We start from the raw sequence: 60948 nt of genomic DNA on the forward strand, positions 1-60948 counted from the left end.
GTGCGCAAGCGCCCATACAGCAGACAGCTCCCAGATCAGATATGCGCTAGCGCTTAGATCGTAGGTGCACCATAGACCAAATACGCAATTGGCATAGACCACTGGGGGAGAGCGATGTTTGTAAACAAGAGGAGCAATATTCAAGACAGAACATGACTGTCAAGGATAACACAGTACTTATCAATGAGGGAAGAAAAGATGCATGTACATAAATGAATAAGATTCATGGAGCAGAAGAATCTACAAATAACAATTATGAACAGGTCCATGGGACAGGTATAGGCATACATGTAACAACACCCAAGTACATTCAAATAGAAACATCACAGAGGTAACGAAATAAGGAAAAAAAAGGGAAAAAAAGGAAAACCCGGCAATACAGTTACATATCCATATAACATTACAGGGAGAACACAAGGAGAAAACCCCCCCCGGCCTGACACATAGTACATATATATGCATGAATGATAATGCCAAAACCAACATAGTATAATTTAACATCACAGAGCATAGATGGAAAGTTTGGAACAAAAGATCCAAGCTGATGAATATGGTCCAAAGATGAGACACTCTGTGTTGATGGTCATCCATTTAAATGTCCATGGAAGAGTAGTGCCACAGAAGAACAACATCCAATAAGGAATTCTCTGCTTCACCCCCCCTCTCCATGATTCCGTCTGTTAATCTCTTCTTTGAATTGGCAAAGGCAGACATTATGCAGCTCCCTGACAAACCCTGCTTTGGGGATAACCTAAGCCTGGGTGAGAAGCGAGCTATCAGGGAACTAAGAGATATTAAAACTCTTGTAATTAAGGAAGCTGATAAGGGGGGGAATGTTGTTCTTTGGCCTATTGATATGTATATTGCTGAGGCAAAACGACAACTCCTGAACCCGCACTTTTATTCCAGGCTCCCTTCTGACCCTACTTCCATCTTCCAGAAAAAATTGGATCGGTTGCTTGAATCCGCCCTGGAGATGAGGATTATCACCAAGAAGGAAAAGGATTTCATCTGGGTGCCCAAACCAATTGTCGCGACTTTCTACCTTTTGCCGAAGGTGCATAAAGACCTGCATCAGCCACCTGGCCGCCCCATCGTTTCAGGTATGGGTAGTTTGTGTGAGAAGGCATGTTCCTATCTGGAGTTCTTTTTACAGCCCCTGGTACAGTCCCTTTCTTCGTATTTGAGGGATTCCACTCACTTTATCACAAATATTAAGGATATTGTCCTCTCGGAGGGCACTTTTGTTGTTACTTGTGATGTGGAATCCCTTTATTCGAACATTTCACATCAGGACTGTCTCCAAGCAGTGGGCTTCTTTTTACATCAAAAGGAACATACAGATAGGTTTCATGATTCATTTTTGATTGATCTCTTACAGTTTATTCTCTCACACAACTACTTTACCTTTGATGGGGCGTTCTACCGGCAAACATCTGGTGTGGCAATGGGTGCTCGTTGTGCACCCTCGGTGGCTAATCTTTTTCTTGGGTGGTGGGAGGAAACTCTTGTCTACCCATCTGCTCCCTTCATTAATCATGTCATTGGTTGGTTCAGGTTTATCGATGACGTGATGTTTCTCTGGAATGGGTCAGAAGTGGATTGTAGGGACTTCATCACGTCTCTTAATAACAACTCTCTGAATATATTTCTTACCTCCTGTATTTCATTGACAGGTGGTACTTTTCTGGATTTATCTTTAACTGTGGTTGACCAACATCTACACACCGATTTATATCGCAAGCCAACCGCGACCAATAGGCTTTTACAATTCTCCAGCTTCCATCCTCGTCATCTCAAGCTTGGCATACCAGTTGGTCAGTATCTGAGGGCAAGAAGAAACTGCACGGATGACAGCACTTTTCAAGCACAGGCGAAGGATCTCACCTTCCGGTTTACCCAACGGGGCTACCCTAAAAGCTCCTTGTCTAAAGCTCTCAAACGGGCTAGATCACAGACTCAAGAATCCCTTCTTACCCCAAGAAGACGACCTGAGGATCACCAGCTTCGGCTTACCACTAATTTCCACAATCAGTGGGACAGATTTGGTAAGATCATATCGGATCATTGGAAGGTCCTCAAAATTGATCCACGAATCTCTGACTTGATTGGGGAAAGGCCTTCTATAACGGCTAAGAGAGCGCCTAACTTGAGTGATAAATTGGTGAGCAGCCATTTTATCAGACCCACCCATCGTCTTGGACATGGCTTCGTTTATGCTGGCTCCTTCCCTTGTGGGGAGTGTAATGTGTGTCCCTACATGCAGCCGGTGCGGGACATCTTTTTGCACCCTACCACTGGGAGCCAGCATAAGTTGAAAGGGTTTGTTAATTGTAAAACAACTTGCGTGATTTATTTGATAATTTGTCCATGCAACAGGCTCTATGTGGGAGAAACCACTCAAGAACTCAAGAAACGGATTCAGAAGCATGTTTCCACCATCAACTTGGCGGCGGGTGATCTTCGGAAGGGTAAGAAACTCACCTCTGTGGCTTCCCATTTTTTATCTCATCATGGGGGGAGCCCAAGGGGATTACGGGTGGTGGGCCTGGAACGCCTTAAATTAAACATCAGGGGTGGTGATTCCACTAAACGGCTCCTACAATTGGAGTCACGTTGGATTTGGGGCCTTAACACGGTCTCTCCGGCGGGCTTGAACGAAGAGTTGCTCTTCACCGGCTTCCTGGGCTGAAGATTGTCCCTGGTTCCTTGGGCCAGCTTACTATTTGTACCTTCCTCTTCTTGCTCTTTCAGGGTTAGGATACACGGACATAGTTATCTCGGCGGTATGACGCAGTTTTTTCTGGATTACAGAGAATTCCTTATTGGATGTTGTTCTTCTGTGGCACTACTCTTCCATGGACATTTAAATGGATGACCATCAACACAGAGTGTCTCATCTTTGGACCATATTCATCAGCTTGGATCTTTTGTTCCAAACTTTCCATCTATGCTCTGTGATGTTAAATTATACTATGTTGGTTTTGGCATTATCATTCATGCATATATATGTACTATGTGTCAGGCCGGGGGGGGTTTTCTCCTTGTGTTCTCCCTGTAATGTTATATGGATATGTAACTGTATTGCCGGGTTTTCCTTTTTTTCCCTTTTTTTTCCTTATTTCGTTACCTCTGTGATGTTTCTATTTGAATGTACTTGGGTGTTGTTACATGTATGCCTATACCTGTCCCATGGACCTGTTCATAATTGTTATTTGTAGATTCTTCTGCTCCATGAATCTTATTCATTTATGTACATGCATCTTTTCTTCCCTCATTGATAAGTACTGTGTTATCCTTGACAGTCATGTTCTGTCTTGAATATTGCTCCTCTTGTTTACAAACATCGCTCTCCCCCAGTGGTCTATGCCAATTGCGTATTTGGTCTATGGTGCACCTACGATCTAAGCGCTAGCGCATATCTGATCTGGGAGCTGTCTGCTGTATGGGCGCTTGCGCACTGCTGCTTTATTTGTGTGCATGGTGTTTTCATCGCGCATGCGCATTCATGTATTTTCGGCGCGATGGGGGAAGAAATTTCCACTTACACGCTGATGCACTTCCGGTTTTGCGGCCACTTCCGCCCGGCGTATCAGATGTACGCACAGCTTGCCTCGAGCACAAAACACCGGTATTTGATTTTCTCAGATTGCTTTGGTATTTATATATGTGCATTCCTGTCTCTGTCCATTACCTTCCCCTGATGAAGCCCTGTTGGTAGGGCGACACGCGTAGGGTTGGTGGTCATTTATCTGGCACCTTAATATGGCTTAATCTTTGCCTCTATTCTGTAAGTTTATTCCCATTGGACCTATTTGTGTGGTGACTTATTATAGTCTTGTGCTTTTCCTAGGGCAAACTGCCCCTTTCAGGAAGACTATTTAGGTTCTCTCAGGCTTCATTATTTATATTTGCCTTTTATATTCTGTGTTATCATGCATATATGTGATTGCTGCAGGCAATAATTGCCTTATTATTGGGTCCATGGGACAGGTGTCCTTGCATGTTTTTAAGTGGTTTTAATGGTGTTTTGCACTATCATGTTTTCAATAAATTTTTCTACATTTACTTTTGATTCTATTTGATGAGTTGAGTGCTCCTTGCCTACTCTTTTTTCTCTCTTACATTGCTTTTCGTAGGCTCTGCACCCTCGTTTGTTGTGCTATTTTGTCATTTGAAACAGCAGTGCAGCCTTGCCTTTACATTTATTGATATTAATTCGTGTCCAATCAAACTCCACAATGAAAGTCTATTGGTTCGTGAAAAAATCGGACAACACTCAGATGTCATCCATGAAAAAATGGAAACAAAATTTTAAAAACATCTGGACTTAAACAGTATTGAGTATAACTCCCACACTTACACGCCTTGGTTACAATCAATGAAGTATTAATGGTTGTCTCAGTAATGTTCTGCCAACCTGAATCTGTTGTGGTCCTCAAATTATCAAGATCTGCAGCTGGCAGATTCCTTTGCACTTGCTGACCAATGAAGTCCCAGATGTGCTTGATGGGAGATAAGCCCCAAAATGCTGCAGGCCATGGTAACACATTTAAGCCATGCAAGGTGCTCACAGTAGCATGAGCAGCATTTTGCGTGCCTTTGAACTGTTTGTAGAAATTACTTTAACACTGTTCCACCACCAAATAAATCTAACGCCAAGCTGTTAGTTCTTCTGGACAGAAATGAAAACTAGAAGGGTCCAGCTATTATACCACATGTACTCCATACCAAAATCTCGGCAGTAGGACTGGTATGTCATTCCCTCTGGAAAGCCTCTTCATGCCAATGGACAGATCAACTCCAGACCAATCTCTAGCTATTACTGCATCGAGGACAAAAGAGGGAGTCATCAGTGAAGAATTTAGTCCTCCATTAAAGCCTCCATTGCTCTATCCCCAAATCCAGTCGACATCTGGAGATCACATCAGCAATACCATGTAGAGGTTTTCACAATGAAATGTCACTCAGGTTCTACTTCCAGGGTTATGGTGTAGGAGGTATAATGTATGTTAGCCGGACCCCTCTTTTCTTCAATCCAGTCAAACTAGCTGCTTGACGTAATATTGATTTAGTCAATGAACCAGTGGTACGGTCATTTATTTTAAGTGACTTAGAAGCTGTGCAAGACTACAACACTGGAACCAACCTAAATTCACAACTACATCACCAGAACCTTTGTTGATATACGACTAATTCACCAGAACCAACCTCAATTCATGACTACATCTCCAGAACCACAGTCAATACATGACTACATTACCAGAACCACTGCCAGCGCAACATACAATTGTATGGCATAATAAAAGATGGCCACACACTGGACCTCATCTTCACCCACCTCTGTTCCCAATCTAACTTCTCAAACTCACCTCTTCACCTGTCTGACCCTAACCTACTCACATTCACTTCCCTTTCTTCAAGTACACAACCCCCTCCTCCACAAACTTTCATACCCACGCAGAGATCTCAAACACCTTGATCTACACTTACTTTTTCTTTCTCTTCTCCCCCTTGCAGACATAGCTTCTTTACACAATGCAGATGCTGCTCTCCTCTGTCCCCCCAATGCCACCCCCCCCTCTCATCTCAGCTGAAGACTTTGCCTCTTTCTTCAAGCAGAAGATTGACAACATCAGAGCAAGCTTTGAACCACAATCCCCACTGCCCCTCATAACTACTTAACCCTCTTCCTCCAAATCCAGTTTTTCCACCATTACAAATCATCTTTCCTCTCTACTCTCAAGATCACATCTCACCACCTGTCCACTTGACCCACTCCCATTCTACCTTATCCCCAACCTCACTGCAGTCTTCATCCTAACCCTAACCCATCTCTTCAACCTATCACTAACAACTGGTATATTCCCCTAATGCTTTAAACATGCCTCCATCACACCCATCCTCAAAAGGCCCTCCCTTGACCCATCCTCTGTGTCAAACTATCGCCCCATATCACTTCTCCCCTATGCCTCAAAACAACTGGAACAGCATGTCCATCTTGGACTGTCATCCCACCTCTCTTCTTGCTCCCTCTTTGACCGGCTACAGTCTGGCTTCCGACCTCATCACTCTACTGAAACTGCCCCAACTAAAGTCCCCAATGACCTAGTAACCGCCAAAGCAAAGCGACACTACTCTGTCTCCTCCTCCTGGACGTGTCCTGTGCCTTTGACACAGTGGACCATTCCCTTCTACTAAAGATTTCATCCCTGAGCATCACAGACTTAGCCCTATTCTGGATCTCCTCATACCTGTGCAGTGTGCAGAAAATGAATTCGCCCGAATTTGCCCAGAAGGTAACTGGAAACCTAGTCACAATAAACAATGTTCGTGTGTCTCTTAACTTTCACCCCAATCATACTTCACTTAGTACTTTCCCCTCTGATCCCCACACCCAGTAATGAACTATTCATCTCTCACTCCATCCTCCCCACCCATCTCACCCTCTCCTCAGATCTGTTCCTCCACTTTACACCCTTTGTCTCCAGACATACACGGCCACCTCATAGCCTCTCCTGCTCCCACCTACTAACACTCTCTCTACTTCTCCTCACTGCTGGGGATATCTCTCCGAATCCTGGCCCTCCTCACCACATACCCATTGTCACATCTAACTGCCATCCACACTAACACAAATTTTCGCAACTTTTCTAATCTTATACCCGCTCACCCAGCACCCGCTCCCCCAGTCCCACTAACAGGAGCTCTATGGAACGCTCGCTCTGTCTGCAATAAAGTTTCCTACATCCATGATCTTTTCATCACTAATAAACTTTCCTTCCTCGGCATCACAGAAACCTGGCTCACCCCCTCTGACACAGCTTCTCCTGCTGCACTTTCTTATGGTGGTCTCCAACTCAGGGGCTCCAGTAACAAGCATGGTGGAGGAGTTGGTTTGCTCCTGTCCTACCAATGCTCCTTTACACCAATTCCACTACCACCCTCTGTTACTCTCCCCTCTTTTGAGGTGCACTCCGTACGAATCTACTCCCCTTCCAAACTCCAACTGGCTGTCATTTATCGCCCCCCAGGGCGAGGCACTGCCTTTTTTGACCATTTCACCACCAGGCTACTACATTTCCTTTCCACCGACATCCCCACCATCATCATGGGTGACTTTAACATCCCCATTGACACTTCTCACTCATCTGTCTCTAAACTTCTAACACTCGCTTCCTCCTTTGGCCTCACCCAATGGTCCTCTGCAGCTACTCACAAAGATGGACACACGCTGGACCTCATCTTCACTCGTCTCTGTTCCCTATCTGACCACAACCTACTCACATTCCCTTCCCTCTCTTCTCTAAGTACACAACCCCCCTCCACAATCTTTCACACCCCCGCAGAAATCTCAATCACCTTGACTAAAGGCCATGTCTCACTAAGCGACATCGCTAACGACATCGCTGCTGAGTCACGGTTTTTGTGACGTAACAGCGATCTTGCTAGCGATGTCGCTGTGTGTGACATCCAGCAACGACCTGGCCCCTGGTGTGAAGTCGCCGGTCGTTGCTGAATGTCCTGGACCATTTTTTTGGTCGTTGCTCTCTCGCTGTGAAGCACACATCGCTGTGTTTGACAGTGAGAGAGCAACGATCTGAATGAGCAGGGAGACGGCTTCTGCGGACGCTGGTAACCAAAATACACATCAGGTAACCAAGCAAAATGCTTGGTTACCAGCGTCCGCAGCTTCTAGAAGCCAGCTCCCTGCACACGTAGCCAAGGTACACATCGGGTAACTATAAGCAAAGCGCTTTGCTTAGTAACCCGATGTGTACTATGGTTACCAAGCACAGCTTCATTACACGGGACGCTGGTGGCTGATCTCTGATCGCTGTGGAGATCTGCCTGATTGACAGCTCACCAGCAACCATGTAGCGACGCTCCAGCGATCCCTGCCAGGTCAGATCGCTGGTGGGATCGCTGGAGCGTCGCTAAGTGTGACGGTACCTTTACACTCACTCTCTGTCTCTTTTCCCTCTTGCAGACATCGCTTCTTCACACGATGCAGATGCTGCTGCCACTTTATACAACACCACCATCTCTGCAGCTCTCGAATCAACTGCCCCTCTCACACACACACACCAAAACCCGCACAATCAACAGGCAACCCTGGCACACGAGCCAGACTAAAGAATTGAGACGGGCTTCCAGAATTGCTGAGCGCAGATGGAAGAGGTCTCATTCCACTGAGCACTTCATTACATACAAACAGGCTCTCACCAATTTCAATTCTGCACTCACTTCTGCAAAACAAACCTACTTCTCATCCCTCATATCCTCTCTATCCCACAACCCTAAACAGCTATTCAACACTTTCAACTCTCTCCTCCGTCCCCCTAGCACCACCTCCCTCTCTTCTCATCTCATCTGAAGACTTTGCCTCTTTCTTCAAGCAGAAGATTGACAACATCAGAGCAAGCTTTGGCCCACAATCACCACAGCCACTCCTCACAACTACTCAGCCTTCTTCCTCCAAATCCAGCTTCTCCACCATGACAGAAGATCATCTTTCCACTCTACTCTCAAGATCACATCTCACAACCTGCCTGCTTGACCCACTCCCATCCCACCTCATCCCCAATCTCACCACAGTCTTCATCCCAACCCTAACCCATCTCTTCAACCTATCATTAACAACTGGTGTATTCCCTTCTTGCTTTAAACATGTCTCCATCGCACCCATCCTCAAAAAGCCCTCCCTTGACCCTTCCTCTGTGTCAAACTATCGCCCCATATCACTTCTTCCTTCCAGGGCCGGCCTTAGCCTGAATGGCGCCCTGTGCAAAACTGCCCTTTGGTGCCCCCCTACTGATTTTTTTTACCCAGTTTCCCAGGAAACAAACGAGGACAGGAGGCCATGTTTTTTATATCCTAAGAAAATTGATCTCTTCAAATGTACAATAAATTACAAAATTTGTGCTGGAGAATCTGCACCTCAAATCCACCGCGTCTGATCTCGTTTTTTTTAGAGGTCTTCCGATTTCAACCATTTATGCCGTATCCATGGATATTACACCCCATCCCAGCTCCGACCCCACCCCTCAAGCCCTCCATACTCCCCACCATTCTTGGAAAAACGTGTGTGTGTGTGTGTATATATATGTGTGTATATATACACAATATATACACACAGTTATGGCCAAAAGTGTTAGCACCTTTTGAAGTTGTTCCAGAAGATAAAGCATTTCCCTTAGAAAATGAATACACCCCTTACACCTCCCCTCTCCATAGTATACTCTCTACACTGCCCCTTTCCATAATCTCTCTCCCACACTGCCCCTATTTATAATATTCCCCCACACACTGCCCCTCAGTGTACCCCCACACGATATCCCTGTGTATAATATCCCCACACACTGCCCCTCTGTATGTCTGTATGATATCCCACACACACACACACACACACTGCTCCTCTGTATAATATTTCTCCCACACACACTGCCCCATGTATAATATCCCCCACAAACACTGCCCCTCAGTAGAATATACCCATACAATGCCCCTGTGTTTAATATTCACATACACACTGCTCCTCTGTATAATATCCCCCCAAACACACTGCTCCTTAGTGTAATATCCCCCACACACTGCGCCTCCGTATAATATCCCCCCACACTGCTCCTCTGTATAATATCCCCCCCACACACACTGCACCTCAGTACACTATCCCCCCCCACACACACACTGCACCTCAGTATACTATCCCCCCCACACACACTGCTCCTCAGTATAATATCCCCCACACACTGCTTCTCTGTATAATATCCCCCACACATAATGCCCCTCTGCATAATACCCCCCACACACTGGTCTTCTTTATAATATCCCCAGATACACACTGCTCCTCTGTATAATATCCCCCCCACACACTGCTCCTCTGTTTAGTATCCCACACACACACACTGTTTATCAATATAATATCCCCTACACACACTGTTCCTCTGTATATCTTCCCACACACAATGCTCCTCTGTATAATATCCTCCCACACCCACTGCTCCTCTGTATAATATCCTCCCACACACTGCTTCTCTGTATAATATACTCCCACACACTGCCCCTCTGTATATCTCCCCACAAACACTGCTCCTCAATATATCCCCCTCCACACACTGCTCCTCTGTATAATATCCTCCCACACCCACTGCTCCTTTGTATAATATCCTCCCACACACTGCTCCTCTGTATAATATCTCCCCACAAACACTGCTCCTTAATATATCCCCCTCCACACACTGCTCCTCTGTATAATGTCCTCACACGTACACTGCTCTTCTGTAAATACCAAGACACACTGCCCATTTGTAGAATATCCCACACACTGCTCCTCTATGTAGAATCCTCCACACACACACACACTGCCCCTCTATATATCCCTCAAACAGTGCAAATCTGTATAATATACACACAATGACCCTCTGTGTAATATCCCTCATGTATGCTGCCCCTTTGTACACTATCCCCCACACAAGCTGCCCTCTTTATATATATATCCTCTCACACACACCACGACCCGGGGCTGGAGTCAGCGGCCCCCCCACCACCCGCGGCTGTGCCCCCTCCACCCCCCGCGGCTGGAGTCAGCTGCCCCCCCACCCCCCGCGGCTGTAGTCAGTGCCCCCCCCGCCTTCGGCGGCTTGAGTCAACAGCCCCCCCCCGCCCCCCACGGCTGGAGCCAGCGCCCCCCACGGCTGGAGTCAGCACCCCCCGCGGCTGGAGTCAGCAGCCACCTCCGACCCCCGCGGTTAGAGTCAGCGGCCCCCCGCGACTGGAGTCAGCGGGTTCCCCACCACCCGCGGCTATAGTCAGCACCCCCCGCCCCCACGGCTAGAGTCAGCGGGTGACCCACCACCCCCGCCCGGCAATCTTCAGCTCATAGAGCGCCTACCTCTCCCTGCCGGATGCCGCGCGCTCGCCAGCTCCGCGTTGCCCGCAGCACTGTGATGAGGTGCAGAGTGATGACCTCATCACATTGGGCTGTGGGATGACGCGCCGCTTCCCTGCTCTGCTCCATTCACAGTGCCTCCCCCACCACATGGCTAATTTGCATGCAATGCCCTAGAAGGACGTCGCATGCACCTTAGTCATGTGCAGACTGCAGTTGTTGCTGAAGCGTTACCGCCGGGTTCCTCTACTGCAGCTGTGACTGGGGCTCGGTGAAGATGGTGGGCCCGGCTGGCCAGGGGCTACATAAAGCTAAGTGATTAACCGGTTAAGTAAGTAACCGGCGGCGGTTACACTAACGACCTACTAACCGCAAAATCCAAGCGACACTACTCTGTCCTCCTCCTCCTAGACCTGTCCTCTGCCTTTGACACAGTAGACCACTCCCTTCTACTACAAATTCTCTCATCTCTGGGCATCTCAGACTTGGCGCTATCTTGGATCTCCTCATACTTAACCAACCGAACTTTCAGCGTCTCCCACTCTTACACCACTTCCTCATCTCGCCCTCTATCTGTCGGTGTGCCCCAAGGTTTAGTTCTTGGACCCCTGCTGTTCTCCATTTACACCTTCAGCCTGGGACAGCTCATAGAGTCCCACGGCTTTCAGTATCATCTCTACGCTGACGATATGCAGATCTACCTCTCTGGACCTAGCATCACCTCCCTACTAACCAGAATCCCACAATGTCTGTCTGCTATTTCATCCTTTTTCTCTGCTCGATTCTTAAAATTGAACATGGACAAAACAGAATTCATTGTCTTTCCTCCTCATCACTCAACTCCCCCACCTGACATATCCATCAATGTCAATGGCTGCTCACTTTCCCCAATGCCACGTGCTCGCTGCCTGGGAGTAATCCTAGACTCTAATCTCTCTTTTAAGCCACACATCCAAGCCCACTTCACCTCCTGCCGCCTCCAACTCAAAAATATTTCCCGGATACGTACATTCCTTTCCCAAGAAGCTGCAAAAACCCAAGTACATGCCCTTATTATCTCCCGCCTGGTTTATTGCAACCTCCTGCTCTGTTGCCTCCCTTCTAACAGTCTCACACCCCTACAATCTATTCTAAACTATGCTGCCCGGCTAATCCACCTGTCCCCACTCCTACTCCCCGACCTCTCCTCTCTGCCAATCCCTTCACTGGCTTCCCATTGCCCAATGACTCCAGGTCAAAACCCTAACCATGACCTACAAAGCCATCCACAACCTGTCTCCTCCCTACATCTCTGACCTAGTCTCCCGGTACTTACCTGCACGTAACCTTCGATCCTCAAAAGATCTCCTTATCTACTCCCCTCTCATCTCCTCTTCCCACCATCGCATCCAAGATGTCTCCCGTGCCTCCCCCATACTCTGGAATGCTCTGCCTCAACACATCAGACTCTCGCCTACCTTGACAAGCTTCAAAAGGAACCTGAAGACCCACCTCTTCCGACAAACCTACAAGTTGCCGTAACCCTCAGTCTGATACAGCGCTGCACAATCAGCTCTATCCTAACCTACTGTATCCTCACCTATCCCTTGTAGACTGTGAGCCCTCGTGGGCAGGGACCTCTATCCTACTGTACCAGTCTGTGCCTTGTATTGTTTATGATTATTGTGCTTGTCCCTATTATGTATACTTCTTTCACATGTAAAGCCCCATGGAATTGATGGCGCTATAATAATAAATAATAATAATAATAATACCTCACTGACCGGACTTTCAGCATCTCCCACTCTCACACTACTTACTCAGCTCACCCCTATCTGTTAGTGTTCCCCCAAGGCTCAGTTCTTGGACCCCTGCTGTTCTCCATCTACACCTTCGGACTGGGACAGCTCATAGAGGCTTTCAGTATCATATATACGGTGATGATAAACAGATCTACCTCTCTGGACCTGAGATTACCTCCTTACTAACCAGAATCCCACAATGTATATCTGCTATTTCATCCTTTTTCTCTGCTCGATTTCTACAACTTAACATAGAATTAATTCTCTTTCCCCCTCCTCAATCAACTCCCCCCCCAACAGACCTATCCAACAAAGTTCATGGCTGCTCACTCGCACCAGTCCCACATGCTCACTGCCTGGGAGTAACTCTAGACTCCGCTCTTTCAAGCCACACATCCCAGCTCTCTTCACCTTCTACCGCCTCCAACTCAAAAATAGCTGCAAAAACAAATAGCCGCAGAAAGAAAAATGATTTATATTTGCTAATTGCCAGAATAATGAGAGAGAATGTTTAGGCATTTTTATTACTTTTTGCAAAGTCAGAAGTTTACATTTGGAAAATATAAATAATTTTGGTTCCTAATTGACCTAAAACGGGAAAGGTTTATTTTGATTTCATGTCAGATAGTGAGAAAAACATGCAGATGTGTCTTTTAAGATAGTGTATGTAAACCTCTGGTTTCAACTGTATATGTTTAGGTCCATTAATTCTGAGCACATTGGTGCGGATCTGGGTCCTGTGAACCCGATAGATTGCACAAAACACCTCTTAGAAGTGCACAGCTTAGGAGACAGGACTATGATTTCAACTGCATCCGCTCTGCTCTGTGTGCGCTCTTTTAAAAGGACTTTTCAGCTGTGGTTTGGGGGTCTCAGGACCAGATTCCTGACCAATATGCTTAGAATTATTGGCCATAAAATATAAAAAAAATCTCCCAAAAGTTATGTTACTCTGAGGTTCATTTACAATGCTGCTAATAAGCGGAAACCGTTTGTCTAAATAAACAGGCTATGTAATCACTTGATGAACAAGCAAAATGTTCATTTGTCAGGTTAATTGATTTTTAAGCTTAAACATTTAAGGGACATATCCCCTAGAAAAAGCATACACAGTTTAGCTTAAAGGGGTTGTCCAGTCTAGAATGCCAAGTCTACAGTCACTCTGTGGCTGCAGATTTGTGAATTTTCCCAGTGCACCCAGCGTGCGATGCAAGTATTTGCCAGTGTCTGCTCCAGGAACTGCTGTCAAGTATGATATGCATACTCCTGGTTAGAACTCGTCTATTATTGCTCAATACACTTGTACATTGTCTCAATTGACAGCGATCACTTAGTAAGAGCGGTAATGGTGTAAAACCACTTTTTGTGTTCAGAGTTTGAATTGACACTGGATGAGCACAGCAAACCATTCCAAGTGTCAGCACGGGTGTGCACAATGTATGTGGCTGTGGGCACAAACTGACACCGGATTCCTGCGTGTCTGTGGCTGCCACTTAATGCCCTGGAAGAATAGCAAGCAAATTTCTTCTATGAGGATGAGAGGGGCCTAGTGATATGGGAGGACATGCTGTCTGTTCATTCAACACCCCTCCTCTTTACTGAAGCCGTTCAAAGGGCAGCCATATTGTGTGCACTCACACTGACACTTGGAGCAGGCTACTGCACTCATCCAATGTCAATGCGCAAGCACAAACTTGCAATTTGGTTTTAGACAGCACTCACTTTTGCCAATGAAGCGCTGTCAAAATAGACAAGACTGGCTTTAATATACAAATATGAGGGTGTAACTATGCACCAAAGCAAAGACAACACCAATGGTGCACCGAAACACCCTCATTTGCATTTTAAATAAAAGTAGATTTTTCTGCAAATATTAAAGAAGCTCTCTGGTAATTTCCCCACCCCTAAACCTGTGCAAATGTTAGTGTAGTGTAATGTCTGTGTGATAATACTCACCGATCACTGCTTTCTCTTGTACCTGACTTCATAATGACTTAACATCAACAGCTCTTCTCTGCAGACTTTCCTTTTCTTCGATCTTCTGCAGCATATCTTCATTTGGTGGCCTTTAAAAATAACATCTTCATTATAATCTTTCTGAATAAAAATAATCACCAGTGCTGTGCCTTTTAAATAAGCCCTATACTGTACCCCTGAAAAATATAATTGCTCCTCCCTCTTACTGTAAATGGCCTCTACACTATCCTCTCCTTACAATATTCCCACCACACCTTCTCCCCTTATATACTATGTCCGCCACACTGTCCGCCCTCCTGTACTATAACCGTCACACTGTCCCCTAACAAAATAAAACTCCACACTGTGCTCTTATAAATTATACCTACCACACCGTACTCCATTATGAACTATGATCTCTACACTGTCGTTACATCATGCTACCCCCTCTTCAGAATGTCCCGACTCTACACCGCATGCAAAATTATTAGGCAAGTTGTATTTTATAGGCTTTTATTTAGAATTGATCAACAACTATGTTCTCAATCAACCCAAAAGACTCATAAATATCAAAGCTTAATATTTTTGGAAGTTAGAGTGAGGTTTTTTAGATTTGGCTATCTTAGGAGGATATCTGTTTGTGCAGGTAACTATTAGGCTATGTGCGCACAATGCGTATTTGCATTCAGTTACGCTGCGATCTGCACCGCAGCGTAACTGCATGCGTCCTGCGTCCCCTGCATAATCTATGAAGATTATGCAGGAGACATGCGCACGTGACGTATTAGAGCGCAGCGCTTCGGCTGCTGCCCAAAGCGCGCGTTCTAAGAAGTGACATGTCACTTCTTTCCTGCGCTTCCTGCGCTCTGAATGCATCCCCCACTCTGTCTATGGGAGGGGCTGCACTCAGAGCGCATGGAATCGGCTTTTTTTTTTTTCACTACGGACTCTTTCTGCAGCGATTTGAAGCGCACGTGTGCTGTTCAAATCGCTGCAGAAATTTCTGCAGGGACAAACGCTACGTGCGCACATAGCCTTACTGTATAGAATTATTAGGCAACTTAATAAAAACCAAATATATTCCCATCTCACTTGTATATTTTCACCAGGTAAACCAATATAACTGCACAAAATTTAGAAATAAACATTTCTGACATGCAAAAACAAAGCCCCAAAAAATTAATGACCAATATAGCCACCTTTCTTTAACATCACACTCAACAGCTTACCATCCATAGATTCTGTCAGTTGCTTTATCTATTTACGATCAACATTGCATGCAGCGCCACCACAGCCTCCCAGACACTGTTCCAAGAGGTGTACTGTTTTCCCTCCCTTTAGATCTTACATTTTATGAGGGACCACAGGTTCTCTGTGGCAGGGTTCCCTAACTCCAGTCCTCAAGGCCCACCAACAGTGCATGTTTTCAGGATTTCCTTAGCATTGCACTGCTATTGGAACCAGCACCTGGGCAGGTAATTACATTAACACCTGTGCAATACTAAGGAAATCCCAAAAACCTGCACTGTTGGTGGGCCTTGAGGACTGGAGTTGGGGACCTCTGCTCTATGGGGTTCAGATCAAGTGAATAAGGGGGTCATGTCATTATTTTTTCATCTTTTAGACCTTTACTGGCCAGCCACGCTGTGGAGTAGTTGGCTGCATGTGATGGAGCATTGTCCTGCATGAAAATCATGTGTTTCTTGAACGATATCGACTTCTTCCTGTACCACTGCTTGAAGAAGTTGTCTTCCAGAAACTGGCAGTAGGTCTGGGTGTTGAGCTTCACTCCATCCTCAACCCGAAAAGGTCCTACAAGTTCATCTTTGATGATACCAGCCAATACCAGTATACCACCTCCACCTTGCTGGCGTCTGAGTCGGAGTGGAGCTCTCTGCCCTTTACTGATCCAGCTTCTGGCCCATCAAGAGTCACTCTCATTTCATCAGTCCATAAAACCTTTGAAAAATCAGTCTTAAGATATTTCTTGGTCCAGTCTTGACGTTTTATCTTATATTTCTTGTTCGTTACCTTGGCCATGTCTCCGAGTATGGCACATCTTGTGGTTTTTGATACTCCAGTAACATTGCAGCTCTGAAATATGGCCAAACTGGTGGCAAATGGCATCTTGGCAGCTTCACGCTTGATTTTCCTCAATTCATGGGCAGATATTTTGCGCCATTTTTGCCCAACACGCTTCTTGCGACCCTGTTGGCTTTTTGCCATGAAACACTTGATTGTTCGGTGAGCACGCTTCAAAAGTTTGGCAATTTCAAAACTGCTGCATCCCTCTGCAAGACATCTCACAATTTTGGACTTTTTAGAGCCCGTCAAATCTCTCTTCTGACCCATTTTGCCAAAGGAAAGGAAGTTGCCTAATAATTAAGCACACCTTATATAGGGTGTTGATGTCATTACACCCCACCCCTCCTCATTACAGAGATGCACATCACCTGATTTACTTAATTGGTAGTTGGCTCTCAAGCCTATACAGCTTGGAGTAGGACAACATGTATAACAATTATCATGTGATCAAAATACTCATTTGCATAATAATTCTGCACACAGTTTATACTGAGCCATCACACTACCCCTCTCCATACTGTGCTCTCATACTGCCCCTCTCTATTCTGAACCTCCCATGCTGCCCCTTTTCCATAATGAGACCCCTCATACTGAGGCCTTCATGCTGCCTCACTTATCATGCTGAGACCACCACACTACCTCACGCATAATGCTCAGGCCCCTCACTTGCTCCACACCATACTGAGTCCTTGCACTGTCCCTCATCCATTTTATCCCTTGCATTATCCCTCACTCTGTAAGCCACCCTAAACCTCAGTCAACTGTAATAGCTTTTCTAACCCCATCTAGAGTAATAGGCCACCTAAACTCAAGACTACGGTAATAGTCCCTTATAAACCCTATCCTATTGTAACAGCCCCTTTTAAGGTCCCGCCTATTGTAATATCCCTTCTAAAATCCATTCTATAGTAATAGCCTCTGTAACCCCCGTCTAGAGTAATAGGCCCCCTAATCCTCAGTAAATAGCATTAGCTTCCCCCCTCCCCCCAATCCACAGTCTACAGCATTAGCCTCCCCTGAATCCCAGAATAAATTATTAGCCCTCCCCTCCCCCCCTTATCCCCAATCTGTAGCATTAGCCTCCCAATTCTCCCCCCTAATGCCCAGTCTATAGCATTAGCCTCCCCCAGTCTATAGCATTAGCTCCCCCTCCCCTCCGTTTTGAATCTTCAGCTCTATGAGCACTTACCTGCCCTGGTGTGTCCTCCTCCTGGCTCCCTTGTATGTCCTCCTCTGCAGTATCCTGATGTAATGTCTGCAGCGGGGTGACATTGCGCTGCAGGTACGTCAGTAGCATTGGATACCGCAGCATAGGGCAGGTAATGGGAGTTGATTGGCACTTCTCTAACCCTGGAAGTGCAGGCACTAGTACTTCCAGGGTTAATCGGCTCCCTGTACCAATAGTTTATTGGTATTTGCGTCCTAAGGAAGTTGCAGGACATTCACCACTTTTATTTAAGTGGTGAAAAAAATTAAAAACTTTGCAAACATTTTTTTGCAAACCTTTGGCACCATTTTCCAAGAACCATAAAGTTTTTTATTTTTCAGGATCTGTAGCTGTGTGATGGCTTATTTTTTGAGAACTGAGCTGACGTTTTAAGGCTATGTGCACACGCTGCATCTTTTTTTTTTACCACAAAGGTAAAGCGTTTTTATCTTTGTGGTGACTACAAAGAGCAGCGTTTTTAGCCTAAAAAAAACACAGGAGTGCTCCACCTGTCAGGCCTCTACTGAAGTGAGCCGCTGTATTAGCGCTGACGTCACTCAGGGGATGTGCGGTGGCAGTCCTAAACCTGTCACCGCAAACCACATGAGTGACTTCACTGCTGATCTCGCGGCTCACTTCAGATGCGGTCTGATATGTAGTCACAAGTGGAGGACTCCAGCTGTCACCGAACATCACCTGACTGAAGTCACCGCTGATCTCGCAGCTCACTTCAGCCGCGGCTTCATATGCGGTCACAAGTGGAGTACTCCAGCTGTCACTGTGTAATGCTCCTGACCATATCAGGGTGTTACAGGGAACTGCTCTCCTTTCTCTTATGGTGCAGAACTCATCCTCCATGGTCCTGGGATCCTAACTCTGGTATTGTTCCCATCAGCACGCGAATCCTAGCCACACCTCACACCACACCCTGTCAGGCACACCAGTTGGTGGTCTAGCTGGAAAAGGGCCACCCGCCTAGGGGTCAGGCAGACTGGTGGGAGGGACATAGTCAGTCGAGTAGTAGCTCCGAAAGAGTGAGAAGCTGGGAGTAGCAGCTCCCTGGAGTTCAAAAGCAGCCCTCAAAGAGTGAGGAGCTGTGGGAGTTCTAGCTCCCTGGAAGACGTTGATTAGGTCACAGACGGTGGTCTGGGTCCGGAGGAGTGGGAGACCCGGTCGCAGGGTATTGGAGAAGGGTGCCCAGACTTAGTTTTGGAGAATGGTCGGCACTAGAAAGTCCAATAACCGGACCGGTACCGAGCACGGCAGGGAGTAGCTTCCCGCAACCTGGTAATTCACCTGTGGAGGATAGTTTCTTTATGAACGTTCCCCAAGAGCTCAGAGATCGAAGGTACCAACACAATGAGGGGGATAGGGCTTTCCAGCTTATGCGGCGTACAGAAATCTCAAGTGTCAGCCATCGAGAGCACAGCTCCCCTGTTTAACTATAGGGAGCGGGACCCCGACAGCTTCAGGCCGAGGGGTCACTCAGAAACATCTATCTACAAGTGCATGAAGGCATGTTCCATTTCACCAGACAATACCAGCGGGGACGGATTCCCGGACAAGCTCCCCAGAGTGGCAGCAGCACCCAGAGACTTGGCTTACTTCTGTGTCAGAGTCTGCTTCATGGTTGCACCAACATCCACACAGTCTGAGTGAGTACATTGCTCTCCCTGCGTCCTGCCCACCCCACAGCCCACACCACGCCATCTTCCACCTACCCTCTAGAGTCCCGGGGTCTCCCCTACCTGTGTAGGGAACATCACCTGGCTGCCCCGCTCCATCTCCCCCTGGTACTCCCATCGGTAGCAGCAGTACTCCCCTTACCGCGAACCACGGGTGGCGTCACGAACTCTCCCTCCTCTCCCTCCTTTCTTTTACACTTCGAAGTGGCCGCAAGCCCCTGGGTCTGGAGACCCTCGAGCCACAGCAACTCCGGATCCGAGCAGTTCGACTGCTGCAGGGGAGGTACAACTGCACATCACCTGACTGAAGTCACCGTTGATCTCGCGCTTACTTTAGCCGCAGCCGGATTTGTGGTAACAGGTGGAGGACTCCAGTCAGGTGATGTGCGGTGATAGCTGGAGTCCTGTTACCACAAATCCGGCCACGACTGAAGTGAGCGCGAGATTAGCAGTGACCAGTCAGGTGATGTGCAGTGACAGTTGAAGTCACTGCCGATCCCGCGCGGCTCACTTCACTTGCGGCCTAACCCTCACAGCGAGCAGTCATGTTCTATGGCCACTCACTGTGATTGTCAGATGTAGCAGAGCTGGATGCGTCGTGGGACGTCGTGTGGATTACGTCAGACCTGGAGGTGTGTTTTAAGGGTTAGTAAAGTGGCAGCTATGGGCTGCCATTAACTCCATATTACCCCGATTGCCACCGCACCAGGGTAATCGGGATGAGCCGAGAAAAGTCCCGTGACTGTCACATCTAATGAATGCGGCAATTCTGGGCAGCTGCTGGCTGATATTTTTAGGCTTGGGGGCTCCCAATAACGTGGGTTTCCCCAGCCTGAGAATACCAGCCCCCAGCTGTGAGACTTTATCTTGGCTGGTTATCAAAATTGGGGCGATCGCACATAGTTGTTTGTTTTTTTTTTTTTATTAAATTATTTAATTTATTGTACGATATAGAGCCGCACACCGGCGTCTGTGATTGACTGTAGTCAGACAGCTGTCACTCAGTGCGGGGGCGGGTCTGCCTGCAACCAATCACAGCCACCGGTGAGCAGGGAAGGAGTGAATATGTTATGAGCCTGATGAGGCGACAGCCGACTGGTGATCGGTCAGTATGAAGCGCTTGCTCCTACCCCTTTGTGCCCGATTCTGGTCCCCATAGACTTTATATGGGGAGTAGTATCTGGCCAAATACCAGCGGTCAATCCCCACCGACCCGAAGTCTAGTCAGAAAAACGCACTAAAACGCATGTAAAATAACAACTTGCGTTTGTCATTGCCGTTTTCCACACCTCATTGAATTCAATGGGTGAAAAACGTCAAAAGAATTGACATGCTGCATCTTTGTGCTCACCACAAAGACACAGCCAAAAAAAACTGCAACGTGCGGACAGCAAAAATGAAACGTCATAGACTTTGCTGGCGAAGGAAATTCATGCAGTTTTGAAACCAAAACTGCACCCAAAAAACGCTCAAAACGCAGCGTGCGCACAAGGCCTTACTGATGCAATTTTGGGGTAGATATGATGTTTTGATCGCCTCAATGTATTTTATTAGGCTAAAAAATGTAATTCTGGCATTAATTTTTTCTCTATACACGGTTTACCCATCAAATATATGTTAAATTTGACAGATCGGACACTTCTGAATGCAGCGATACCAAATGTGTATTATTATTCTTATTATTATATTTCCAAAGGGGCAAAAAGGGAGTGATTTGAACTTTTTTTTTCATATTTTTGAAATCCTTTTTTAATTACTTTTTAATGTTTTTGCTAATCCCCTGAGGGGACTTGAAGCTTCAATCCGATCTCTCTGTATAGCAGAAATCACAATCTCCTATGCATGCCTGCTCGTAGGCGGCGTTCACATGTCATGACAGTCACAGGCATCTCAAGCTGACCCCTGGCTGTGATGACAGCCAATCTGCGCCCAGTGATCACATCATGGCAGCGCCAATGAGTGCCCGGAATGATGCGCCCCTCTACTGGCGTATGTTAATTCCCGCTGTCAGAGATTGACAGCGGGAATTAACTGGTTAACACCTGTGGGCAGATGTTCAATCTATATGCGGCTGTTGGGGGCACATGTCGGCTGATGCCGAGGCCATATCAAAGGCAGTGACATGACATATGGTGTAGATATAGACTCTACGACATATGTTGTGAAGGGGTTAAGTAACCTCAGAGGGACCACAAATGTTGGTCATAGTTCAGGCACCTCACTGTCATTGGTTTCTTTCATGTGGACTGCATACCAACTGGAATTGTATGTGGTGCATTGCTATTATGCAGAAAGATGTCTTTTAGGTTTGTTTTGGCTGTATCAATGAAGAGCATGCATTCCTCTGGATTATGACTTATCTTCAGAGCTTCACATGATCGCCCTACATGAAGAAGTATTGGACAAGATCTTTAGCATAGTTGTGGAACAAAGAAATCCAAACATGGACCACTAGGAGATTTCACTGCTGTAGCCTCAAACCTAAGAATTCAGCCGTATTCTTTGGCAGGTCCAAATCTCTAACAAGAACATTCAGTTCACTTTGTATTATAAGGTGAGGCTCAGTTGATATTTCTGACAGTCTGGGTCGAGAGAGTAAGATGCTTCCTGACACCAAGCGCCCTCTTCTTTCTCACTTGACTTGACTGAAAATGTTTCTGGTGTTTTGGGAATCGGCAGTTCTTCTGAATGTAGTACTGGTAATATAGCAGATGTAATGTTTGGATACTGTCCAGTAAATTCCACTTCTTCCTTGAATCTCCATTCCTAATGGGGGTACCATGCGGAAATAGAAATTGGTAGTGTGATTGGTTGGCTCTCTCCAGTTCATTGGGACTGACAAAGACATAGATTGCCTCTTCAAGTCAATCACTGGGTAAGATGTGATGCACATCTATTGCTGTATATGTGTGGACATCCAACTCTTGTCCTGATTTGCTATTCTGCAGCCAAAATACAGGTTGTAGGCTTTCCTTATCATGGTAGTAAAGTTTTGCCTTTGTGTCACAAAAGTGACTTCTCTGCAAATGTAGCAAAAACTATCCACTTTGTTAATGCAAGAATGAGGCATCTCTGAAAAAAACAGAAATATGGCAATATGCGAAGAACTCCTAAAACTGTATACCTTACACAGAGAACTTCTAAAAGTAAGTGATGCAACTGTAATTAGGATTACATCATCGCAGCTAAGTAGGCGTTTTTGATTGGTCAGCCTAAGATAATAGAATATTGAAGGCTCAACTGACTAAATAGATGATATTTTAGACTACCTACTAACAATGCAATATTGATGATGAAATAATAAAGACACAATTTTTCTATAAGCCTGCATGAAATGTGTTATAAGTAATTACAACCTCCTCTGGATCTTGAAAATTAGAGCCAATCAGCAAATTTAAGCACCATATTCATTTTCAGCATTACAAAATTAGTTCAACTGTTTTAGTCTCTGAACCAATTTGGATATGGAACAGTGTAATAGACTCCAAATTGTAAGGGCCTTATAATCCTTATGCGGGCGTCACACGAGACGATCTATCGTGCGATGCATCGTCGGGGTCACGGTTTTTGTGACGCACATCCGGCATCATTTGCGACGTCGTCCCGTGTGACACCTACGAGCGACGCAAAACGTTTGCAAATTGTGTGCAAATCGTTTATCTGTCACACGTCGCTCATTTTTAAAAAATCGTTTATTTTTCTTTCAGCTGGTTGTTCATCGTACCCGGGGTAGCGCACACCGCTCCGTGTGATAACCCGGGAACGATGAACACAGCTTACCTGCATCCCGCGGCACCCGCCGGCTATGCGGAAGGAAGGAGGTGGGCGGGATGTTTACGTCCCGCTCATCTCCGCCCCTCCGCTTCTATTGGGCAGCCGCTGTGTGACGTCGCTGTGATGACGATTGTCCTTCCCCCTTCAGGAAGAGGATGTTCGCCGCCCACAGCAAGGTCGCTCAGCAGGTAAGTGCATGTGACGGCAGTTTAACGACTTTGTGCGACACAGGCAGCGATTTGCCCGTGACGCACAAACGACGGGGGCGGATACGATCGCTCGTGTGATCGCACGATAGATCGTACCGTGTGACGCCCGCATTAGAGGTGGTCACACTTACTGATAGACAATTAGTGAAGGGCATGTGATAAACAGCACCTGGCTCATACTTAGCTTTTTAATTCCTATAGAAGCAGTAAAGGTGTACTCTTTTTGCACTCAAATACTTTTGCATTTTGGCCTAGTTTTTATTAAATATATGGCACAGTCTAATTAGTAATATTTAGTTATTCATTTGATCATCTGAGGTTCAGTTTACTTTCTAAGGAACAGATTTTTTTCCATTATGTCCTGATACATAAAGCCATAGAATTAAAGTAGAGTTTCTAGTTTTTCTCACATCTGTACATATTTTATGCATATGTTTAAATGTATGGTATTAACTAAGCACATTATTTGCTCTTCAGGAAACAAGTTCCAAATGGCGAAAACTCCCCCTTTAAGGTCATCTGAAGGCGATTTCTATAATCAACCCTTTTTCAGTACATCTCCTTTCAATGATGTTGGAAACACTGCATATGATTCCCCAGGACTGAGAGCAGGAGAACGGCTGAACTTCGCATCATCTCGGCCTTTCAAAGTTATGAGGATGTAACAGCAAATAATGTCTTTTAGAAATGGACTCCTTTTCAATTATATCTAACTTTATATCTATACATCATACATATATATATATATATATATATATATATATATATATTAATTAGAAAAAAAATAATAAATATATATATATTAAAGTAAAGGTCATTTAGTTTAAAAGTTGTTTACTTTAATGGAAGTAAAGGTAATCATATTGGTCTAATAGCCTATATTTATTATATGCCAAGTTGTGTTTCTTTTGTGTGAAGGTTGCCATTCATCGGGGTTGGCAAACCTTTTAATATGTAAAACAGTTTCCTGAATCCTTGACACTTGGCCAGAATCTCTCATTTTGGAGGACATGCTTTGTCCTCCATTTCCCAAACTGAACACAAAATGTTTAATTACCCCAGTGGTGGTACAGCAGTGAAATGGGAACTGTGTTTCCCAGAGCTCCACACAAAATATAGATAATGTTAGTGTCAAAACTGGGTCTAGGACTACATGCACACTCTAGTTTTGTTGTCAGAGCTTTCTGACATTTGACTTCCATGCAAAGTCTATGTGAAGTCAGATTTGTTGTGCGCATGTTGCCATTTATTTGTCAGCACTTTTTTAGACAAAGTTTGTGACAAAAAAGAAGCAGCATGTTCATTCTTTTTTGCGTTTTTGTCAACACTCGTCACCCATTGAAATCAACGAGGGAATGAAAAACGCATAACAAAACGCATGGTTAGAAATTTTTTGCGTTTTACATACGTTTTACTCGTGGTTTTGTCAACAAAAACGCAGCTCACCAACTTAGTTCCAGAATGACAAAATCAATCTCTCCCTCTCCTGTTATTTTTTATATATATATATATATATATTATATATATATATTCTCTCTCTTTCTTATTATCTATCTATTTTTGCTATCTATCCATCTATTCTAGCTATGTATCCATTATCCTATCATATTTTGTTTCTCCTTGAAAAAACGCATAAAAAATGCACCTACATTTATAAGCATTTTTTTTACATTTATAGGCTTCCTCTGAAAAGGTGTAGTTTTGGTTGCAGTTTGTGTGCTGAAAAAACTGCAGCGTGCGCACATAGCCTAAGGGGAAATATTTTCTCCTTGCGGAGGCCTGACAAACCTGTTCTGGCTGCCAGTGAGGAGTCTTATAGCTGCAATGCTCCTCTGGGAAATATTCAAATTGTCTCTTCAGGGAGGAAGGAGAAGAACTCTAGTGCCCCCCTATTGGCAGTAGCAATCCTAAAAGTCAAAAAGTGGACAACCATCTCAAAACACAGTGTCTGCAAATTGAGCTTCTGATCTGGCTTAAATCATAGCTCATATGAAAAGCCTCATTATAGGGCCACTTGACTTTTAGGATTGCTACTTCCAATAGGTGGCACTAGAGTTCATCTCCTTCCTCCCTGAAACGACAATTTGTCAAAACAAAATTACACTTTGTAATCAGCCTTTTGTCAAGGAACGCTTCTAACAAGTAGGGATTGTCCAAAGTTGACAGCTCCTATAAAGGAGTTTTCCTAAAAACATTCATTATTTCTCATTATTGCAGGAGCTAAATCATTGACTACTGTGGGTCCCTACAGTTGGGTCCTGTTACGAGGGGGACCCGGGGAAGCGTGCCAAGATGGTATATGGACAGCTTCCGCCGGTCAAGGTCCACTGTGCGGTGTAAGGGACCGCTGCTATGGTGGGAGAAGAGTGAGCGGGTTGCTGCTAGCGATCGTCTGGAATGTCACAGACGATCTGCGTACACCTGTCCGCCCTAACCCGTGAGGGTTGTATGGCACGGGGCTCACAACTCGGTGTACCTGTTGCACGGGGACGCACAGAGGTGCCTACGCACGTGTGCCAGCGGGAGTCACAGGAATATGGCACGAGGGTAGCACAGAGGTGCCCACGCACGTGTGCTTCAGAAACCAGGTGAGTCCGACAGAGATTCAAGGAGCTCACCTGGGACAGGAACACAGCCTGTTAAACGGAATACTGCCGGAGCAGCAAGGCAGGGGCGAGACCTGCAAAATGCAATGACGTCTGTACAGTGGCGTGGCAGCACGCTGCCAGACATCCAAGCATAGAAGGACGGTCGCGTGCCGCCATGATGGCAGGAGGGGTTTTTAAGGAGATGTAGCTCCAGCCAAGGGCGGGCGCGAGACGGATGTGACCCAATCATGATCTGTGACGTCCTGGCCCGGCCAGTCAGGATTCAGCACATCACCAGCCTCGTTATCTGGCCGTGTGATACCAGTGAGCGAATCAGAAGACGTCACGTGGGGCACATGCTCAACCTCCTGCCTCTGGGTCATAAAGGCGGGATCTTCGGTTTCACAATGTGCAGAGCTAAGGGAAGTCTTGCTGCTTCCCTGAGCATCTATCCTTTGCACACTGTGCAACCACTCCGACCCTCTGCGATGCCGAGCAGGAGGGCACGTGGCAGGCAAGGTATGGGAGACCACTCCATTCCTTACAAGGAGTAAACCACTAGGTGTCACCCTTCTGCTGCATCTAGGAGGAGGAAACTCCTGCAGTCTCCCAGACCTTTGGCGCTGCTGAGCAGGAGGGCTCGCGGCAGACAAGGAATGGGGGACCACCTCATTCCTTGCAAGAGGAGAGCCATGAGATGTAACATGGCCCCCCCGCCGCCTGTGTTCAAAGGCTGCTACCAAACCCGGAGCGTGGACATGATCCTCCAATTCCCAGGTCCTATGCTTCGGTCCACGACCGACCCACTCCACGAGGAAGTACCTCTTGCCCTGAACGATTTTTGTTTTAACCAACCTCGCTACTTCAGGGTTGTCGGACGAGGAGTCGGCCGTCGGCCACCAATCATGCCTGGCCTCTAGAACTCTGGTCCTTTTGGACCTGAAGAGGCCCACGACCTTGGAGGTATGGTCCCAGGAAAGTACATCGTTCCGTAACCTAGGGGGAACGAGGGTCTGGCCAGGTGGCACCAGGTCTAGGGGAGTGGGTGACCCGGTGGTCCCGAGGTGTTCCTTACATGACCCTGCCCAGGACGAGATTTCCCCTGTTGTCCAGTTGAGTATCGGAGCATGCCGTTTCAACCAGGGGAGTCCTAGTAGGATCTCATCCGTCCCTTCTGGAAGCACCAGAAAGGACACCTGCTCATGGTGGCCTGGTGGTACATCCATCCTGAGAGGGACGGTGATCTGGGTAATGGGTTGACAAGTAGGGACCCGTTGACTACCTGGACACTGATTGGTTTAGGCAACAGGACCAGGGGAACAGAGTACCTAGTTGCCAGGGAGGCTGAAATGAAATTGCCGTCAGCGCCAGTGTCTAAGCAAGCCAGGGCAGGGAAGACAGTGGTGCCGAACTGCAACTGGGCGCTGAGGGTTAATTTAGAAGGAGAGGCAGCGTCTAGGGTTCCTCCTCTGATGGAAACCAGACACTGTCTCTTTTCCGATGGTTTTGAACATCGGGTAGCTACATGTCCCCTCTGCCCACAGGCAAAGCAAACGACCGGCGGCCGAGAGCCTGTGGTAGAGGAGACCACTTTGGAGACTTCCATGGGCTCCACAGAGTCATCAACAGAACTGGCTGGGAGACTGGTCTGGTGGGGAAGGAGAGTCAGAGGCTCTGTAGGCCAGGTAGACGTGGGTACCGAAGAGACCTCGAGCCTCCGCTCCGCGTGGCGGATGTCTATGCGAGAAGCAAGCCGTATCAAGGACTCTAAGGTGGTCGGCACATCACGCGTGGCCAGCGCGTCTTTGACGAACCCTGCCAGACCCTCCCAGAACACAGGGACAAGGACTTTATCTGGCCAGTCCAGCTCTGCGGCGAGTGTCCTGAACTGCACCGCAAAGTCCCCGACTGAAGTGGACTTTTGCCGAAGGCGTAGGAGTCGCAGCGCGGAGTCATGGGTGACTTGAGGCCCGAGGAACACCTTTCTCATGGCCTCAAGATAAACTGGAAGGTGATTCACCACCCGATCTCCGCGCTCCCACAACGGCGTGGACCATTTTAGCGCTCTCCCTGTGAGCAGGGACTGGACGAATGCTACTTTCGCCTTCTCAGTAGCATAAAGAGTGGCGGACATCTCCAAGTAGGTGGTAACCTGGTTTATGAAACCACGGCACTCGGAGCTGTCCCCGTTGAAGCGCTCTGGGAGCGCAAGGCGAGGCGACTTTCCGCTCAATTCCACAGCCTGAGTAGCCGCTTGGGTGGCAATTGTCGCTAGAGCAGCCTTATCGGGGGAAGACCGCTCCACAGCTGCCAATCGTGACTCCAACTGCTGCACATAACGCAGCAACTGCTGCTGCTCTTCTGCCATAGCCAGACCTTTGGCGCGACCGTAATGTTACGAGGGGGACCCGGGGAAGCGTGCCAAGATGGTATATGGACAGCTTCCGCCGGTCAAGGTCCACTGTGCGGTGTAAGGGACCGCTGCTATGGTGGGAGAAGAGTGAGCGGGTTGCTGCTAGCGATCGTCTGGAATGTCACAGACGATCTGCGTACACCTGTCCGCCCTAACCCGTGAGGGTTGTATGGCACGGGGCTCACAACTCGGTGTACCTGTTGCACGGGGACGCACAGAGGTGCCTACGCACGTGTGCCAGCGGGAGTCACAGGAATATGGTACGAGGGTAGCACAGAGGTGCCCACGCACGTGTGCTTCAGAAACCAGGTGAGTCCGACAGAGATTCAAGGAGCTCACCTGGGACAGGAACACAGCCTGTTAAACGGAATACTGCCGGAGCAGCAAGGCAGGGGCGAGACCTGCAAAATACAATGACGTCTGTACAGTGGCGTGGCAGCACGCTGCCAGACATCCAAACATAGAAGGACGGTCGCGCGCCGCCATGATGGGAGGAGGGGTTTTTAAGGAGATGTAGCTCCAGCCAAGGGCGGGCGCGAGACGGATGTGACCCAATCATGATCTGTGACGTCCTGGCCCGGCCAGTCAGGATTCAGCACATCACCAGCCTCGTTATCTGGCCGTGTGATACCAGTGAGCGAATCAGAAGACGTCACGTGGGGCACATGCTCAACCTCCTGCCTCTGGGTCATAAAGGCGGGATCTTCGGTTTCACAATGTGCAGAGCTAAGGGAAGTCTTGCTGCTTCCCTGAGCATCTATCCTTTGCACACTGTGCAACCACTCCGACCCTCTGAGAGGCCGAGCAGGAGGCCACGTGGCAGGCAAGGTATGGGAGACCACTCCATTCCTTACAAGGAGTAAACCACTAGGTGTCACCCTTCTGCTGCATCTAGGAGGAGGAAACTCCTGCAGTCTCCCAGACCTTTGGCGCTGCTGAGCAGGAGGGCTCGTGGCAGACAAGGAATGGGGGACCACCTCATTCCTTGCAAGAGGAGAGCCACGAGATGTAACAGGGTCCCCTGCTGATTACTAGAATATATTTATCTGTTTACCTTAGTTTCTTACTTTAGAGGGGTGTTGGCCACTTTCTGTTGTTAGTGCAGCTTTTCAAGTTGACCAGTTAAATGGGCTATAAAATGGCTTTCCCATTGTAAGGAGGAGCTAGGATCCGGTCCATGGCTCTCCGGAAGGTGGCTTGAGCTCCTTACAACCTCAACGGCATGTTTGTATACTGAAAGCACCTGTCAGGCGTAGAGAACATAGTCTTCTCCTTAGCTTCTTGGGACAGGGTCATTTGCCAATACTCTTTTGTTAGGCCAAGAGTAGTAGTATAGCATGCCAAATCTAGCCTCTCAATTAGCTCATTGACATGAAGTATCGGATACGCATCAAATTTGGAGACTTAATTCTACCTCCAATAGTCTTTGCAGAATCTCCAATAGCCTTTGGGTTTCAACACTAATACAATGGGGCTGAACCAGCTGCCCTTATACTCCTCAATGATGCCCAGGCTCAACATTCTCTTCACCTCCTCTGAGATCAGCTGTCGACTGGTCTTGGGGATCTGGTACGGCTTCAAGTTCACTCGCATATTAAGTTTCCGTAAGAATCTTGTGTGACGCCCTGGCGCCGCCAGGTGGTCACAGAAGAATACTACACCCCACATAACACCTTCCCACACCAGGTCCCATCAGCCACAAAATCCTAGCCACTCCCCTCAGGGTAAGAAGGACACACCAGTGGGCAGGACCAGTGCCCACCTAGGGGTCTTGAGGATCCGGGGGTGGGAACAAGTCAGTTTCTAGTTTGGAGTTGAAGTTTGGAGGTCAAGTGGAGAGGAGTGACAGTGACAGACTGTTAAAGGAAAGCTAAGCCTAGTGAAGGGTAGCCAGGGTAGTGGCCCTGGCCTACTGGCTAGGTGGCAAGCAGTGGACCGTGTCCAAAGGCGACGGGAAATCCAAAGTGGACCGGGACAGGTTTGGAGCCCGCCAGTACCGACAGTGGAGATTCGGTCCGGAAACTGTGCACAGGCGGGGATACCTGGACCCTAGTTAGAAGACGGCTGCAAGCCCCTTCTCTAATTCACCAGGCCAGGAGCAAGGTTCCAGACAATGCTTCAGAAGTATTAGCCCAGATAGAGCTAAACGGCAGCCCACCTCGGGGCATAGAGTATCCGCAAACGCCCACTGAGATCCCAAGGGTCCGTTTTCATGGGCACATCTCCCAACCAGAATATACCGAGAGCGGACTTCCCCGTTCCATACGGAGTCGTGCAGAATTGAGAAAACTACAGAGTGCCGGAGGAAGGGACATTGGTACACCAGCCGGGTGTGGGACCGGAGTACACCCGAACGCGGCAGCAAGCCACTGACACCTTGGTTTACCAACAGACTTGTGTGCAATTATTCAACAGTGAGTACACCAACATTCCCCGGTTCGGCCTGGCGCGCCACCTCCGGCCTACATCACTACCCGTGTCCTGGACACTGAGCCCCGGGGGCATCCACCCCTACCCACGGAGAGGTGAACATCCAGCTGCCATTCCATCATCCCCGGGTGCTCCCCAACAGCAGCAGTTGTACTCCATATTACCACACACCGTGCGTGGCGTCACAAAGTATCTACAGCAATCCCTGTACATATACGTCCCCTTTCATTTGAGTGTCCGCGTGACCCCCGGGTCCGGAAACCCCTCGAGCCACTGTGGATCCGGATCCAAGCAGCCCAACTGCTGACATGGGGGTGGCACACTTGTGATCCACAATCTGCATACATCCTGGCAATTCTGAAAACACAACTTGGTTTTGATGGAGCAATTAACGGCACTGCTGTTTCTGGGCTGGTAAAAGTGTCTCTGTCACCATGACATCCTCGATGTCAGCTGCATAACTGGCCACCAGACCCGAAGTTTCAATCTGCTCCCTATCTTGCCATGGCTTGATCAGCTTGGCTTGGTATACTGGGTGGGGCTTTTGTCTTCCCAGAAGGTGGACCTTATAGTTCACCTCCCCAGGTGTTTCTACCACTTTGTATGGGCCCAGCCTTTTGGCCAGAAATTTGCTCTCCACCATAGATATCAGCACTAAAACCTGGTCCCCAGGGCTGAATTGTCTCACCCTTGTCAATCGATTGTAGACTGTGGCCTGGGCCTCTTGCATCTCGAGAAGGCTTCTTCTTGAGGTGCAAGAGGCCCAGGCCACAGTCTTCAAGATATGCATCACCTACCTCTGCAATCCTCTCCTGCATCTGCACCACAGGTTCGATGATGCTCCTATAGGGTGTAACTTCCATCTCCCAGGTCTCCTTCGCTATGTCTCCGAGAATGTCGGCCATAAAGGAATTCAAAGGGAGACAACCCCGTAGAGGTCCAGGGAACTTCTTTAATGGAGAATATCAGACACTGCAGTAAACAATCCCATTCCAGGCCATCTTCCTCTATGACCTGCCTGAGCATGGCCTTCAAGGTTTTGTTGAACCTCTTTACGAGATAATCTGTCTATAGTTGGTACACCGATGTCTTAAATTGTGTAATCGGGAGGGCTTTACACAACTGTCTTTACGTTGGACATTATTGGTGTCCCTTGGTCCATCAGGATCTCCTTTGTCAGTCTCATGTGGGAGAAGATATGGACCAATTTTTTTGGCAATACTGCTAGCGGAGAGAGTTCCTTAGTGGTACCGACAACGGGTATCTAGTTGCATAATCTAAATACGACTAGGATATATTGATGCCTCCGGGTGAACTTGACCCAGGGGTCCCACTAAATCCATAGGAATTTCAGTCAAGCGGGGTTGTCTAATTATGGGTAACGGCACTAAGGGACTGTGGAAGTGAGCAACTGGAGCAGTTAGCTGGGCAGGTGGGACAGGACCTGCAATAGTTCAAAATCTCTCTGTGACATCCAGACAGTAACAACTTCAGAAGGATCCGCTCTTGGGTTTTGTTTGCACCCAGATGACCAACCCAAACCTGAGAATGAGCCATGTCTAATGCCTTATGCCTATAGGGCCCTGGTAGGAACTGAAGACGTTTAAGGCAATTTGTCCAGCATCCGCAATAAGATTTAAAAAAAAACTACTTTAATGAAACGTTAAAACATTAGTGTAGCCAAACATGACACCAAAAGATATATATAAAAAAACGACAACAGCATTTCAAGCAAATGATATGCTCTTAATCATGACAAAAATTATAAACATAAAGTGTTGCAACAGACCTAGATCAATATATGGTGTGAAGTAAACCCTCATATAATTAAGAGTGGGGTGCAAATCCCTCACTTAGGAAACATGCAATTAACCATTTCACTGACATTAACAAATGTTTAAAAAAAAACCAACAAGACAATCATTTAAACAACAATTGAGAAAATAATAAATATGCACAAAGTGATCCAATAAACTATAGCACTATATAGGAAAGAAGGGGAAAAAAGTCCAGCACTCCGGAGTGAAACATCCAACCAGGTAAGATTTCCAAATTTATTAGCGCTTAGTGCAGAGATAAAAAATACCATTGTAGGTCAGACAAAAACCTTCATATGAGAAGAAAAAATTGACAGCGACGACGCATTTCGGCTATCTGGTGTAGCCTTTGTCAAGTAATGTCCAGTGCCAGGAGAATTTCTTTCAAACTTCAGATCAAACAGGTGTGGCGCTTTAGCAATCAGCCAGCTTCCCATACATTTGTAAGTTCTCAATGCGGTTGTTCTTGGGTCCATTTTATAAATATAAGACAGCACATTCTGGATGCAAAGAAAATTATTATAATACAATAAGACTGTATGATTGAAATATGGGCTTATCGACAAACCTATACAATAAGTATTTAACCCCTTCAGCCCCTGGGCACTTTCCATTTTTTTGCGTTTTTGTTTTTTTGCGCCCCTTCTTCCGAGAGCCGTAACTTTTTTATTTTTCCGTCAATCTTGCCATATGAGGGCTTGTTTTTTGCGGGACAAGTTGTACTTTGAAATGAAACCATAAGTTTTACCATATGGCGTACTGGAAAACAGCAAGAAAATTCCAAATGCAGAAAAATTGCAAAAAAAGTGTGATGGCACAATAGTTTTTGGGATGTTTCATTCACGGTGTTCACTATATGGTAAAACTGATGTGTGGGTATGATGCCTGAAGTCGGTGCGAGTTTGTAGACACCAAACATGTATAGGTTTACTTGTATCTAAGGGGTTAAAAAAATTCACAAGTTTGTCCAATAAAAGTGGCGCACGTTTTGCGCCATTTTCCGAAACACGTAGCGTTCTTATTTTTTGGGATCTATGGCTCATTGATGGCTTATTTTTTGCGTCTCGAGCTGACGTTTCTAATGGTTCCATTTTTGCGCAGATGCTACGTTTTGATCGCCTGTTATTGCATTTTGCGTAAAACTTGCGGCGACCAAAAAACGTAATTTTGGCGTTTGGAATTTTTTGCCACTACGCCGTTTACCAATCAGATTAATTGATTTTATATTCTGATAGATCGGGCATTTCTGAACGTGGCGATGCCAAATATGTGTATATTTATTTATTTTTTAACCCTTTAATTTTCAATGGGGGGAAAGGGGGGTGATTTGAACTTTTAGGTTTTTTTGTTTTTTTTTATTTTTTAAAACTTTTTTTACTTTTTTTTTTATTTTACTAGTCCCCCTAGGGGGCTATAGCGATCAGCAATCTGATCGCTATTATCTATCTGCTGATCACAGCTATACAGCTGTAAACAGCAGATACAGTCACTTTCTTTTTCCCTCTGCTCTCTGCCGAGGGAAAACGAAAGTGAAACATCATAGCTGCAGGCGTCATCACATGACCCTGTGCTACGATGGCAACCACCGATAGTCACGTGATCACGCACGTGACTTCCGGTGGGGGCGGCGGTAAGTAAAAAACATGGCCGCGCGCATTTAGATCTTGCTGCCAGACTTTGGCAGCAAGATTTAAGGGGTTAATGGCCACGGGTGGAAGCGATTCCACCCGCGGCTAGCAGGCACACATGTCTTCTGTTGAAAACGGCTGATATGTGTGCCGACCGCCACCGCCTGCCCGCGGCAGGGGGCGGGGCTTAACGGGACACGCTCCATGACGGATATATCCGTCCATGGTCGTGAAGGTGTTAATATCATAAAGTCTCTTTACTTTTTATATGAATTTATATACAAACAATATAGTTACCGTATTTTTCGCACTTTTGTTCCCCCAACTTTTGGGGGAAAGTAGGGGGCGCCTCTTATAAGCCGAATATATGGATTACTACAGGGCCCAGGGGGGAGGTGGGGGCAGCTCTGGAGCGGTGCTGAAGCCTGGTGAAGGCTGCAGGAGGCAGAGAGAGATCTCCTGCTCTCGCTCATAATATGCACTGCCGCTGTCCATCACCGTGGTGCTGAAACTGCACCGCAGTGATGGGCTGGGGCAGCGGCACATATTATATCTGCCTGCGCCCCCTTTTCATGGCACATGCCCCCCCCTGTGTATATGGCCTCCATGCTGCTACCCATAGTAAAATAAAAAACTCTTTACTTACCGCCTCCAGCGCTGATCTCCCCGGTCTCTCTGCTGCTGCTGTGATCAGGCACACAGAGATGATATCACTCTGCTGGGCCGATCACATGACCGACACCGAGAACCAGGAAGTGCAGGAGCTCAGCAGCACGGAGGGAGACACCGGGATTACAGCGCTAGAGAAGGTAAGGAAAGAGTGTTTTATTTTACTATGGGCAGCAGCATGGGGGCCATATCAAACACAGGAGAGGTGTGCCATCCATAGGGGGCCATATCAAACACAGGGTGAGGTGTGTCATCCATAGAGGGCCATAACAAACACAGGGGGAGGTGTGCCATCCATAGGGGGCCATATCAAACACAGGGGGAGGTGTACCATCCATAGGGGGCCATATCAAACACAGGGGGAGGTGTGCCATCCATAGGGGGCCATATCAAACACAGGGGGAGGTGTGCCATCCATAGGGGGCCATATCAAACACAAGGGGAGGTGTGCCATCCATAGGGGGCCATCTATAGGGGGCCATGGGCAGCACAGTGGGACATGTGCCATCCATAGGGGGCCATGGGCAGCACAGGGGGACGTGTGTCATCCATAGGAGACCTGTGCCAGCTGTAGGAGATGTGTGCTATCTATAGGAGACCTGTGCCAGCTGTAGGGGACGTGTGCCATAAATAGGGGACGTGTTCCATCAATAGGAGACATGTGCCAGCAATAGGGAACGTGTGCTAGAAATAGGGGACGTGTGCCATCAATGTGGACATGTGGCATCACTGGGGGACATGTGCCAGCACAAAGGGGCTATATTAAATATAAGGGGGCCATATCCAGATTAAGGGGGCTAATTTTAGGATGGGGGGGCTACGAGGGACATATACTCTATATGATTTGTTAGACGGACACTGACATTATAAGACGGACCCCATTTAACATTAAAAAAAATTCTCTTTTCCTTCACCAAATTTGGGGGTGCGTCTTATAATCAGGTGCGTCTTATAAAGCTAAAAATATGGTATGATTAATAGCTCTAAGATGTATTTGCGCTGTTCAAACATATTAAAGAGGTTCTATTGCTTATGTTATGTTCTATTTAAGTTACTGAAGAGAGAACGAAAGGGAAAAAAAAATAAAAAATTCCTCCAAACTTCCTCTTTATTATTCATATATATTATGTTGTCCCAATCCAATCTAACAATATACATACATTTATATTAGAAGATAAAGTATCGCCTGGTTCTTACCTGACTTACCTGACAGGGATATGTTAATTGCTAGAGAAACGGATTCACTGAATGAATATTGTAAGGAGATAAAAAATTATTTAAAAGAATTGAAGTCCTCAGTGGTTGATACCTTTTAATGGCTAACTGAAAAGATGGTAATAATAGCAAGCTTTCGAGACTCTCAGGTCTCTTCTTCAGGCTCAGTATAACACAAAATCTGAAGAGTCACATATTTATACACAACCATAGAATGGGGCAGTAAATAAAACAAGTGACATGAAGCAGAACTATAAGTATGGCAAGAGGACAAACTGTTGTGGCCATAAATATTGCTACAGTTCAGTGTGAAAGTTTTATTGTCCTCTGATACTGAGCCTGAAGAAGAGACCTGAAATTCTCGAAAGCTTGCTATTATTACCATCTTTTCAGTTAGCCATTAAAAGGTATCAACCACTGAGGACTTCAGTTCTTTTAAATAATTTATTATCTCTACTGGCTAACACGATACAAAGATATATTTTACTTGTATTGTAAGGAGGAAAGATGGGAAACTAATTATATTGTGATATCACATCTCTGTGGACATTAAAGCGGGCTTCAATATATCTAACGAGATGTCGGCGGGGTCACGTCGCAAGTGACGCACATCCGGCATCTGCTGAAAGGGGGGAAAAAAAGGCGCAAATAGGGTTTTACCCGGTATTAACCGTGTAAGGATGTAGAAAGATACACTCACCTGGAGCGGTTGTGCCAGTCACAACCCCTTGTAAAGCATATGAGTGTCCGCGTGGTTCCAGCAGCAGCCCCGTGAAGACTTAGTGAAAAAAATGCATATATATATATATATATATATATGTGTGAGAATCGGGTTTTAGCCGCGCTAAGAAGCCACTGTTGCCAGGATGTAGTTTATATTAAAAAACTCTTTCTTTATTACAGCATCCAACGCGTTTCAGAGACATAAGCCGTCTCCTTCATCAGGGAAAAAGAGAATCTTTTTTTTTTTTTTTTTTTTTTTTTTTTTTTTTTTTTTTTTTATGTTTATGCAAGTTTATTAGCCTTCATTTGTTGGTTGTGCTTTGTGCTATTTACATATGTGCTTTAAATTTTGTGCCACTTTTTTCAATACATTTTGAATATTCAATACATTTTTTTGCTGTGCATGTCAGATACTTTGCTTCATTTTCCATTTCTGTGCGCAATAAACCACAAGGTTACAAAACAATCAGTGGACTCGTAGGTAGGACTCCCTTATTGGAGTAAAAATGTTTCAATGCAAAACTCACTCACACAGATTAAGAAATAAATACATTTAATACACATAATAAGCAGTTGTGCTACTTCTTGGTGCCACTTTTTCTTGAGCTGCGACCTCTGTACAAAAAGGATCTGGGTATCTCCCACGCTTCTATTTCTTCTGTATCAGTTCGATTTTGTTTTCTTTTAAAAGACTTGAGCGTTCCTTTCTTTTTTGGAGGCTTGTCTTGCTCTTTGACTTGGGTTGGATCTTGCAGATAATATGTAGGTTGGGGGAATTTGGGCTTAGCACCTCTTCCAACCCAGTACTCTTCAACAGTTGCCCCAGAGGTTTTCTTTTGATGTTTTCCACCCATTGGCTTTTGCAGAGACGACTTCTGTTCAGGCACCTCTTTGTAAACTTTTTCTGGTTTTTCATAGGCAATATAATCACTCTGTTTGGGTTGGTGAATGTGCCCCAAGACTTCACTTGATCCTTTTTTTCTTCACCCTTAGTTTCTCTCTGACAGGAAATCCCACAAGCTGCGCTGGAAATACACCTTTTGGAGGCTTCCATAGAATTCTTTTTTGAGCAATCTGCTTAAAGTAGTTACCTTTACCAAGCTGCATCTGATCATGTGGTAGGCCTTCTTGAAAGTAGTATTCTTCATTGTCACTCTGATCATCAATATTATCCAGTTTCTCTTCTTCCAAAACCCAATATTCTTCAGAATCTTCGGGTTCGGACAATGATTGACTCTTCCGCGGTTTCTTCTTTATGGAATATAGCTTTCTTTTGCTTAAGCCCCCTTACAGATACACCAATTTTGCGATTTCTACTTGAAACCTCTCTAACCTTTAATCCAGAAGAGTTATAACTCTTGTCATATTGACTGCTGGCATGTTTTGGAGGCACGTCATCCTCTTTTAAAGAGCCACTGCTTTGGATTTTCTCTCTTTCAGTGCTCTCTGCATGTTTTCGGAAAGCATACAAACCTTTCCTAAGCATGTAATCTGGGACAAAATAGGAAACTGAGGCATTATCCATGGATGAACCTTCATCCCTGGAAGAAAGCTCCTCAGAGGTTATACTTAATATGCTTGGTCGCTTTTGTTTTCTCTGAGACATATACATGTCATAATCATAGTTTGTTTCTAGATCATCAAAACAAGCCAGCCATGTTTGTGATGGAATTAAATTCTGTGCAGACTCTTCTGCCCACAAACCGCCATTTGTTGCATTCACCTCACCATTACATACAGACTGGTTTGTAATTAAGTTTTCGGAACCCATTTTTGGACCAATAAGTAGTTCATTATTGTCCGTTTCTTCAGATGCCTCATTTCCCTCAGAGTTTTCTTGGTCATCAGTGTGTTGGACATTATAAACAGGATGGACCACTTCAATCTGTTCTACCAAAACAGACTGAGGATCATACTCTTGAGATGTCTTTCCTTTTATATTTGATTTGGCTTGTTTGCCAGACTCCCTGGACTGTGGAAGGAAGGTCTGAGATTCTAAATCTTGCACACCATCTATGCCTAAGAGTTTAGTAGATGCAGACTGTTTACTCTCGTCTTTTTTTGAGAAGGACACACTTTGTACTGCGATCTCTTCTCCTTCTGCATGAGGGCCATACAGTACACCCTCACAAAATAGATCACGCTGAACTACATTTTCGGGTATGTCTTTAACAACAGCCACATCATATAAAGGAATGGTTTCTTTATAAGACTTCCACATCTGTATGGCTGCAGGAGAACCACTTCCATACTCTATTCTTACCTCCTCTTTCTCATACGCATAACTTCCTGGAGGCATGTTGCTGTACTGTGATGGATTACAAGAATTTTTGTGATAGTCCCTTTCAGACATTACAGGAGCTGGCAACATTGTCATTTCAACATTCTCCAAGTTGTTTTCATTTTCTGTGCTTACACCAGAGGACAGGGATACCAGATTTCCTGCATCACTGTCCTTACTGTCTGTAGCATGGTGCTTTTTGGTTACATATTCTGGCTGTCTTGGATCAGTTTGAGTTTCTTTAGTTTCAGTTCTTCTTCCTGGACTACTGTAATGCCTAAATCGTGTGGCATGGTAAAACATAGGGGAGGGAGGGTTGGCATTAAAATGAGGTCTTCTACTCATTCTCATGTTCATTTGATGCTGGGGAACATAATATCCAGGGTACTCATGAAGTGCCACAGAGTAGTATGGAAAATAAGGATTCCCTCCTCTGAAGCTTGGTCCAGGAACACAATATGGATTGTACAGTTGACTCAAATACCAAGGATTTGGGAAAGGTAGTTGTGCTGTTGGCTGTGCATAAAAGAAGGGTCTCTGTTGGGATGCAGAATACTGCCCATTTTCCGAAGGAGGTGCTGCAGTGTTCATTTTCGAACTTACCAGGCTACATTCAAAAGCACAACTAACTTTTTCCTCTTTTTCCCTGATGAAGGAGACGGCTTATGTCTCTGAAACGCGTTGGATGCTGTAATAAAGAAAGAGTTTTTTAATATAAACTACATCCTGGCAACAGTGGCTTCTTAGCGCGGCTAAAACCCGATTCTCACACATATATATATATATATATGCATTTTTTTGCACATCCGGCATCGTTAGTGATATCGTAGCGTGTGACGGCTATAAACAAGCAGAAATACTCACCTTCTCGTTCATCGTTGACATGTGGCTCATTTTCTAAAAATCGAACGTTCAATTGTTCAATGTTCCCGAGGCAGCACATATCGCTTAGTGTGACACCCCGGGAACGAAGAACTGCAGCTTACCTGCGGCCGCCGCCAATGCGGAATGAAGAAGGTGGGCGGGATGTTTATGTCCCACTCATCTCCGCCCTTCCGCTTCTATTGGGCGGCCACTGTGTGACGTCGCTGTGACGCCGAACGTCCCTCCCCCTTCAGGAAGTGGATGTTTGCCGCCCACAGTGAGGTCGTTTGGAAGGTAAGTACGTGTGACGGGGGTTACAGCATTGTGCGACACGGGCAAGAAATTGCCCGTGCCGCACAAACGATGGGGGGCGGGTGCGATGGCAAATGCGATCGCACGATTAATTGTAACGTGTAAAGCAGCCTTAAGTCCCTCAGGTTGTTTTGTTCCCAATTTGAACATCCAGTAAGATTCTCTATTGAGAATCTTCCATCTGTAATTTCCACCTCTTGTGGGTTTAGTAACTTTTTCTATTCCATAAAAAGTAAACCCTTCATTATCTCCTCCATGCACATTTGAGAAATGTTTTGAGACCATTGAAATTCCTGTTTTATTTTGGCCTATTGCATCCAATAGTAGTCTCCTAATACGTCTTTTTATTGGACCTTTTGTGCACCCCACATAGATATCACATGTAATTAAATATATGCACCAGTTGTGTTGCAATTTATAAAACTGTTGATGTTAAATGTACGCCCATTCACTATCGATGTAAAAAAAATAGTTTTTGTAGCATATTAACAGCAAGTACACACACTGTGATTACATTTAACAAAATCTTTTTAGGCTTAGCCATGTTTCTCTTGTTTTCTGTGGGGACTTCAAAAAGCTAGGAGACACCATTTTCCCTATCGTTGGAGCTCTTTTAGATATGTACCTTATTTTGTTTTCAGATATTATTTTCTTAGTCATGGGTAGAGATGAGCCAACCCCCTAGAGTTCGAGTTCAGTTCGGTTCGTCGAACGGAGGCTCCGATCGGCGAACATTCCACGAACCCCTTCGAACCCCATTGAAAACAATGGCAGGCAAACACAAACACATAAAAACACATTATACGTGTACACATACAGTTAATAAACATTGCCATTACACTTACAGGTCCCCCGCGACGCGTCCTGCACTCTGTCTACCGCCGCTTTTCCTTCCGATAATCGCTGCGTCCTCCCGGTAACCACCACTGATGATAGGACCTTCCGTGACGTCAAAATAGCATGTGACCAGTCACGTGTGTATTATCTCATTGGCTACAGACTGGTCACATGGATAGACGTCATGCTAGGTCCTGTCAGTGCATCTCTCCGTTACGCAATGCTTCTTTGTGCATCTCCGTGTACCGGCGAGATGCTCTGGCACATGGTCGGCTTCCCCGTTCCTGCATGTGGTAGCTCTTTACAGAGTCAGCCCACATGGAAGGACTGGCTGCCACAGCCACTGAATTGCGTCACCGGGAATCACATGATCAGAACACCGTTGCTATAGTAACCACCTGTCAGATTACGTTACCGCTTACAGCCCGCAGCCTCTGCTCACTCTCACTGAGTGATTAGACTGCACGGGGAGCAGCAGCGCCTTCCTCCCATGCAGTGCTGTCTGATGTAGCAGAGCTGCATGGGTTGAAGGAGAAAGAAGACAAGACCAGGATCGTGGAGGGATGAGAGGGAGTAATAAACATTGAGTCTCTAAGTGTGTCTGTGTATTTATTTCTATTAAAGTATTTTTTCTCTGAGTGGTGTCTTTTTTTAACCCTTTATTGGAGACTTGTCTTACATTAAGAATCTGGCTTAATACTAGCTAGTAAAACAAAGCTAGTATTAACCTATTATTACCCAGCAAGCCACCCTGCTTCAGGGCTGCTGGAAGAGTTGGATACAGCGCAAGATAATGGCGCTTCTATGAAAGCGCCATTTTCTGGGGCGGCTGCGGACTGCAATTCACAGCAGAGGGGCCCAGAAAGCTTGGGCCAACCTGTGCTGCGGATTCCAATCCCCAGCTGCCTAGTTGTACCTGGCTGGATACAAAAATGGGACAAAGCCCATGCCGATTTTTTTTTTTTTTATTATTTCATGAAATTCATGAAATAATTAAAAAAAGGGCTTCCGTATTTTTTTAGTTCCCAGCCGGGTACAAATAGGCAGCTGGGTGTTGGGGGCAGCCGTACCTGCCTGCTGTACCTGGCTAGCATACAAAAATATGGCGAAGCCCACGTCATTTTTTGGGGGGGGCAAAAAACTCCTGCATACAGTCCTGGATGGAGTGTGCTGAGCCTTGTAGTTCTACAGCTGCTGTCTGCTCTCCTGCATACACTAGTGAATGGAGCATGCTGAGCCTTATAGTTCTGCAGCTGCTGTCTGCTCTCCTGCATACACTAGTGAATTGAGCATGCTGAGCCTTATAGTTCTGCAGCTGCTGTCTGCTCTCCTGCATACACTAGTGAATTGAGCATGCTGAGCCTTGGCTCAGCATACTTTATCCAGGACTGTATGCAGGAGTTTTTGCCCCCCCAAAAAATTATGTGGGCTTGCCATGTTTTTGTATGCTAGCCAGGTACAGCAGGCAGCTACGGGCTGCCCCCAACCCCCAGCTGCCTATTTGTACCCGGCTGGGAACCAAAAATATAGGGAAGCCTTTTTTTTAATTATTTCATGAATTTCAAAAAAAAAAATGACGTGGGCTTAGCTCCATCTTCATTTTTGTGTCCAGTCAGGTACAACTAGGCAGCTGGGGATTGGAATATGCAGCACAGGGTGCCCAAGCTTTCTGGGCACCCCTGCTGCGAATTGCAGTCCGCAGTCGCCCCAGAAAATGGCGCTTTCATAGAGATTTATGGTGTCATAGAAATGGCCACCATGAATTTCTAGTACAGAGAAAAAAAAACAACACAGAAAAATATTTTTATTAGAAATAAAACACAACACAATTAGTGACTCCATCTTTATTGAAATACAACACCCCCCTCTGCAGTAATCCTGGGTCAAGGGTCCCGCGCCTTCCAATCCGGATCCAATATCATCTCATCAGTTTGCTGGAAGGCAAAGCGATCAGATGATGTGTCAGGTTCAAGGGCCTGAATCACATGACACAGCAGCTGATTGTATAAACGGCTTTTATACAATCAGCTGATGCATCAGTGCAAAAAAAAACCAAAAAACTACACACTTCCGCAGCAGCTGATAGTTTAGCCGGCCGGGCGGTAAAAAGCCGGTCTCACTGCTCGACTTTTAGTGTCAGCTGATTCCATCAGGTGACCGCATCAGCTGATCATCGCCAGGTCTGAGAGAGAGAAGAGAGAGAGAAATGAGAAGAGAGAGGGAGAGAGAGAGGAGAGAGAAGAGAGAGAAATGAGAAGAGAGAGGGAGAGAGAGAGGAGAGAGAAGAGAGAGGGAGGGAGAGAGAGGGGAGAGAGAGAGAGGAGAGAAGAGAGAGGGAGGGAGAGAGAGAGGGGAGAGAAAGAAAGGAGAGGGAGAGAGAGGGAGAAAGAGAGAGCGAGAACAAGAGAGAGAGAGAGAACAAGAGAGAGGAGAGAGCAATGCAGGCTCATTCCGTGAACTGATACGATTTTAGAGGTGTGGCCCGTGACTCACAGCTGATGTCCGGCTCCTCCCCTCAGTGCATAATTAAATTATAATTATAAATAAATAATAATTATAATTTAAAATTAAAAATAGTGAAGTCTTCGATGACAGAACGGCTCACTTCAGGTGCTGCGTGGAGAGGACACAGAGCGCTCGTGTTCTACGGGGCTTCCTGTTATCTTCATGTAGCAGAGCTGACAGTGTCGTGTGGATTACTTCGGACCTGGATTGTTGTTTGGGGATTAATAAAGAGGTAAATGAGGTGTTTTTTTGTCTTTTATTCCAAATAAAGGATTTTTCGCCGTGTGTGTTTCTTTACTTTCACTTACAGGTTAATCATGGAAGGTATCTCGGGGAGACGCTTGTCATGATTAACCCCGTTAACCCCGCCTCCAGCCGTGTGGCTTTATCTTGGCTGGTATCAAAATTGGGGGGAACCGCATTTTTTTTTATTATTATTTATGTATTTATTTTACTGCACGCTGTGATTGGTTGCAGTGAGACAGCTGTCACTCATTGTGGGGGCGTGTCTGACTGCAACTAATCATGGGCGCCGGTGGTCGGGGAAGGCACGGAATACCTAATTGAATAATGAAGCGGCGGCCATTTTCAAAAGAGGAAAAGCCGCTGGAGATTTGTGACAGCCATGCAGCGAGGCGCCCGTGATCGGTGAGTAGGAAAGAGAGAGGGATTGTGCTGGGGACTCAGAACGCATGCAGATACGCAACGTGCGCACGTACTTACTGTGAAAAGCCACGCTTTCGGTGATCGAACCGTTCTCGAACGGTAACTCGAACTGCCGAACTTTAAGCAAATCGTTCGAGTTCGTCGAACGACTCGAACACCCCCCCAAAATCACTCGAACTTGAAATTGGCGAACCGTTCGACTCAAACATCGCTCAACTCTAGTCATGGGATCACTATTTAAAATAGGCAGGTATTTTTTAGCTATTTTTATTATATCTGTAAAATCTTCACTGTACTGCGTAATGAAGCTGATATTTCTATCTGTATATAGAGACCTATTTTTATCTTCCAATAGAATTTTATTTACAATTCTTTATGCACTTTTTACCAGTTTTCTGGGATACCCACTATCCATTAACTTGTCACATTTATCCTTGAGTTCACTTTCAAGACATGAAATGTCAGAACAATTATGTTTTAAACTTATCAATTCCCCTTTAGGGATATTTGCTGTGACATGACGTCGATGACAAGAATTGTATTTGAGAATCATATTTTCACTTGTCTCTTTGTGAAAAGGTTTAATAAGGACTCATGATGACCCCCTGATGTCATGTCATGTTGCTTTTCGAGAGCCCCTGATGTGCCTAAATAGTGGAGATCTCCCACATGTGACCCTATTTTGGAAACTAGACCCCTCAAGGAATTTATCTAGATGTTTGGTGAGCACCTTCAACACCCAGGTGCTTCCCAGAATTTTATAACGTTGAGTCATGAAAATAAAAAAATAATATCTACCACAAAATTGTTACTGCAACCCAAAATCTTTTTTTTTTCTCACAACGGTAACAAGAGAAAATGTACCATATAGTTTGTTGTGCAACTTCTCCTCAGTATGTTGATACCTCATTTGTGGTGGAAATTAACGGTTTGGGCGCACATCATGACTCGAGGGCCATTTCACTGCAAAATTGACTGGAATCGTTAGTGGACGCCATGTCACGTTTTTTTAAACTAAACCGTTCAAGGAATTTATCTAAATGGTTGGTGAGCACTTTGAACCCCCCGATGCTTCACGGATATTTATAACGTTGAGCCATGAAAATGAAAAAATATATTTGTTACCACAAAAATGTTGCTTAACCCCAAAAGTTTCATTCTTACAAGGGTAACAGGACATAATGGACAACAGAATTTGTTGTGCAATTTCTCCTGAGTAAGCTAATAATCAATATGAGGTCAAAAACTACTTTTGAGGCATAGTGCAAAGTAAAGAAGGAGCGCCATATTTGAGATTAGATTTCGTTGGAATGGTTTGCTGGTGCTATGTCACATTGGCAAAGCCCCTGAGGTACCAAAACAGTGGAGCTCCCCCACAAGTGACTGCATTTTGGAAACTAAAGCCTTGAAGGAATGTAGATGTTTTGTAAGCACGTGGAACCTCCAGGTACTTAACAGAATTTTATAATGTTGAGCAGTGTAAATGAAAAAAATAATTTTTTATCACTGATTTGTCACGAACCACCGGGGGGGGTCACTCAGAAATCCCCCGCGCTGGCTACCAGTACGTCACAATCGGGGGGTAACAAGTGGGGGTCACCCCTCCTTTATACCTCCCGACCGACAGACAGAGCACGTGACGCGCTCTCTAGCGCCCCTCTTATAGTCAGGCCAATTATGGAATTGCCCGACAATAAGCAAGGAGGCCGCTATACTACTTATGCCGATTATTGAAGGGTCCCCGGTGAGAGTAGGGTATATATTCCCCTGACCTCCGCGGGCGGAATATATAAAACCTCCCCGAATCTCACTGGCCTCCCCACAATAATCCTTGGCACAACTCGCTGCCACCAACCGCTTCACGGTAACTATTAGCCGAACACACAGACGTGGGATTCAAGATCGAGTTAACAGAACAGCCCAAGATTAATTATATAATTTAATCAGCCTAAAGCCACACTAGAAAATACAATATATACAATAGGGAATCTACAGAATATACATAGGTCAGAGTACAGTTACAATCAAAGCATGGGTTACAAACAGGCATACACAGTTCCAGCAGTTACCTTGTGCGTCTGGCCACAGGGGGGCGCTGCAGACCAGGTTTCTAGGATCCTTCCCACAGATGTTTCCTACACGTGACCCCCGGCGAAAGAACACTGGAAAATGGCCGAAGTAGGGTTATCAACCTGGGCAAATCCAGGTCCCCTCCTACCTTAGTGACCTCAGAGGGAGCACTGCTCCACCCCTGGCTGGAGTTATGGACAATATCCACAACAGGGGATATGGCCATAACTTGGCCTGGGAGCGTCGTAGGCAGACGCCAACGCTCTCATTGTGACAGTTATGAATTTAGCTACAGAACGAGAGGACTCATGACTTGTCTACTAGTTCCCCATTGGCTGATATCACGCCTGGGGTATTTCCCCAGGTCCTGCTCCCATAAAAAGGGTGTGCCAGCCTCGTCCGCATGCGGAGACACCATTTTTATGGTTGCCATATTTATCGGAAATATGGCTTGCGAGATATGACCCATTTTTTACTGGAGTCGTTCTGTCTGGATACTTCCATAGCCTTATAATGAGATACAACTCTTGTTACAGGGTGACAGCAGGGGGTCATCCTGTGTCCATTGTTCCCAGGTCATCTAATCTCCATATCACAGGAGATGGCCATGGGATGTGTTGCTGGGATGTGACACCTTCCCAGATGGTGGACATTGAGAACAAGAAGGGAGGGGGCACTGCCAGGGAGTGATGAGAGCGATTATGACTGGCAATCATAATCCCTCTTCATATCCCAGGATTTGCCTCACACCTCCCCCCTTTTGAGGGCGCTAGGGGGCAGCACACCCCGGTGTTCCCCCGTGCGCCCGTCCGCAACCTCTCCTTGTCGGGACAGCCCGTCTGCGTTACCGTGGTCCCGGCCCCTTTTGTGGCGAATGGTGAAGTTGTATTGCTGGAGCGCAAGGCTCCATCGCAACAACCGTCCATTCGTCCCAGAGACGGTGTGCAACCAGCTGAGGGGATTGTGGTCCGTCTCCACGATGAAGTGGCGCCCGTATAGATAGGGTTGCAGACGCTGCAGGGCCCACACTATGGCCAGGCACTCCTTTTCCATCGTGGAATAGGCCACTTCCCTTGGTAACAGCTTCCTGCTCAGGTACAAGACTGGGTGCTCTTGGCTTGCAGAGTCCACCTGGCTGAGCACCGCACCGAGGCCGAAGTCACTGGCGTCGGTCTGTACTACAAACGGCCGCGTGAAGTCGGCTGCCTGTAGCACAGGCGGGCTGGACAGGGCGTCCTTTAGGGCCCGGAAGGCTGTCTCGCAGTCCATTGTCCAATCGACTGCAGAGGGCAGCTTCTTCTTGGTGAGGTCCGTCAAGGGCTTTGCCAGGCTACTATAGCATGGAACAAACCTCCTATAGTACCCAGCGGTCCCCAAGAAGGACATCACCTGCTTCTTGGTCCTGGGGGTGGGCCAGGACGCAATGGCCTCCACTTTCTCAGGCTCGGGCTTCAGTGTTCTCCCGCCTACCCGGTGACCGAGGTACTGGACCTCGCTCATGGCCAGCTGACACTTTCCCGGCTTGATGGTCAAACCTGCCTGGTGGATCCGCCTGAGCACCTGTGCTAGATGCTCTAGGTGATCTTCCCAGGTGGGACTGAAGACGGCAATGTCATCCAGGTACGCAGCCGCGTACCCTTCAAGTCCCTTGAGCAGGGTGTTGACCATCCGCTGGAAAGTGGCAGGGGCATTCCTCATCCCAAATGGCATCACCGTGGACTCGTACAGTCCAAATGGGGTAATAAAGGCAGAGCGTTCCCTGGCCTTGCGAGTCAGGGGGATCTGCCAATATCCCCGGCTCAGATCCATGATGGTCAGGTACTGAGCCCCGGCCAACTGATCGAGCAGGTCATCGATGCGTGGCATTGGGTACGCATCGGCGACCGTGACAGCATTGAGCCCCCTGTAGTCCACGCAGAACCGAGTGGTTCGGTCCTTCTTAGGGACGAGGACTACAGGCGAGGCCCAAGCGCTGTTGGATGCCTGGATCACCCCCAGCTTCAGCATCTCGTCAATCTCCTGGCGCATGTGTTGCTGCACCTCCAGGGAGACCCGATATGCTGAACGCCGGATCGGGGGATGATCCCCAGTGTCCACGTGATGGACAGCCAAGTCAGTCCTTCCGGGCTGGTTGGTAAACAACCCCCGGAAGGGGTGTAGGGTGGCCCACAGCTGGGACCGTTGGTCCTCCAAGAGCTGGTGGCCAACCTCCACATCCTCAATGGATCCGCCTGCCCTAACCTGGGCTAGCATATCCAAGAGGGTTTCCGCTTCTCCCTCCTCGGGCAGGTTGCACACCGGGAGTGCACATGCCTCCCGCTCATGATGTGCCTTCATCATGTTCACATGGAAGGGCTTCCGCCTTCCACGGGCAGGGTCCAGGGTGACCAGGTACGTTACAGGGTTGAGCTGCTGGTACACGAGGTATGGGCCTTCCCAGGCTGCCTGAAGCTTGTCCTGTGGTACGGGGACCAGTACCCACACCTTTTGACCCACTTGGTAGGTCCTCTCACAAGCGTTCTGGTCGTACCAACGCTTCTGATCGGCCTGGGCTTGAGCCATATTGTCGTGTACCAGTTGCGTCAAGGCCTGCATTTTGTTCCGAAAGCGCATGACATACTCGATAACCGACACTCCAGGGATGGCCAAATCCCCTTCCCAAGCCTCTTTCACCAGAGCCAGGGGGCCCCGCACACGTCGCCCGTACAGGAGCTCAAACGGTGAGAATCCCGTTGAGGCCTGTGGAACCTCCCGGTAAGCAAATAACAGGTGGGGGAGATACCGCTCCCAGTCACGCCCATGGGAGTCGACCAACATCTTAAGCATCTGCTTTAAGGTGCCATTAAACCGCTCGCACAGGCCATTAGTCTGTGGATGGTACGGGCTGGCCACCAGATGTCGCACCTGGACTTGCTTACAGAGGGCCTCCATCAGCTGGGACATGAATTGGGTCCCCCGGTCAGTGAGCATTTCCTGGGGAAAACCCACTCGGGAGAAAATCTCCAGCAATGCGGTGGCCACCTTGTCAGCCCGAATGGACGACAAGGCCACTGCTTCTGGGTACCGGGTGGCATAGTCCACTACCGTCAGTATGAAGCGTTTCCCGGAGCTGCTGGGGATGGCCAGCGGGCCGACCAGATCCACAGCCACCCTCCTGAAAGGCTCATCGATGATTGGCAGAGATACCAGTGGGGCTTTGGGGTGTGGCCCCGCCTTCCCCACTCTCTGACAGGTTTCACACGAACGGCAGTAGGCAGCCACATCGGCCCCCATTTTTGGCCAGTAGAAATGCTGGTTTAACCTGGCCTTGGTCTTAGCGATCCCTAGGTGTCCGGCCATCGGAATCTCATGTGCGATCCGCAACAACTCCGTCCGGAACGGATAGGGTACCACCAACTGTCGGTCCCTGGGCCACGCCTCCGGTGAACCCTGCTGGACCGTGACCCGGTACAGCCGTCCTTGGTCCCAGACCACTCGCTCTGGGTCCGAGTCCGAGGGAGGCTGTGCCGCCTGCTCCTTTAGAGCTTTCAGGCTGTCGTCAGCTTCTAACGCTGCCTGAAACCCCTGACTAGATGTGGCCAGAATCGACGAGACTGTCACATCTTCGGTCAGTACCCCGGGACCTGTGTCCTGGCCTCCACCTGACTCGGCTGCCACTTGGTCAGAAGGGGAAGAGCTATCGGACCTCCGGGAGGCCCCTTGGCTTCCAGCACTCCCACTGCGGGTGACAGCGGCCACAGCCGCTGCGACCGTGGGTCGTGCCTGCTCCTCCTCCGTTCCTGACCAAGTCGCCGGTTCAGGCAGACCTACCTGGCTTCCTGACACCCCGGTTGTGGGGGAACCATGTACCGAGATCTTACCTGGGAGCACTTCCGCTCCTGGACCGGCCCCAATCTCACCTGCCTGTTCCCCCCCTGCAGCAACAGAACCCCGCTGTGAAATCTCTGGGGACCCCACATTGGCTGTGGTAGCCCCCACCCCACACACTGGTCCTCCCCCTGCAGCACCCTGCTCTCTGCTTATCCCTGCAGAGGGCAGCAGATCCCAGCTCACTGGCTGATCACTTGTAGAGGCATGGTCACACCTTTCTCTGACCCCCTCCCCTGTCACAGCTGCAGCTGTGTGTGTGTCTATGGTGTCTATGCAAGCAGAAGTATCAGAGTTCACTCCCTCCTCCCTTACATCATTCATAGATAACACATTAACATTGTCCGGAGGCCTGTCAGTACTGGCTGAAGGTTCAGCCCTTGGGGGGGGCCCAAACTGGGAGGTTATCTGCCCCAAATCTGTCCCAAGTAGCACGTTTGCAGGGATCCGATCAGTTACCCCCACCTCTCTCACCCCTCGCCCTGCGCCCCAGTCCACATAAATGTCAGCAACAGGCAGCGCCGGGTCAATGCCTCCAATCCCGGGGACAGCGAGGGTTTTTCCAGGGATCAAGTCTTGGGGGGACACCATCTCAGGCCGCACCAGAGTCACCTCCGAGGCGCTGTCTCGCAGTCCTATGGTCACAGACTGGCCGACGGTGACAGGTTGGAAGCTGTCCAGGGACCTACCACCACCCCCACCCACACAATACACCTTGGGCGGCCCTTGGGACGGGGACGGAGCCGGGGCCTTGGGACGCTGAGGGCACATGGCCTTGAAGTGTCCAGGTAGGTTGCACTGGTGGCACCGTCTTGGTTCTGCCACGGGCCTGGAGAGGGGAGTTGAGGGGGACACCCCCTGCAGTCTAGGGGCAGATGGGGCAGTCGCAGAATTCATCTTACCCCCTCTCCAGGTGCTGCTGGTGGCCGCTCTCCTGGCCTCAGGGGCCCGGTTGTTGGTGTAGTCATCGGCCAGGGCAGCTGTAGCCGTGGACCCCTTTGGCTTCTGGTCTCGGATGAACTGGCGGAGATCCTCAGGGCAGTTCCACAAGAGTTGCTCTGTGATGACCAAGTCCAGGATCTCCGGTCCGGTGGAAAGCTGCAGGCCTTGGGTCCAGTGGTCGGCAGCTCGGGCAAGTGCCCGCCGGTGGTCAGCCCAGGAGTCCTTTGGTCCCTTCTGCAGGGTCCGGAACTTCTTGCGGTAGGACTCCGGAGTGAGGTTGTACTGTTGGATCAGGGCCCGCTTGATTGTGTCGTAGCCCTGATCTGCCTCAGCAGGCAAGTCCCCAAGGATATCCAGGGCCTTACCCCTTAAACGGGGGGTCAGGTATTTGGCCCACTGGTCCTTGTCCAGATGGTGCTGCAGGCAAGTCCGTTCAAAAGCAGTCAAGAAAGAGTCCAAGTCTCCATCCTTCTCCAGCACTGGGAAGTCCTCAACACGGACCTTTGGAAGTTTGGTGTCTCGAAGGTCACGGGTGGCTGATGAGGGCCGGAGCTGAGCTAGCTGCAGCTGGTGGTCACGGTCTGCCTGGCGCTCTCGCTCTTTACGCGCTGCCTGCCGCTCCGCAGCCTCAGCCTCACACGCTGCCCTGCGCTCCGCAGCTTCACGTTCTGCCCTGCGCTCTGCCATGAGTTCCTTGTAGCCCTCCCGGTCTCCAGCCTGGAGTAGGGCCATAGCCATTTGAAGAAGGCTATCCGAGCCTCCCAGGCTCGGTGGAATGGCACGTGGTGATCTGCGGCCCGCTGCGGAGCCTGGTGATTCACTGTCCATTGCAGAGCGGAGGACTGGCATCTGGCTCGTTGAGGACCCTTGGGTGAGCTGCTCCTCATCTTGTCCATCAGTGCCAGGTTGTGCGATGTCCTCTGCAGAGCTGTTCTCTGGCGTCGGGCTCTTGGAGGGCTCGTGGACAACCTCCTCATCGTCTCTGGCCTGAGCATCGGCCATTCCTTTGGCTTTGCTCCTGGTGCTCTCAGCCATTGTTGCAGACTTTTGGTCACTGACACAGAACTGACACCTGATGCCTCCACACACCTTACAGTAACTGCACTCTGACACTCTAGTGTTGAGCTGGTCTGAAGACCCCAGCAGCCACAGCTGCTGCAGGCAGTCTTTAGTGTCTGGGAGTATGGGTCTCACACTCACACACACTATTATCTCGATCCCACCGCTTGCCACCAATATGTCACGAACCACCGGGGGGGGTCACTCAGAAATCCCCCGCGCTGGCTACCAGTACGTCACAATCGGGGGGTAACAAGTGGGGGTCACCCCTCCTTTATACCTCCCGACCGACAGACAGAGCACGTGACGCGCTCTCTAGCGCCCCTCTTATAGTCAGGCCAATTATGGAATTGCCCGACAATAAGCAAGGAGGCCGCTATACTACTTATGCCGATTATTGAAGGGTCCCCGGTGAGAGTAGGGTATATATTCCCCCGACCTCCGCGGGCGGAATATATAAAACCTCCCCGAATCTCACTGGCCTCCCCACAATAATCCTTGGCACAACTCGCTGCCACCAACCGCTTCACGGTAACTATTAGCCGAACACACAGACGTGGGATTCAAGATCGAGTTAACAGAACAGCCCAAGATTAATTATATAATTTAATCAGCCTAAAGCCACACTAGAAAATACAATATATACAATAGGGAATCTACAGAATATACATAGGTCAGAGTACAGTTACAATCAAAGCATGGGTTACAAACAGGCATACACAGTTCCAGCAGTTACCTTGTGCGTCTGGCCACAGGGGGGCGCTGCAGACCAGGTTTCTAGGATCCTTCCCACAGATGTTTCCTACACGTGACCCCCGGCGAAAGAACACTGGAAAATGGCCGAAGTAGGGTTATCAACCTGGGCAAATCCAGGTCCCCTCCTACCTTAGTGACCTCAGAGGGAGCACTGCTCCACCCCTGGCTGGAGTTATGGACAATATCCACAACAGGGGATATGGCCATAACTTGGCCTGGGAGCGTCGTAGGCAGACGCCAACGCTCTCATTGTGACAGTTATGAATTTAGCTACAGAACGAGAGGACTCATGACTTGTCTACTAGTTCCCCATTGGCTGATATCACGCCTGGGGTATTTCCCCAGGTCCTGCTCCCATAAAAAGGGTGTGCCAGCCTCGTCCGCATGCGGAGACACCATTTTTATGGTTGCCATATTTATCGGAAATATGGCTTGCGAGATATGAACCATTTTTTACTGGAGTCGTTCTGTCTGGATACTTCCATAGCCTTATAATGAGATACAACTCTTGTTACAGGGTGACGGCAGGGGGTCATCCTGTGTCCATTGTTCCCAGGTCATCTAATCTCCATATCACAGGAGATGGCCATGGGATGTGTTGCTGGGATGTGACACCTTCCCAGATGGTGGACATTGAGAACAAGAAGGGAGGGGGCACTGCCAGGGAGTGATGAGAGCGATTATGACTGGCAATCATAATCCCTCTTCATATCCCAGGATTTGCCTCACATGATTTAACCCCATATTTCCAATTTTCACAAGGGGAATATGTAAAAAAGGCTCCATAATGTGTACAACATACAGTACAGAGAGAGGTGTGTACAACATACAGTACAGAGAGAGGTGTGTACAACATACAGTACAGAGGTGTGTGTACAACATACAGTACAGAGAGGGGTGTGTGTACTGCTTACAGTACAGAGGTATGTACAACATACAGTGCAGAGGGGTGTGTGTGTACAACATACAGTACAGAGAACTGTGTGTTTGTGTGTGTGTACACAACATACAGTACAGAAAGGGGTGCGTGTACAGCTTATAGTACAGAGGTGTGTACAACTTACAGTACACAGAGGGGTGTGTACAGCTTACAGTACAGAGAGGGGTGCCTGTACAGCTTACAGTACAGAGGTGTGTGTGTGGCTTACAGTACGTAGAGATGTGTGTGTGTACAGCTTACAATAGAGAGAGGTGTGAACAACATACAGTACAGAGAGGGGTGTGTGTACAGCAACAGTACAGAGAGGTGTGTGTATAGCTAACAGTACAGAGTTGTGTACAACATACAGTTCAGAGAGGTGTGTGTACAGCTTACAGTACACAGAGGTGTGTGTGGTTTACAGTACAGAGATGTGTACAGCTTACAGTACAGAGAGGTGTGTGTACAGCTTACAGTACAGAGAGGGGTGTGTGTGTGTGTGTGTGTGTGTGTGTGAACAGCTTACAGTACAGAGAGGTGTGTGTGGCACCTCTGAGACTCTGGTAGCTACAAGGTACTGCGCCTCAGTTAAGGTGCGGTACCCATCTCAGGTAAGGGGGGGGGTTAATCACCGGTGTTCCAGATTCACACTTACATACGGCTTAGGAGCTTTCATACAGGGTGGGATAGCTCAGGGTAGGCAGGGGGGTGGCCATCACGATACATGGTACTTCCCAGGGGGCTGGTTCTACTTGGGGGTAGAAGTAGGCGCAACACACATCAAAAACAGATCCATCGGGACCATAGTTCTGACAAGACACCTTTGGAATTCTTGGACTTTATTAGGCCTCGGGCTTGGAGCGTGATCTCGGCCAGGTTACCTAACTGCAGAGGGGGACATCCTAGAAAAGGGACATTCTCCTTCTCTCTCTTAAAACACCGGTGGTGGCCACTTACTTGCCCTGGGATTGACCGGAGCCCACGACAGCAGAGACCAGCACCTGGGTGCAGCTTTAAATCAGTGAGTAAAAGAACCTGGAACAGCAGTTGCCGACTCAGACTCTGACTAGCAACACTGTTGCCCCGCGCTCCGGCGCTTCCACGGGACTGCCACTTCCCCCGTTATCCACCCAGGGCCCGCTCCGCCTGTGGAGAGCGACACCATCCTGGCTGCCAAAACATCTGCCCCGGTGAGGAATTCTGCAGGGGCGGGTACTCCCTGGCCGCATACCACAGGTGGCGTCACGATAAACTTTCCCTAATACCCCTCTTCCCCCACCATTTACTGTACGCCTCGGGCCAACGGGCAAGGCCACCCGTGACATCGCCTGACCCGACCCGCGACTACCCGGCAACGAGTAGGTTAACCACCTGACCCGTGAGGCGCTACATATGTACAGCTTACAATACAGAGAGGTGTGTGTGTGTGTGTACAGCTTACAGTACAGAGGAATGTGTGTGTGTACAGCTTACAGTACAGAGAGGGGTGTGTGTGGCTTAGGCTGCTTTCACACATCCGTTTTTTTTCTGAGCGGTACAATCCGGCTCAAAAACCTATGCAACGGATGCGGCGAAAAAAACGGATCCGTTGAATAAGTTTTTCCATGCAGCCCGTCCGTTTTTTGAAGGTTGCGGCTTGATACTGAGTATGCGCAGTTCAAAAAACGCATCCGGCGGCCGGATGCGTTTCTTGCCGCAGGACGCCGCATCCGGCGTCCATAGGCTTGCCTTGTAAATCGCGCCAGATCCGGCGCGATGTGTTTTTTTTGCCGCACAAAAAAACGTGCCAGGCAACGTTCCATCCGGCCGCCGCATGGGCTAAATATGCCGGACGCAACGCAAGGCCATGCGGCACAATACGGCGCTAATGCAAGTCTATGCTGAAAAACGCAAACGGCGGCAAAAAAACCCGGTTGCGTTTTTTCTGCAAAGCGCCGTATTGTGCCGCTCAGCAAAAACTGGATGTGTGAAAGCAGCCTTACAGTACAGAGGTGTGTGTGTACAGCTTACAGTACAGAGGTGTGTGTGTACAGCTTACAGTACAGAGAGGTGTGTGCATAACATACAGTACAGAGGTGTGTGTACAGCTTACAGTACAGAGGTGTGTGTATAACATACAGTACAGAGGGGTGTGTACAGCTTACAATACAGAGAGGTGTGTGTATAACACAGTACAGAGGTGTGTGTATAACACAGTACAGAGGTGTGTGTGTACAGCTTACAGTACAGAGGTGTGTGTATAACATACAGTACAGAGGGGTGTGTACAGCTTACAGTACAAAGAGGGGTGTGTATAACACAGTACAGAGGTGTGTGTATAACACAGTACAGAGGTGTGTGTGTGTATAACATACAGTACAGAGGTGTGTGTGTGTGTATAACATACAGTACAGAGGTGTGTGTGTATAACATACAGTACAGAGGTGTGTGTGTGTGTATAACATACAGTACAGAGGTGTGTGTGTGTATAACATACAGTACAGAGGTGTGTGTGTGTGTGTGTATAACATACAGTACAGAGAGGGGTGTGTGCGGCTACAGTACAGAGAGGTGTACAGCTTACAGTACAGAGGGGTGTGTATAACACAGTACAGAGAGGGGTGTGTATAACATACAGTACAGAGGGGTGTGTATAACACAGTACAGAAATGTGTGTATAACATACAGTACAGAGTGGTGTGTGTACAGCTTACAGTACAGAGGGGTGTGTATAACATACAGTACAGAGAGTGGTGTGTACAGCTTACAGTACAGAGAGGGGTGTGTATAACATACAGTACAGAGGTGTGTGTACAGCTTACAGTACAGAGGGGTGTGTATAACACAGTACAGAGGTGTGTGTATAACATACAGTACAGAGGGGTGTGTGTATAACATACAGTACCGAGGGGTGTGTGTATAACATACAGTACAGAGGGGTGTGTGTGTGTATAACATACAGTACAGAGAGGGGTGTGTGCGGCTACAGTACAGAGAGGTGTACAGCTTACAGTACAGAGGGGTGTGTATAACACAGTACAGAGAGGGGTGTGTATAACATACAGTACAGAGGGGTGTGTATAACACAGTACAGAAATGTGTGTATAACATACAGTACAGAGTGGTGTGTGTACAGCTTACAGTACAGAGGGGTGTGTATAACATACAGTACAGAGAGTGGTGTGTACAGCTTACAGTACAGAGAGGGGTGTGTATAACATACAGTACAGAGGGGTGTGTATAACATACAGTACAGAGAGTGGTGTGTATAACATACAGTACAGAGGGGTGTGTATAACATACAGTACAGAGAGTGGTGTGTATAACATACAGTACAGAGGGGTGTGTATAACATACAGTACAGAGGGGTGTGTGTATAACATACAGTACAGAGAGGGGTGTGTGCGGCTACAGTACAGAGGTGTGTGTATAACATACAGTACAGAGGGGTGTGTGTATAACATACAGTACAGAGGGGTGTGTGTATAACATACAGTACAGAGGTGTGTGTGTATAACATACAGTACAGAGAGGGGTGTGTGCAGCTACAGTACAGAGGTGTGTGTACAGCTTACAGTACAGAGGGGTGTGTGTATAACATACAGTACAGAGGGGTGTGTGTATAACATACAGTACAGAGAGGGGTGTGTGCGGCTACAGTACAGAGAGGTATACAGCTTACAGTACAGAGGGGTGTGTATAACATACAGTACAGAGAGGGGTGTGTACAGCTTACAGTACAGAGAGGGGTGTGTATAACATACAGTACAGAGGGGTGTGTATAACACAGTACAGAGGTGTGTGTACAGCTTACAGTACAGAGAGGGGTGTGTATAACATACAGTACAGAGGTGTGTGTACAGCTTACAGTACAGAGGGGTGTGTATAACACAGTACAGAGGTGTGTGTATAACATACAGTACAGAGGGGTGTGTGTATAACATACAGTACAGAGGGGTGTGTGTATAACATACAGTACAGAGGGGTGTGTGTGTATAACATACAGTACAGAGAGGGGTGTGTGCGGCTACAGTACAGAGAGGTGTACAGCTTACAGTACAGAGGGGTGTGTATAACACAGTACAGAGAGGGGTGTGTATAACATACAGTACAGAGGGGTGTGTATAACACAGTACAGAAATGTGTGTATAACATACAGTACAGAGTGGTGTGTGTACAGCTTACAGTACAGAGGGGTGTGTATAACATACAGTACAGAGAGTGGTGTGTACAGCTTACAGTACAGAGAGGGGTGTGTATAACATACAGTACAGAGGGGTGTGTATAACATACAGTACAGAGAGTGGTGTGTATAACATACAGTACAGAGGGGTGTGTATAACATACAGTACAGAGAGTGGTGTGTATAACATACAGTACAGAGGGGTGTGTATAACATACAGTACAGAGGGGTGTGTGTATAACATACAGTACAGAGAGGGGTGTGTGCGGCTACAGTACAGAGGTGTGTGTATAACATACAGTACAGAGGGGTGTGTGTATAACATACAGTACAGAGGGGTGTGTGTATAACATACAGTACAGAGGTGTGTGTGTATAACATACAGTACAGAGAGGGGTGTGTGCAGCTACAGTACAGAGGTGTGTGTACAGCTTACAGTACAGAGGGGTGTGTGTATAACATACAGTACAGAGGGGTGTGTGTATAACATACAGTACAGAGAGGGGTGTGTGCGGCTACAGTACAGAGAGGTATACAGCTTACAGTACAGAGGGGTGTGTATAACATACAGTACAGAGAGGGGTGTGTACAGCTTACAGTACAGAGAGGGGTGTGTATAACATACAGTACAGAGGGGTGTGTATAACACAGTACAGAGGTGTGTGTACAGCTTACAGTACAGAGAGGGGTGTGTATAACATACAGTACAGAGGTGTGTGTACAGCTTACAGTACAGAGGGGTGTGTATAACACAGTACAGAGGTGTGTGTATAACATACAGTACAGAGGGGTGTGTGTATAACATACAGTACAGAGGGGTGTGTGTATAACATACAGTACAGAGGGGTGTGTGTGTATAACATACAGTACAGAAGGGGTGTGTGCGGCTACAGTACAGAGAGGTGTACAGCTTACAGTACAGAGGGGTGTGTATAACACAGTACAGAGAGGGGTGTGTATAACATACAGTACAGAGGGGTGTGTATAACACAGTACAGAGGTGTGTGTATAACATACAGTACAGAGGGGTGTGTATAACACAGTACAGAGGTGTGTGTATAACATACAGTACAGAGGGGTGTGTGTACAGCTTACAGTACAGAGGGGTGTGTATAACATACAGTACAGAAAGTGGTGTGTACAGCTTACAGTACAGAGAGGGGTGTGTATAACATACAGTACAGAGGGGTGTGTATAACATACAGTACAGAGAGTGGTGTGTATAACATACAGTACAGAGGGGTGTGTATAACATACAGTACAGAGAGGGGTGTGTACAGCTTACAGTACAGAGGGGGGTGTGTGTATAACATACAGTACAGAGGGGTGTGTATAACATACAGTACAGAGAGGGGTGTGTACAGCTTACAGTACAGAGAGGGGTGTGTATAACATACAGTACAGAGGGGTGTGTATAACATACAGTACAGAGAGGGGTGTGTACAGCTTACAGTACAGAGAGGGGTGTGTATAACATACAGTACAGAGGGGTGTGTATAACATACAGTACAGAGTGGGGTGTGTGTACAGCTTACAGTACAGAGAGGGGTGTGTATAACATACAGTACAGAAGGGTGTGTATAACATACAGTACAGAGGGGTGTGTATAACATACAGTACAGAGAGGGGTGTGTACAGCTTACAGTACAGAGAGGGGTGTGTATAACATACAGTACAGAGGGGTGTGTATAACATACAGTACAGAGAGGGGTGTGTGTACAGCTTACAGTACAGAGAGGGGTGTGTATAACATACAGTACAGAGAGGTGTGTATAACATACAGTACAGAGGGGTGTGTATAACATACAGTACAGAGAGGGGTGTGTACAGCTTACAGTACAGAGAGGGGTGTGTATAACATACAGTACAGAGGGGTGTGTATAACACAGTACAGAGAGGGGTGTGTGTACAGCTTACAGTACAGAGAGGGGTGTGTGTACAGCTTACAGTACAGAGAGGGGTGTGTATAACATACAGTACAGAGGGGTGTGTGTATAACATACAGTACAGAGGGGTGTGTGTACAGCTTACAGTACAGAGGGGTGTGTATAACATACAGTACAGAGAGGGGTGTGTACAGCTTACAGTACAGAGAGGGGTGTGTATAACATACAGTACAGAGGGGTGTGTATAACATACAGTACAGAGAGGGGTGTGTATAACATACAGTACAGAGGGGTGTGTATAACATACAGTACAGAGAGGGGTGTGTACAGCTTACAGTACAGAGGGGGGTGTGTATAACATACAGTACAGAGGGGTGTGTATAACATACAGTACAGAGAGGGGTGTGTACAGCTTACAGTACAGAGAGGGGTGTGTATAACATACAGTACAGAGGGGTGTGTATAACATACAGTACAGAGAGGGGTGTGTACAGCTTACAGTACAGAGAGGGGTGTGTATAACATACAGTACAGAAGGGTGTGTATAACATACAGTACAGAGGGGTGTGTATAACATACAGTACAGAGAGGGGTGTGTACAGCTTACAGTACAGAGAGGGGTGTGTATAACATACAGTACAGAGGGGTGTGTATAACATACAGTACAGAGAGGGGTGTGTGTACAGCTTACAGTACAGAGAGGGGTGTGTATAACATACAGTACAGAGAGGTGTGTATAACATACAGTACA

The 60948-nt window shown here is 47.4% G+C and overlaps 2 protein-coding genes across 2 annotated transcripts in view; one reads left to right on the forward strand and one right to left on the reverse strand.

Annotated features, from left to right (window-relative positions):
- The window catches only part of CCNB1IP1 (cyclin B1 interacting protein 1), a 43075-nt gene extending 18689 nt beyond the window's left edge, over positions 1–24386 (forward strand). Inside the window, exon 3 of the mRNA XM_075319756.1 lies at positions 24066–24386. Coding sequence (XP_075175871.1) covers positions 24066–24253 — 188 coding nt within the window. The 3' untranslated portion in view covers positions 24254–24386. The remainder of the gene's footprint in view (positions 1–24065) is intronic.
- Positions 24387–37375: 12989 nt separating this feature from the next.
- Positions 37376–39943, reverse strand: LOC142297084 (uncharacterized). Its single transcript, XM_075341334.1, is given in 3 exon segments — positions 37376–38051; positions 38053–38355; positions 38357–39943. Coding segments are annotated over 3 exon segments (2292 nt in total). The 3' UTR covers positions 37376–37649.
- Positions 39944–60948: the final 21005 nt, after the last annotated feature.

The sequence above is a fragment of the Anomaloglossus baeobatrachus genome, chromosome 1, assembly GCF_048569485.1.
Source record: "Anomaloglossus baeobatrachus isolate aAnoBae1 chromosome 1, aAnoBae1.hap1, whole genome shotgun sequence".
Classification (NCBI taxonomy): Eukaryota; Metazoa; Chordata; class Amphibia; order Anura; family Aromobatidae; genus Anomaloglossus; species Anomaloglossus baeobatrachus.